Source organism: Dendrobates tinctorius, unplaced genomic scaffold (genome assembly GCF_039654945.1).
Source record: "Dendrobates tinctorius isolate UK_male_01 unplaced genomic scaffold, ASM3965494v1 ptg000022l, whole genome shotgun sequence".
Classification (NCBI taxonomy): Eukaryota; Metazoa; Chordata; class Amphibia; order Anura; family Dendrobatidae; genus Dendrobates; species Dendrobates tinctorius.
Window position 1 is genome coordinate 70422482 of NW_027361690.1, and position 72089 is coordinate 70494570.

General features: G+C 43.1%; 1 long non-coding RNA gene across 1 annotated transcript; it reads left to right on the forward strand.

Moving 5' to 3' along the window:
* The first annotated feature begins 11955 nt into the window (after positions 1-11955).
* Positions 11956-59375, forward strand: LOC141083974 (uncharacterized). The gene is made up of 3 exons (XR_012230879.1): positions 11956-12021; positions 34319-34423; positions 59128-59375. It is a non-coding gene; the product is annotated as an uncharacterized lncRNA (long non-coding RNA).
* The last annotated feature ends 12714 nt before the right edge of the window (positions 59376-72089 follow it).

Below are 72089 nucleotides of genomic sequence, written 5' to 3' on the forward strand. Positions count from 1 at the left end.
TGACCAAAGTGACAAGAGGATAAGGGAGATTTTGAATCTCTGTGCACACTTTTAGACACTGGACACTTGTGGATTGTGTGAGGCCCAATGAATATCTGAGCGCTATGTGACAGGCTCGATGGCACAGCTGTGACCAAAGTGACGAGAGGATAAGGGAGATTTTGAATCTCTGCACACACTTTTGGACACTGGACACTTGTGGATTGTGTGAGGCCCAATGAATATCTGAGCGCTATGTGACAGGCTCGATGGCACAGCTGTGACCAAAGTGACGAGAGGATAAGGGAGATTTTGAATCTCTGCACACACTTTTGGACACTGGACACTTGTGGATTGTGTGAGGCCCAATGAATATCTGAGCGCTATGTGACAGGCTCGATGGCACAGCTGTGACCAAAGTGACTACAGGATAAGGGAGATTGGATTGCTTTTAAAAAAGCAGTTTGCGGAGCACTGGGTAAACAGCAATGCCAGCCTGTCAGGAAGCCTTAAAAGGCAGCCCAACAACCAACACCACTGATACACCACTATATAGCCTCCCCTTGCACTGCACACACAGTGACTGGTGTGTTGTGCAGGCCAAATTGCTAGCAGCAGAAGCAGTTTTTTTTTCTTCTCAGCAGGACAAAAAAAAAAATTGGGATTGCTTTTAAAAAAGCAGTTTGCGGAGCAGTGGGTAAACAGCAATGCCAGCCTGTCAGGAAGACTTAAAAGGCAGCCCAACAACCAACACCACTGATACACCACAATATAGCCTCCCCTTGCACTGCACACTCAGTGACTTGTGTGTTGTGCAGGCCAAATCGCTAGCAGCAGAAGCAGTTTTTTTGTCTTCTTCCCTGCCTAACGCTCTCCCTACAGAATCAGCAGCAACCTCTCCCTATACTGAGATCGGCAGAAGTAAGATGGCGGTCGGCGTGCACGCTCTTTTATACCCCCTGTGACGCCCACCAAAGCAAGCCAATCACTTGCATGCCCTTCTGGAAGATGGTGGTGACCCCTGCCTATGTCATCACGTTGCCCACAGTGTCCGTGGATCCTGATTGGCTGTAAAAGAGCGCAAAACAAACTTTTGAAACGCGACTTTGGCGCGTAAGTCGCCGACCTCGTGGCCGACCTTATCCTAGGGTCGGGTTTCGTTTCATGAAACCCGACTTTGACAAAAGTCGGCGACTAGAGTTGAGCGACTTTTGGTTTTTTAGGGTCGCGTTTCGTTTCGTGAAACCCGACTTTTTCAAAAGTCTGGTCAAGCAAGATCGTCCGATTATAGGGAAAAGTCGGGGTCGTCCCGAAACACGAAACCCAATGTAAGTCAATGGGGAATGAAAGTCGGCAGTGAGAGGAGGACAGGAAACACACCTACAGTGCCCATTTGAATGCCAAAAGCATCAGTTCTTCTTACTTAAGCTTGTCAACCTTAATTAACTTCATAATACAAGTTACGCACTGAAGAATGGGGGTTATTTGGCTAAATTTGTGGGGGGGGAGGGCTGGCTGCAGGTTTTCATGTGCCCTGGGCAAAAGAGCGCCCCTTTAACACATACCACAACTCATCATGCTCCGATACGGCAGAGAAATAGCGGTATAGTACAATGAAAAATACCTCACTTTTTACATCTCATGACGAGGCCCATCTATTTCTCCATACAAAATCATTGGTCCCATATAATGTTTGAAACAGTATATGATGAGCTCCACATAATGCTACAGTATATGTTGGTCCCCATGGATGAAGCTCCACTGTCTTATGGGCCCAAATAATGCTCCAAACATAATGGGCCCCATTTCTAATGCTCTAGTGTATAATGGGCCCTGTAAATGCTGCTCCAGTGTCTGATGTCCACCTTTGGAATGTTCCAGTGTATGGTGGGCCCCATCTATCATTCTCCAGAGTATAGTGCTCCCCAAAAATTGCTGTCCCAACATTGAAAACAATCAAATAAGTCTCCTCGCTAGGGAATCCCTGTACTTGTCTGGACAGGTGCTGTAGCTTGCTTAAAAGCTCGCCAGCCGTTCTCACGCCCAGTATGGATTGCACGTGATTGCACAAAGGTTAGAAAGGGTACCGTATCCCTGGATAACATGTATGGATAGCGTACACATTCAAAATATATGTCTATACAGCATGAGGCAGGCTCAGACGGTGTTAGGCCCAATATGGATTGCACGTCATTGCACAAAGGTTAGAAAGGGTACCGTATCCCCGGATAACATGTATGGATAGCGTACACATTCAAAATATATGTCTATACAGCATGAGGCAGGCTCAGACGGTGTTAGGCCCAGTATGGATTGCACGTGATTGCACAAAAGTTAGAAAGGGTACCGTATCCCCGGATAACATGTATGGATAGCGTACACATTCAAAATATATGTCTATACAGCATGAGGCAGGCTCAGACGGTGTTAGGCCCAGTATGGATTGCACGTCATTGCACAAAGGTTAGAAGGGGTACCGTATCCCCGGATAACATGTATGGATAGCGTACACATTCAAAATATATGTCTATACAGCATGAGGCAGGCTCAGACGGTGTTAGGCCCAGTATGGATTGCACGTCATTGCACAAAGGTTAGAAGGGGTACCGTATCCCCGGATAACATGTATGGATAGCGTACACATTCAAAATATATGTCTACACAGCATGAGGCAGGCTCAGACGGTGTTAGGCCCAGTATGGATTGCACGTCATTGCACAAAGGTTAGAAAGGGTACCGTATCCCCGGATAACATGTATGGATAGTGTACACATTCAAAATATATGTCTATACAGCATGAGGCAGGCTCAGACGGTGTTAGGCCCAGTATGGATTGCACGTGATTGCACAAAGGTTAGAAAGGGTACCGTATCCCCGGATAACATGTATGGATAGCGTACACATTCAAAATATATGTCTATACAGCATGAGGCAGGCTCAGACGGTGTTAGGCCCAGTATGGATTGCACGTCATTGCACAAAGGTTAGAAGGGGTACCGTATCCCCGGATAACATGTATGGATAGCGTACACATTCAAAATATATGTCTATACAGCATGAGGCAGGCTCAGACGGTGTTAGGCCCAGTATGGATTGCACATCATTGCACAAAGGTTAGAAGGGGTACCGTATCCCCGGATAACATGTATGGATAGCGTACACATTCAAAATATATGTCTACACAGCATGAGGCAGGCTCAGACGGTGTTAGGCCCAGTATGGATTGCACGTCATTGCACAAAGGTTAGAAAGGGTACCGTATCCCCGGATAACATGTATGGATAGCGTACACATTCAAAATATATGTCTATACAGCATGAGGCAGGCTCAGACGGTGTTAGGCCCAGTATGGATTGCACGTCATTGCACAAAGGTTAGAAAGGGTACTGTATCCCTGGATTACATGTATGGATAGCGTACACATTCAAAATATATGTCTATACAGCATGAGGCAGGCTCAGACGGTGTTAGGCCCAGTATGGATTGCACGTCATTGCACAAAGGTTAGAAAGGGTACTGTATCCCTGGATTACATGTATGGATAGCGTACACATTCAAAATATATGTCTCAGGAGGCAGGCTCAGACGGTGTCAGGCACAGTATGGATTTGACGGCCCAGATTACACAGCGGAGGAGCAGGGAGAGGTAAAGATTGCAAATGCTGGGGCCCTGGCCAAGCAAGGGGGGCCCACTCGTGGGCGTCGGTACTGGCACTGGGCCCCTCATAGTACAGCGGTGTGTCTGACGGCGGGTGTGCACCACCACCATCAGAGACACTTGGTTGCACTATGAGGGACCCTGTGCCAGTGCCCGCGCCCAAGAGTCGGCCTACCCACCTGTCCAGGGCAACGGCACTCGCACGTTGTCGTGCGGTAGGTGTTGACCCCGGCCATGGGGGGGAGGCAGCACAGTTAGGGAGTTTTAGAAAGTGGCATATGTTGATGTTGGACATTCAGCTGATGCAAAAGGCGAAATAGGTGAAGTACCAGGAAGAGGTGGACCAAAGCAAGCCATTTTTCTGTCACCCTATGTGTCATCAGGGGAAGGTGGGACAAAATCCTTGGAAACCCATGCGTGGTTCATTTTAATGAAGGTTAGATCATCCACATTTTGGGTTGACAGACGGGTCCTTTTTTCTGTCAGGATTGATCCAGCTGCACTGAACACTCTTTCCGATAGCACACTTGCAGCTGGGCAAGCGAGCTCCTGTAAGGCATATTGGGCCAATTCAGGCCAGGTGTCCAGTTTAGCGGCCCAATAGTCAAAGGGGAATGACCTGTGTGGGAGAACATCGATATGGGAGGAAAAGTAGGTTGTAACCATAGTTGACAACTGCTGTCTCCTGTCACTTTCCATCGATGCAGTATTACCAGTTGTGTGAGCGGTATTTGAAAAATCAGTCCACAACATTGTCATGAAACCCCTGTCTCCAACGCCACTTCTGCTGTGTGCACCACGAACACCTCTGCCAAGCTGCCCCCGGCCCGTACGGCTCGTGTGAGAACCATCACCGCTGCTGTGTGCTGGGAATGCCTCAAGCAACCGATTTACCAGAGTTGCTTGTTTATTAGCCAATATTAGGTCAAGGTTCTCCTGTGGCATGATGTTTTGTAATTTGCCTTTATAGCGTGGATCCAGGATGCTGGCCAACCAGTAGTCATCGTCGTTCATCATTTTGGCAATGCGGGGGTCCCTTTTTAGGATCCGCAAGGCATAATCTGACATGTGGGCCAATGTTCCCGGTGTCAATGATGCACTGCGAGTGCTGGGTGGAGGAGCACTTTCTGGCAAATCCACATCCCTCCAGTCACGCACAAACCCTGTACCAGACCATGCCACTCCAACATTTTCACTTGCCCCACGAGATGCATCCTCCTCCCCTAAGTAATCATCCCCATCATCCTCCTCCTCCTCCTCCTCTTCTTCCTCCACCTCGTCCAGGAGAGGTCCCTGAGCAGACAAGGGCTGAATGTCATCAAGGATTCCCTCCTCCTCTTCCTCCTCATCAACATTGGCTGCAGACGCCTGCTCCTTAAGGTGCGTCAAAGTTTGCATGAGCAGACGCATAAGTGGGATGCTCATGCTTAGGATGGCATCGTCTGCGCTTACCAGCCGTGTGCATTCCTCAAAACACTGAAGGACTTTACAAAGGTCTTTCAGCTTCGACCACTGCACGCCTGTCAACTCCATGTCTGCTCTCAAAGTGCCTGGCCGTGTATCCTCCCACAAATGCATTATGGCCTGCCTCTGCTCGCACAGCCGCTCCACCATGTGCAGGGTGGAGTTCCACCTTGTTGCAATGTCGATAATGAGGCGGTGGTTGGGAAGGTGGAGCAATCGCTGCAGCTTCTGCATACGAACGGAGTGTACAGGCGACCGGCGGATGTGCGCGCACAGTCTTCGCACCTTCTGGAGCAGGGCTGTTAACTCCGGATAATTTTTGAGGAAGCACTGCACCACCAGGTTCAAGGTGTGAGCCAAGCAAGGTATGTGGCTGAGTTTTGAAAGGGCTATGGCTGCCACAAAATTACGGCCGTTATCACTAACTACCTTGCCTGCCTCAAGATATACACTGCCCAGCCATGACTCAGTTTGTCGCTTCAAGTACTCGGCCAGCACCTCGGCGGTGTGTCTGTCGCCCAAACACATCATCTGCAACACAGCCTGCTGACGCTTTCCACTAGCTGCTCGATAGGGGGACACATCGTGTGCAACAGTGGCAGCTGCAGATGGAGTGCTCGTACGACTGCGCTCTGTGGACGAGCTTTCGCTTCTGGAGGAGGAGGAGGAGGAGGAGGGTCGAACGCCTACAGCCAACTGTTTCCTATACCGTGGGCTAGGCAGCACTGTCCCACCACCGATGTCCCCTGTGGACCCTGCATCCACCACATTAACCCAGTGCGCAGTGATGGACACGTAACGACCCTGGCCATGCCGACTGGACCATGCATCAGTTGTGAGGTGCACCTTTCCGCTCACTGACTGCTTGAGTGCATGGACAATGCGGTCTTTCACATGATGGTGGAGGGCTGGGATGGCTTTGCGAGAGAAGAAGTGGCGACTGGGTAGGTCATAGCGTGGTACTGCATAGGCCATGAGTTCACGGAAAGCTGTGCTTTCCACCAACCGAAAGGGCATCATCTCAAACGAGATTAGTTTGGCAATGTGGGCGTTCAAACCCAGTGTACGCGGATGAGAGACTGAGTACTTTCTTGACCTACTCATAGTGTCTGGGAGGGTGAGCTGGACTTGAGAGCTGCAAATGGTGGAAGTAGCGGTGGACAGGGCGGACTGAGAGAGGGTTGATGATGGTGATGGAGTTGGTGTTCTTTCTGATGGCCTAGAATCAGTCTTTCGTTGATATAACAGTGGGATTCCCTGACTGCTGTGGCCTTGCAACGACACCTCAACATTTGCTGCTGTGCTAACCGGTGGGCTTACAGTGGGGGAAACAATGTAGCGTTGCTGACTACCTTCGTTGTGATCAGTTGCACATGTGGCACTTGAGGTTTGGTGTTGTGTCCACGCTTGCAAGTGCATGCTGGTTAAATGTCTAAGCATGCAACTGGTATTCAAATTTTTCAGATTTTTCCCTCGGCTAAAGGTCTTTGCGCACTTCTTACAGATAACCTTGGCCTGATCATGAGGATTTTGTTCAAAAAACTGCAACACTGCACTCTTCCTACTTTGGTAGACATTTTGCGGCCTAGCACGCTGTGATCTTTTGACCCTCTGGACAAGCTGTCCAGCAACTCTTTTGATGTTTGGAACCTGTCTTTGGAGTGCTCCGGGCCTGCCAGATAACAGCTGTTGCGATGTCGATGTCTGCTGTGGATGCTCCTCATCTGAGCTATTGGAAGCAGCACCCTCTTCCCCCAATGGATGCCAATCTGGGTCAAAAACTGGGTCATCCATCACCTCCTCTTCTATGTCATGTGCACCTTTCTCTGTGTCACCGTGTATGGTGGTATAGTGTGCGGGAAGGGGCACCTGAGTCTCATCAGGGTCAAAATCTGGCTCTGTACACTGCGAGGACAATGTAGTGCTCTGAGTGAATGTACCAGCAGAATCATCCATCAGCGGCTGTGCATCAGTGCACTCCATGTCAGATTCATCTTGGCCTGGGTAATTCACCATTTCACTTGATAATCCAGGCATGGTATGTGAAAACAGCTCCATGGAGTAATCAGTAGTATGGCCTGCATCATCCTTCAATCTTGGTTGGGGTGAAGGACACAAGGAAAGGTGTGGTTCATGAACATGAGCCTCCAATGACGACTCAGTGCTTTTACTTTTTACAACTGAAGAAGAGGAGGCGATAGAGCTGGAGGCTGAGTCAGCAATGTAAGACAAAACTTTTTCCTGATGCTCTGCCTTTAAAAGCGGTTTGCCAACTCCTAGAAAACTAAGCGTTCGAGGCCTTATGTAGCCAGACGATGACGCAGGGTCAGCACCTCCTGCATTCGGTCCTATTTTGCTCTTGCCACTACCATCAGATCCACCACCAACACCATCATTACCAGCTGCCAACCCCCGCCCAATTCCACAGCCTCTTCCACCAGCCTTCCTCATTTTTGGTAGAAATGTAGACAAAATCCAACAAACTATATAGTAATGTAAAACAAGGTACAAGGTGTCTATAGGACAGGGGAGTTTTAGAATTTCTGCACACACTTGTGGACAGTGGACACTTGTGGATTGTGTGAGGCCCACTGATATCTGAGCGCTATGTGACACGCTCGATGGCACAGCTGCCTGTGACCAAAGTGACGAGAGGATAATGGAGATTTTGAATCTCTGCGTACACTTTTGGACACTGGACACTTGTGGATTGTGTGCGGCCCACTGATATCTGAGCGCTATGTGACACGCTCGATGGCACAGCTGCCTGTGACCAAAGTGACGAGAGGATAATGGAGATTTTGAATCTCTGCGTACACTTTTGGACACTGGACACTTGTGGATTGTGTGCGGCCCACTGATATCTGAGCGCTATGTGACACGCTCGATGGCACAGCTGCCTGTGACCAAAGTGACGAGAGGATAATGGAGATTTTGAATCTCTGCGTACACTTTTGGACACTGGACACTTGTGGATTATGTGCGGCCCACTGATATCTGAGCACTATGTGACACGCTCGATGGCACAGCTGCCTGTGACCAAAGTGACGAGAGGATAATGGAGATTTTGAATCTCTGCGTACACTTTTTGACACTGGACACTTGTGGATTGTGTGCTGCCCACTGATATCTGAGCGCTATGTGACAAGCTCGATGGCACAGCTGCCTGTGACCAAAGTGACGAGAGGATAATGGAGATTTTGAATCTCTGCGTACACTTTTGGACACTGGACACTTGTGGATTGTGTGAGGCCCACTGATATCTGAGCGCTATGTGACACGCTCGATGGCACAGCTGCCTGTGACCAAAGTGACGAGAGGATAATGGAGATTTTGAATCTCTGCGTACACTTTTGGACACTGGACACTTGTGGATTGTGTGCGGCCCACTGATATCTGAGCGCTATGTGACACGCTCGATGGCACAGCTGCCTGTGACCAAAGTGACGAGAGGATAATGGAGATTTTGAATCTCTGCGTACACTTTTGGACACTGGACACTTGTGGATTGTGTGCGGCCCACTGATATCTGAGCGCTATGTGACACGCTCGATGGCACAGCTGCCTGTGACCAAAGTGACGAGAGGATAATGGAGATTTTGAATCTCTGCGTACACTTTTGGACACTGGACACTTGTGGATTGTGTGCAGCCCACTGATATCTGAGCGCTATGTGACACGCTCGATGGCACAGCTGCCTGTGACCAAAGTGACGAGAGGATAATGGAGATTTTGAATCTCTGCGTACACTTTTGGACACTGGACACTTGTGGATTGTGTGCGGCCCACTGATATCTGAGCGCTATGTGACACGCTCGATGGCACAGCTGCCTGTGACCAAAGTGACGAGAGGATAATGGAGATTTTGAATCTCTGCGTACACTTTTGGACACTGGACACTTGTGGATTGTGTGCGGCCCACTGATATCTGAGCGCTATGTGACACGCTCGATGGCACAGCTGCCTGTGACCAAAGTGACGAGAGGATAATGGAGATTTTGAATCTCTGCGTACACTTTTGGACACTGGACACTTGTGGATTGTGTGCGGCCCACTGATATCTGAGCGCTATGTGACACGCTCGATGGCACAGCTGCCTGTGACCAAAGTTACGAGAGGATAAAGGAGATTGGATTGCTTTTAAAAAAGCAGTTTGCGGAGCAGTGGGTAAACAGCAATGCCAGCGTGTCAGGAAGCCTTAAAAGGCAGCCCAACAACCAACACCACTGATACACCACAATATAGCCTCCCCTTGCACTGCACACACAGTGACTTGTGTGTTGTGCAGGCCAAATCGCTAGCAGCAGAAGCAGTTTTTTTGTCTTCTTCCCTGCCTAACGGTCTCCCTACAGAATCAGCAGCAACCTCTCCCTATACTAAGATCGGCAAAAGTAAGATGGCGGTCGGCATGCACGCCCTTTTATACCCCCTGTGACGCCCACCAAAGCAAGCCAATCACTTGCATGCCCTTCTGAAAGATGGTGGTGACCCGTGCCTATGTCATCACGTTGCCCACAGTGTCCGTGGATCCTGATTGGCTGAAAAAGAGCGCAAAACAAACTTTTGAAACGCGACTTTGGCGCGTAAGTTCGCCGACCTCGTGGCCGACCTCATCCTAGGGTCGGGTTTCGTTTCATGAAACCAGACTTTGCCAAAAGTCGGCGACTTTTGAATTTTTTCGACCCGTTTCGCTCAACTCTATCGGCGACTTTTGAAATTTTTCGACCTGTTTCGCTCAACTCTAGTTATCACTCATGTTCTCTTAAAAAAGGCCAAGAAAGCAAAAATTCTGCCTTGGTATGTAAACTTTTGAGCCCAACTGTAGCTCTCAGATTGAGAAGCAAGAAAAAGATGACAGATTTACTTTAATTGTGATCTTATCCAATTTCTTCAGAAACATAAAGTCCAGTTTGAATGTTCTGCGTCTTCTCAATATTTTTTTGAGGTCCACTGTTCCAGCAATGAATTTAGCTACACATCAAGCAAAGCATTTTAATACTTCATGGATGGCAGCGTAGATAGCAGGAATCATTTGTCAGCTTCTAGATTCATTCATCAGTTATTTGCATTTTGAGAATTAGTAAAGAATGTAGTTATTTTGGAACAAGAGTCATAGAAAGAGTGTGAAGAAAGGAAAACATTGTGTCCTGCCTGGCAAAGCCTTGTATTAGGGAGCCTGTTTTGACCTTTCCATCTGTGTACAGCACTGCCGGGAACTGAATTTACATATCACAAAGCAACACTAATACTGCATTTAGCATTTCCCTGTTGACTTACAGCCATGAATCAGCTACAAGTTTTTTTTGGCTTTTTTGCCAGTCAAATGCAAAAAAACACAAAAAAGTAGTATTTTTTTCTAAAATTAGTGTATATTTGAGCAATATATTTGGTCTGTATACAGTACAGTATATTTCATTTATCCAAATTAAAGTATCATTACAGTAAGTGACGAAATCAAATTAGTCTTAAGTTGACCAAATGGATGATTTCCACCAAAACTTTAGTTTGTATGGTGAAATGAAACAAAAATAGGAATTTAAATAACCAATATCAGACACCGGTAATCTGAAATTTTTAATATGATAACGCTCACTCTTTACATGAAAGAATGATCCCAAAACATTCCCAGAAAGATTGATCACCTTTCACCTGGCGTCACTGAACGAAGGCCAGTCTGAATCTCTGTTATATGGACTATGGTTGTGCAAGTATCGATCTACATTTTTTCGAAACAGCTTGGCCACATTAACTCTGTACATCCAGTGAAGAATACAACAGGTAGTTTCAGTTTATATATGTAGCAAATTGGTATAGATATATGAAATTAAAACCTAACTTTTATTCACAATTTAAAAAGCTGTAAAGTGCCAAAATAGTGCCAGAAAAAGTGCCCGTGCAATCGTGCCAATAAAAACAGCAACCGCCTTCTATTGTCAAAATATCATGGACAAAATAATTTTTCTTTTCTGTCTAATTACAGCTGAGTATTAATGTTTCCTGATATATTACAGGTACACTATCCAATACATTCTCCCAGCATATGTAGTGACACTTATTGAAATTATTACACTGTCCTCTTTGGAAACTCAAACATACTTATTCAGGTTTCCACTTCAAATATTATCATTACTCTTCAAGACAAGGTGAATCAAAACGGAGTATCCATTATTCCATATCAAAATATTCATGCTATATTAGCGTTTTTTAACAGGTCAAAATGAACCATACCTAGCACCCATGGAGTCCAGTAATTTAGGATACATTCTACTCCACAATATTACATCAGGGGAGTTTATGGAGTTAAGTTAAGTTTTAATTTCATATATCTATACCAATTTGCTACATATATATTTGATTGTTATTGGTAGAATAGACCACTGCTTTTCTCTAGTTCCAGTTTATCACTTTTTTTAATTTAATTTTAGTTATAATGTTGCTTATGATACACTAAAATTGCAATGCAACATAATAGACATAAAAGGTAGTGCCTGAAAGTTTGAGAACCCATCAGAATTTTCAATATACACAAGTAGTCAAAATTGTTGGTACCCCTCTTTTAATGACAGAAAAACCCACAATGGTGATAGAAATAACTTAAATCTGACAAAAGAAATAGTACACCAAAAATCTATGAAAATGAACAAATGAAAGTCAGACATGCTTTTCAACCATGCTTCCACAGAATTAAAAAAACAGAACCTATGGGAACCTATGAAAAATCCTCTGTTAGGACTGAAGTCTATATCTCTGTGGAGGGGAAATGGCCCTGGTTTGATTAAAAACGCCTGCAGCTAACAGGTGGAGTGCTCAGTCAGAAGGTTTTTTCATAGGTTCCCATTCAGATGGAGACTACAGTCTTAGTGAGGATTGGCATAGAATAGGGACCTGGAAAACAAGAAATGCCTTAACGTGGCTTCCAGGTACACATAACTTGGCCATTTTATACGCTAAACTTTCTCAATTTTTCATAATTCTAATGTAGTAATGCAATTCATTATTCATTTTTCATGTCTGCAGGGTTTGGCGCTACAGTGTGCTTCCTTTTTTGCTTGAATGTATATGAGTTGGTGACTCTAGGTTAAGCACCTGTTCGCACTATGCTTATGCTTGGATGTGACGGTCAGTTTTTGAAATTTGTATTCATTTACCTTCTGACTGAGCACTGCACCTGTTAGCTGCAGGCGTTTTTAATGAAACCAGGGCCATTTCCCCTCCACAGAGATTTAGACTTCAGTCCTAACAGAGGTTTATTTATAGGTTCCCATTCAGATGGAGACTACAGTCTTAGTGAGGATTGGCATAGAATAGGGACCTGGAAAACAAGAAATGCCTTAACGTGGCCTCCAGGTACACATAACTTGGCCATTTTATGTGCTAAACTTTCTCAATTTTTCATGCTTCTAATGCAGTAATGCAATTCATTATTCATTTTTCATGTTTGCATGGTTTGACGCTACAGTGTGCTTCCTTTTTTGCTTGAATGTATATGAGTTGGTGACTCTAGGTTAAGCACCTGTTCACACTATGCTTATGCTTGGATGTGACGGTCAGTTTTTGAAATTTGTATTCATTTACCTTCTGACTGAGCACTCCACCTGTTAGCTGCAGGCGTTTTTAATCAAACCAGGGCCATTTCCCCTCCACAGAGATATAGACTTCAGTCCTAACAGAGGATTTTTCATAGGTTCCCATTCAGATGGAGACTACAGTCTTAGTGAGGATTGGCATATAATAGGGACCTGGAAAACGAGAAATGCCTTAACGTGGCTTCCAGGTACACATAACTTGGCCATTTTATGCGCTAAACTTTCTCAATTTTTCATACTTCTAATGCAGTAATGCAATTCATTATTCATTTATCATGTTTGCATGGTTTGGCGCTATAGTGTGCTTCCTTTTTTGCTTGTATGCCCTGTTGGACGTTACAGGAGTATAGTGGTAATGATGCTAGGTGGGGTCCCTATAGCAACCTCCCAGGGAATACTAGGATGGTGGTTGTACTCGCTCTGACACATGGCTGTGCAACTGCACGTGTGACTTAGGAAGCCTGGAGTCAGATGCTGAGTTAAGCAGGAGTTCCCACCCTACACTGCCTGGCTAAACACACAATCGCCATGCTAGCAGCAGCACATGTTCACATGGGGTGGTAGAGTATCCACCAACACACCAAACACATATGATCTTAGCACATCAATGTGCGCTCCAGGGAACCTTTATTACACTCCTGTTCAAGTCCAGTCAGACAGGAACCTGCTCGTGGACCAATCCGGACCTGCCACATCACCCGAGCAACTGACAACTGACCACTAATGAGACGTCGCCACCTCACGAGCATGCTCAGTAGGGTGATTTCTGGACTTAGCCTCTGGAACATCTGTCTGCCACTGCCTATTGCTAGTTACTATAGCTTTGGGTGGAGAGCCAGCAGTAACCAAGCAAACAGCACGAGTCTGAGCAAGACACTAAGACTGACGTCTTAGCTGGGCAGCTCCCACTGTGGCCGAAGCAGAATGGGAGACCACAGAGGCAGACAAGGCTTGGAATCTACTCTGTGCAGAGACAGAATCCTGGCACCTAACATTTTATCAATTGAAATAAACTTTTTCACTTGATACATATGCCGGTATGGTGTTGAAATGCATTGTGAATAAAAAAACCTTAGGCCTCTTTCACACTTCCGTTTTTTACAATCAGTCACAATCCGCCAGGTTTTGAAAAAAAACGGATCCTCAAATTTTTTTTGAGGATCCGTTTTTTTCCCATTGACTTGCATTAATGGCGGATTGTGACGGATTGCTGTCCGTTGCATCCGTTTTTTGTGAGGATCCGCCAAAAGTTGCTGTCCGTCACCATCCTCAAAAATTTCAAAACGGAGCTTGTAACGTTTTTTCCTCTGGCGGATCCTGCAAACACTGATTTAACCCGAATTTCTTTCTGGGTGCCGGACAAAAAAAAAATTCTCTCTCTCTCTCTCTCTCTCTCTCTCTCTCTCTCTCTCTCTCTCTCTCTCAGCGATTCCTTTAAATTTCTTCATTTTCAGGATCCGTCTGAAAACGGATCCTGTGCCATCCGTTCACATCAGTTGAGAACGGATCCGCTTGTCCGCCTTTTTGGCGGATTATAACTGATGCAAAAAACTGAAGTGTGAAAGAGGCCTTATTCTTATCATTACTTCTGAAGCATTGATTTACTCCAGCAGCGCAGCCAACCTAGATCCATCAAGCTACAAAGGAATACAAAACCATCTCTAAGTGGTTTGGTCTCCTCTAATCCACAGTCAGTCTGATTGTTTACAAATGGAGGAAATTCAAGACCATTAATACCCTCCCCAGGAGTGTTTGACCAACAAAGATCACTCAACTAGCAAGGCTTATAATAGTCTGTGAGGTCACAAAATAACCCAAGGTAACCTCTAAGCAACTAAAGGTCTCTCTCACATTAGTTAATGTTTATGAGTATACCATCAGGAAGACACTGAACAACAATGGTGTGTATGGCAGGATTTTAAGAATAAAGGTACTTCTTTCCAAAATGAGCAGTGTTGCCCATCTGCTGTTTGCTAATGATCACTTGAAAAAGCCAGAAGGCTGTTGGAACATTGAATGTAGGATGGAAATGGCTAAAATAAAGCTTCTGGGTTTAAATGTGTAGCGGTATGTTTGAACAAAGGATAACACGGCATTACAGCATAAAAAACACTTTACTGTATGTGAACCTTGTGGTGGTGGTAGTATCATGGTTTGAGACTCTTTTGCTGCATCTGGACAAGGATAGCTTACCATCATTGATGGAACAATGAATGTATGAATTTTGTCAGCAAATTGTAAAGGAAAATTTCAGGCATCAAGACAAAGCACACAAGTCATTCTACGAAAGGATAGTTAACGAAGAGTAAAGTTAAAGTTTTGGAATAGCAAAGTCAAAGTGCCCACCTTAATCCTAGAGAAATATAGTTGAAGGACCTACAGAGAGCCGTTCATGGGTGGAAAAACGTACCAGTATAATAGATTTGAACTGATTTGTAAGGAGGAATGGGCTAAAAATTTTCAATATCTAGGACTAATCAATGATTACTAGAAACGTTTCAATGCTGCATAAGGGGGTTTTACCAGATACGGAAAGCAAAGGTTTACATACTTTTACCACTCACAGACATGTGATATTGTATCTTTTTCCTCAACAAAAAATTATAAAGTCTAATATTTTTGACTCATTTGATTGATTTTTAAAATGCTGATGTAGCTTTAGATCAAGTTTTTGTGGAATTATAGAAATTTATAAAGAGTTTACAAACAATAACAAAACCGCTGCTGGCCACACCTTCTGTCCAGTAAGATAAAATGAATCAGAGATCAACAAATATGTCTCAGTCCTCCTGTTGGGATATAGTATTGTGCAAAGAAAGCCATAAATCCTACTTTTTTATTACATTTTGCCGGACATCCTCTGTGTGTTGATAGCTTGCTTTCTAATGTGATGGCAATGTAATACTACGTTTTTTCTGAAAGATTAGTAACAGAGATTTGTCAGCCATCCATTCCATTGCTATAGTTTGGCGAGCTAAGAAAAAAGTTTCTCTGAAAAAATATCCGCATGTGGCTTTTTCATAGTTGAATAAAAATCCATATTAAAGTGATCTTAGCAACTCAGATAATTGGGGAAGGTAACAAACTACTAATGAATGGACAGTCCCTAGTCATAGCCCATTAAGCGGATTTTAATAGATGACAGGCCAAAGTAAAGATTTTAAATATTTTGTGTAGACATATCGAGGTCAAATAAGACGGATGCACAATTTATTATTTTATCAATTTATTGTCTGCAGCAGGGAAGATGGATAGATGACATTGTAGCACATCAGAAAAATGGTCCTTTGGTAAATCTGAAATTAAAAAAACTACATACCGTAAACCAGTAAACAAGTAGAATAGAGTTCAGTCTACAGTAAATGGGTGTATAGTGCCAATATCAAGGCAGGAACTGTGTGTTAAGCTCATGTCTCGGTTGAAAAAATATATCTAAATCCAGAGTACCTGCTGAATAGGAAAGGATATGAGCGTCCTTTCTCTACCGACATCTCTTAATTTAATATTTCCTATAGCAAAGCAAAAGTGAAAATCTGGTATGGACATTAATTAAGACAGATATGGATTTGATATAATCTAGTTATATAATTGCCTTGTAATGTTTTCATTTCCTGTTCTGTCCAGATGTCACCGTATCCCATAATTCCAAGTGGAGGAAGTTCACCGACCGCCATATTGGGACACCCAAGTGATGGGTGTCTCAATATGGAAACTGCTGCTGGTACCAACCAAATGCGCGGTACCACCAGTGGAACGCCGTCGCACCACACACACTATACGCCTTACTCACCACACACACATTCACACACTCACACTTACACACACACTCACATTCACATTCTCACACTCACAATGACACGCACTAACACTCACACACTTTCACACACTCACACTCATACAATCACACTCTCACACTTACACTCACACACTCACATTCACACTCTCACACTCACAGTCACACTCACACACTCACACTCACACTATCACACACACTCACATTCACACTCACACTCACACACTCAGACTCACACACTCATACACTACAAACTCACACACACAAATTCACATTCTCACACACACACTCATACACTCACACACTCACACTCTCACACTCACACACTCAGACTCACACTCTCACTCACACTCTCACACTCACTCTATCTCACACTCACACATTCACACTCACTCACACACTCACGCAGCCTCTTGCGTGGTACCAACAGTGGAACACTGTCGCACTGCGCCTGCACGAAATCCACACAGGCACAGTGAATAATTTGTCTGATCCCGCTGGCTTATTCTTGACATGTCTACAGACAGAGGAAGCAGTTCACATTAACCCCTTCATGACCAGTGACACAGCGGATGAATCATGAAAGTCAGTGTCATTCTGACCAATGACGCATATGCTGTGTCATGACTTCAAAGCCCCCTTGCGGGTTGGGTGACCGGGGTCAATGAAAGGTCACCTGACCCGTAGGTACAGGGGGCTTTGTACTTCACCCCAGGGGGTGACATCGCCCCCCCCGTGGCTACGATCGCTCTGATGGGTTGTTAAAAGTGAAACAGCCCATCAGAGCGATAGTTATATTTCATAATTGAAAATTGATGAAATATTACAATCCAGCCATGGCCGATGCTGCATTAGCATCGGACATGGCAGGAGACCCAGATCCGCCCCCCCCACGACTCACGGGGCCGATCAGCCCCCCGATACCGACTGACGGTGGCAATGTGCTGCCGCCGTCATCATCAGCCCCCCTCCCCCTTCTCTCCATTCCCCCCACCTTCCGACCCCCCCTCACCCCTCAGTACCTCCGATGTCCCGCTCTGGCTCCCGGTGTCCCGCCGTCCTGCTTCATGGGCGCCGCCATCTTGGAAAATGAGACCAGTAGAAGCGCTACTGCAGTGCGAAACGGCTGTCGTATTTCCACTCTTGCTCCCATCCTCCCTATGCCAATGTTTTAAAGTATTGGAATAAAGAAGATTTTAATCAGTGAGTGCCATCCGTTTTCTTTTTTGGTGTAGCCGCTGTGATTAATTACTTTGGAGTGGCACCCCGGTTTATGGAGCACTTCTCATAGTACGCATATTTGCAGTACCAGCTTACACAGCTATTTGTGCAATGAAAGAGCTTCCCAGCTGTGCGGATTAACACTTTGTTGGAGATACTCCAAACAGTTGTTTACCCCCACATATGGGGTATCAGCGTACTCAGTAAAAATTGCACAAGTTTGGGGGTCTAATTTCTCCTGTTATCCTTGGGAAAATAAAAAATTGGGGGCTAAAATATTATTTTTGTGGAAAAAAATTATTTTTAATTTTCACGGCTCTGCGTTATAAACTTCTGTGAAGCACTTGGGGGTTCAAAGTGCTCACCACACATCTGCATAAGTTCCTTGGGGGGTCTAGTTTCCAAAATGGGGTCATTTGTGGGGGGTTTCCACTGTTTAGAAATATCAGGGGCTGTGCAAACATAACATGACACCCGCAGACCATTCCATCAAGTTGGCATTTCAAAACGTCACTACTTCCCTTCTGAGCCCCGACGTGTGCCCAAACAGTGGTCCCCCCCACATATGGGGTACCAGCATACTCAGGACAAACTGGTCAACAACTTTTGGGGTCGAATTTCTCCTGTTACTGTGGTGCCCCTGAGGCTCAGTCACCACAGACATACTGCACCTTCTCCTAAGGTGTAGTGCCCCACCACCTAGGTAAGTTGGGAACTCCTTTCCACACTCCAACACTCGCACCCCACACACAGGATAGTTCAGCAGGACCACATTGCGGCTCCATGCTTAGAGGGTAGCAGAGCACCTTTCGTGGTTCCTGGATTCGTAACACGAGATGTGCTGGGAGGTGGGTGGAGTTGAGATACCTAAAAGAGTGGGAAAGTGTAGGATGAGAGATCAGATCATTTCAGTCTGACAGAAGGTCAGTGAGGAAGGAAGCCACTCAGGAGGAGTAGGGATCTCTGGAAGAAGGGATGGAGGAAGGAGTGCTGCAGCTGTCTCAGTGACCTGAGCCAGCTGGCACGGGAAAGGAACAGAAGGAGAAAGACGTAGAACTGCAACCTAAGCTTCCATAAGAGAGAGGGATCAGTACGGAACGAAGGAGTAGGAGAACAGAGAGGAGACGTGGGTTGGAAGAGGAACCCTGCCTATAGGTTCTCAGCGCAAGGCCGGGGCCCGGTCCCCGAGGTTGTATGGACACTTATGGTTCTGCAGCAGACACCGGTGGAGTAGTTGGCTGTAAATGCACTACTCCCATCTAAGACTTGGGGCACAACAGCAACTGAATAGAGAGCCAGGACTTCGGAGAAGGGAGTCCCCGATAGAGGCTACAGCTGTCTGCCATACGAGTAGAGTTGTTAGGAACATCTGACAGGAGGAACTTCAGAGTACCACGGTACTGGAGCTCTTCACACCTTAAGATGCAATAGAGGAGTCGGTCAGGAAAGGTACATGTTGGCGGGGTGTTGGAGAGGAGAAGGCTGACTTGCCCGGAAGGTTGATTGAGTCTCTGCCCCGGAGGACACGGCACGGAGGCAGGCACCAGTGTGTACCACGAACTGTGAGTAAAGCTTTGGAACTACAAGCCCTGGTGTCTTCCATTCAATTGTGCGCCAACCCCGCCAGCACTGCTACATCTGGGTACCAACATTCCTTACACCGCCTGTGCCTATTCTCATCTATTGCAACTACACTGCCCTGGGGTTACAGCTTCACTTGTGGGGAGCTACACCTTCTATGCTGCAACACACCATCAGCCCCAGAGGATCTGCACGCAGCGCTGGCTTAACATCTTGCTTGCCAAACACCACAGGCGTCACGAACTATTCCATTCCATTAACTAAACTGCAATCCACCATTGATATTGGGCACCCAGGGCCACGGAGCGGGTCACCGCTGCTGTGACACATCCCCCTGACACCGGCCCGGTACCGAGTACCCCACAGCCCTGGGAGGGCGACCCATTACCCTTGTGAAAATAAAAAATTGCTAGCTAAAAAATAATTTTTTGAGGAAAAGAAATGATTTTTAATTTTCACGGCTCTGCGTTATAAACTGTGAAGCACTTGGGGGTTCAAAGTGCTCACCACACATCTAGATAAGTTCCTTGGGGGGGTCTAGTTTCCAAAACGGGGTCACTTGTGGGGGGATGTCCACTGTTTAGGAACATCAGGGGCTCTGCAAATGTAACATGACGCTCGCAGACCATTCCATCAAGTCGGCATTTCAAAACGTCACTACTTCCCTTCCGAGCCCCGACATGTGCCCGAACAGTTGTCCCCCCCATATATGGGGGTACCAGCATACTCAGGACAAACTGGACAACAACTTTTGAGGTCGAATTTCTCCTGTTACCCTTGTGAAAAAAAAAAATTGCTAGCTAAAAAATAATTTTTTGAGGAAAAAAATGATTTTTAATTTTCACGGCTCTGCGTTATAAACTTCTGTGAAGCACTTGGGGGTTCAAAGTGCTCACCTCACAACTAGATAAGTTCCTTAGGTGGTCTAGTTTCCAAAACGGGTCACTTGTGGGGGGTTTCCACTGTTTAGAAACATTAGGGGCTCTGCAAACGTAACATGATGCCCGCAGACCATTCCATCAAGTCGACATTTCAAAACGTCACTACTTCCCTTCCGAGCCCCGACATGTGCCCAAACAGTGGTCCCCCCCACATATGAGGTACCAGCGTACTCAGGACAAACTGGAAAACAACTTTTGGTGTCCAATTTCTCCTGTTACCATTGTGAAAATATAAAAAAGAGGGCTAAAAAATCATTTTTTGAGGAAAAAAAAATATTTTTATTGTCACGGCTCTGCGTTATAAACTTCTGTGAAGTACCTGGGGGTTCAAAGTGCTCACTATGCATCTAGATAAGTTCCTTAGGGGGTCTAGTTTCCCAAATGGGGACATTTATGGGGGGGCTCCAAAGTTTAGGCACACAGGGGCTCTCCAAACACAACATGGTGTCCGCTAACGATTGGAGCTAATTTTCCATTCAAAAAGTCAAATGGCGCTCCTTCCCTTATGAGCCCTGCCGTGCACCCAAGCAGTGATTTATGACCACATATGGGGTACCAGCGTACTCAGGAAAAACTGGACAACAACTTTTGGGGTCCAATTTATCCTGTTACCCTTGTGAAAATAAAAAATTGCTAGCTAAAAAATAATTTTTTGAGGAAAAAAATGATTTTTAATTTTCACGGCTCTGCGTTATAAACTTCTGTGAAGCACTTGGGGGTTCAAAGTGCTCAACTCACAACTAGATAAGTTCCTTAGGTGGTCTGGTTTCCAAAACGGGGTCACGTGTGGGGGTTTCCACTGTTTAGAAACATCAGGGCTCTGCAAACGTAACATGACGTCCGCAGACCATTCCATCAAGTCGGCATTTCAAAACGTCACTACTAGAGTTGAGCGAAACGGGTCGAAAAATTTCAAAAGTCGCCGACTTTTGGCAAAGTTGGGTTTCATGAAACGAAACCCGACCCTAGGATGAGGTCGGCCACGAGGTCGGCGACTTACGCGCCAAAGTCGCGTTTCAAAAGTTTGTTTTGCGCTCTTTTTCAGCCAATCAGGATCCACGGACACTGTGGGCAACGTGATGACATAGGCATGGGTCACCACCATCTTTCATAAGGGCATGCAAGTGATTGGCTTGCTTTGGTGGGCGTCACAGGGGGTATAAAAGGGCGTGCACGCCGACCGCCATCTTACTTCTGCCGAACTTAGCAAAGGGAGAGGTTGCTGCTGATTCTGTAGGGAGAGCGTTAGGCAGGGAAGAAGAAAAAAAAACTGCTTCTGCTGCTAGCGATTGTGCCTGTACAACACACCAGTCACTGTGTGTGCAGTGCAAGGGGAGGCTATATTGTGGTGTATCAGTGGTGTTGTTTGTTGGGCTGCCTTCTAAGGCTTCCTGACCGCTGCATTGCTGTTTACCCACTGCTCTGCAAACTGCTTTTTTAAAAGCAATCCAATCTCCCTTATCTTCTCGTCACTTTTGTCACAGCTGTGCCATCGAGCCTGTGACATAGCGCTCAGATATCAGTGGGCCTCACACAATCCAAAAGTGTCCAGTGCCACAAGTGTCTGCAGAAATTCAAAATCTCCCTTATCCTCTAGTCACTTTTGTCACAGCTGTGCCATCGAGCCTGTGACATAGCGCTCAGATATCAGTGGGCCTCACACAATCCAAAAGTGTCCAGTGTCCACAAGTGTCTGCAGAAATTCAAAATCTCCCTTATCCTCTAGTCACTTTTGTCACAGCTGTGCCATTGAGCCTGTGACATAGCGCTCAGATATCAGTGGGCCTCACACAATCCAAAAATGTCCAGTGTCCACAAGTGTCTGCAGAAATTCAAAATCTCCCTTATCCTCTAGTCACTTTTGTCACAGCTGTGCCATCGAGCCTGTGACATAGTGCTCAGATATCAGTGGGCCTCACACAATCCAAAAGTGTCCAGTGTCCACAAGTGTCTGCAGAAATTCAAAATCTCACTTATCCTCTAGTCACTTTTGTCACAGCTGTGCCATCGAGCCTGTGACATCGTGCTCAGATATCAGTGGGCCTCACACAATCCAAAAGTGTCCAGTGTCCACTAGTGTGTGCAGAAATTCAAAATCTCCCCTGTCCTATAGACACCTTGTACCTTGTTTTACATTACTATATAGTTTGTTGGATTTTGTCTACATTTCTACAAAAAATGAGGAAGTCTGGTGGAAGAGGCCGTGGAATTGGGCGGGGGTTGGCAGCTGGTAATGATGGTGTTGGTGGTGGATCTGATGGTAGTGGCAAGAGCAAAATAGGACCGAATGCAGGAGGTGTTGAGCCTGCGTCATCGTCTGGCTCCATAAGGCTTCGAAGGCTTAGTTTTCTAGGAGTTGGCAAACCGCTTTTAAAGCCAGAGCATCAGGAAAAAGTTTTGTCTTACATTGCTGACTCAGCCTCCAGCTCTATCGCCTCCTCTTCTTCAGTTGTAAAAAGTAAAAGCACTGAGTCGTCATTGGAGGCTCATGTTCATGAACCACACCTTTCCTTGTGTCCTTCACCCCAACCAAGATTGAAGGATGACGCAGGCCATACTACTGATTACTCCATGGAGCTGTTTTCACATACCATGCCTGGATTATCAAGTGAAATGGTGAATTACCCAGGTCAAGATGAATCTGACATGGAGTGCACTGATGCACATCTGCTGATGGATGATTCTGCTGGTACATTCACTCAGAGCACTACATTGTCCTCGCAGTGTACAGAGCCAGATTCTGACCCTGATGAGACTCAGGTGCCCCTTCCCGCACACTATACCACCATACACGGTGACACAGAGGAAGGTGCACATGACATTGAAGAGGAGGTGATGGATGACCCAGTTGTTGACCCAGATTGGCATCCATTGGGGGAAGAGGGTGCTGCTTCCAATAGCTCAGATGAGGAGCATCCACAGCAGACATCGACATCGCATCAGCTGTTATCTGGCAGGCCTGGAGCACTCCAAAGACAGGTTCCAAAAATCAAAAGAGTTGCTGGACAGCTTGTCCAGAGTGTCAAAAGATCACAGCGTGCTAGGCCGCAAAATGTCTGCCAAAGTAGGAAGAGTGCAGTGTGGCACTTTCTTGAACAAAATCCTCATGATCAGGCCAAGGTTATCTGTAAGAAGTGCGCAAAGACCTTTAGCCGAGGGAAAATTCTGAAAAATTTGAATACCAGTTGCATGCTTAGACATTTAACCACCATGCACTTGCAAGCGTGGACACAACACCAAAGCTCATGTGCAACTGATCACAACGAAGGTAGTCAGCAACGCTACATTGTTTCCCCCACTGTAAGCCCACCGGTTAGCACAGCAGCAAATGTTGAGGTGTCGTTGCAAGGCCACAGCAGTCAGGGAATCCCACTGTTATATCAATGAAAGACTGATTCTAGGCCATCAGAAAGAACACCAACTCCATCACCATCATCAACCCTCTCTCAGTCCGCCCTGTCCACCGCTACTTCCACCATATGCAGCTCTCAAGTCCAGCTCACCCTCCCAGACACTATGAGTAGGTCAAGAAAGTACTCAGTCTCTCATCCGCGTACACTGGGTTTGAACACCCACATTGCCAAACTAATCTCGTTTGAGATGATGCCCTTTCCGTTGGTGGAAAGCGCAGCTTTCCGCGAACTCATGGCCTATGCAGTACCACGCTATGACCTACCCAGTCGCCACTTCTTCTCTCGCAAAGCCATCCCAGCCCTCCACCATCATGTGAAAGACCGCATTGTCCATGCACTCAAGCAGTCAGTGAGCGGAAAGGTGCACCTCACAACTGATGCATGGTCCAGTCGGCATGGCCAGGGCCGTTACGTGTCCCTCACTGCGCACTGGGTTAATGTGGTGGATGCAGATTCCACAGGGGACAGCGGTGGTGGGACAGTGCTGCCTAGCCCACGGTATAGGAAACAGTTGGCTGTAGGCGTTCGACCCTCTTCCTCCTCCTCCTCCAGAAGCGAAAGCTCGTCCACAGAGCGCAGTTGTACGAGCACTCCTTCTGCAGCTGCCACTGTTGCACACGAGGTGTCCCCCTATCGAGCAGCTAGTGGAAAGCATCAGCAGGCTGTGTTGCAGATGATGTGTTTGGGCGACAGACACACCGCCGAGGTGCTGGCCGAGTACTTGAAGCGACAACCTGAGTCATGGCTGGGCAGTGTACATCTTGAGGCAGGCAAGGTAGTTAGTGATAACGGCCGTAATTTTGTGGCAGCCATAGCCCTTTCAAAACTCAGCCACATACCTTGCTTGGCTCACACCTTGAACCTGGTGGTGCAGTGCTTCCTCAAAAATTATCCGGAGTTAACAGCCCTGCTCCAGAAAGTGCGAAGACTGTGCGCGCACATCCGCCGGTCGCCTTTACACTCCGTTCGTATGCAGAAGCTGCAGCGATTGCTCCACCTTCCCAACCACCGCCTCATTATCGACATTGCAACAAGGTGGAACTCCACCCTGCACATGGTGGAGCGGCTGTGCGAGCAGAGGCAGGCCATAATGCATTTGTGGGAGGATTCACGGCCAGGCACTTTGAGAGCAGACATGGAGTTGACAGGTGTGCAGTGGTCGAAGCTGAAAGACCTCTGTAAAGTCCTTCAGTGTTTTGAGGAATGCACACGGCTGGTAAGCGCAGACGACGCCATCCTAAGCATGAGCATCCCACTTATGCGTCTGCTCATGCAAACTTTGACGCACCTTAAGGAGCAGGCTTCTGCAGCCAATGTTGATGAGGAGGAAGAGGAGGAGGGAATCCTTGATGACATTCAGCCATTGTCTGCTCAGGGACCTCTCCTGGACGAGGTGGAGGAAGAAGAGGAGGAGGAGGATGATGGGGATGATTACTTAGGGGAGGAGGATGCATCTCGTGGGGCAAGTGAAAATGTTGGCGTGCCAAGGTCTGGTACAGGGTTTGTGCGTGACTGGAGGGATGTGGATTTTCCAGAAAGTGCTCCTCCACCCAGCACTCGCAGTGCATCATTGACACCGGGAACATTGGCCCACATGTCAGATTATGCCTTGCAGATCCTAAAAAGGGACCCCCGCATTGCCAAAATGATGAACGATGACGACTACTGGTTGGCCAGCACCCTGGATCCACGCTATAAAGGCAAATTACAAAACATCATGCCACAGGACAACCTTGACCTAATATTGGCTAATAAACAAGCAACTCTGGTAAATCGGTTGCTTGAGGCATTCCCAGCACACAGCAGCGGTGATGGTTCTCACACGAGCCGTATGGGCCGGGGGCAGCTTGGCAGAGGTGTTCGTGGTGCACAGAGCAGAAGTGGCGTTGGAGACAGGGGTTTCATGACAATGTTGTGGACTGATTTTTCAAGTACCGCTCACACAACTGGTAATACTGCATCGATGGAAAGTGACAGGAGACAGCAGTTGTAAACTATGGTTACAAACTACTTTTCCTCCCATATCGATGTTCTACCACACAGGTCATTCCCCTTTGACTATTGGGCCGCTAAACTGGACACCTGGCCTGAATTGGCACAATATGCCTTACAGGAGCTCGCTTGCCCAGCTGCAAGTGTGCTATCGGAAAGAGTCTTCAGTGCAGCTTGATCAATCCTGACAGAAAAAAGGACCCGTCTGTCAACCCAAAATGTGGATGATCTAACCTTCATTAAAATGAACCACGCATGGGTTTCCAAGGATTTTGTCCCACCTTCCCCTGATGACACATAGGGTGACAGAAAAATGGCTTGCTTTGGTCCACCTCTTCCTGGGACTTGACCTATTTCACCTTTTGCATCAGCTGAATGTCCAACATCAACATATGCCACTTTTTAAAACTCCCTAACTGTGCTGCCTCCCCCCCATGGCCGGGGTCACCACCTAGCGCACGACACCGTGCGAGTGCCGTTGCCCTGGACAGGTGGGTAGGCCGACTCTTGGGCGCGGGCACTGGCACAGGGTCCCTCATAGTGCAATCAAGTGTCTCTGACGGTGGTGGTGCACACCCGCTGTCAGACACACCGCCGTACTATGAGGGGCCCAGTGCCAGTACCGACGCCCACAAGTGGGCCCCCCCTTGCTTGGGCAGGGCCCCAGCATTTGCAATCTTTACCTCTCCCTGCTCCTCCGCTGTGTAGTCTGGGCCGTCAAATCCATACTGTGCCTGACACCGTCTGAGCCTGCCTCCTGATGTATAGACATATATTTTGAATGTGTACGCTATCCATACATGTTATCCGGGGATACGGTACCCTTTCTAACCTTTGTGCAATCACGTGCAATCCATACTGGGCCTAACACCGTCTGAGCCTGCCTCCTGATGTATAGACATATATTTTGAATGTGTACGCTATCCATACATGTTATCCGGGGATACGATACCCTTTCTAACCTTTGTGCAATCACGTGCAATCCATACTGGGCCTAGCACCATCTGTGCCTGCCTCCTGATGTATAGACATATATTTTGAATGTGTACGCTATCCATACATGTTATCCGGGGATACGGTACCCTTTCTAACCTTTGTGCAATCACGTGCAATCCATACTGGGCCTAGCACCGTCTGTGCCTGCCTCCTGATGTATAGACATATATTTTGAATGTGTACGATATCCATACATGTTATCCGGGGATACGTTACCCTTTCTAACCTTTGTGCAATCACGTGCAATCCATACTGGGCCTAGCACCGTCTGTGCCTGCCTCCTGATGTATAGACATATATTTTGAATGTGTACGCTATCCATACATGTTATCCGGGGATACGGTACCCTTTCTAACCTTTGTGCAATCACGTGCAATCCATACTGGGCCTAGCACCGTCTGTGCCTGCCTCCTGATGTATAGACATATATTTTGAATGTGTATGATATCCATACATGTTATCCGGGGATACGGTACCCTTTCTAACCTTTGTGCAATCACGTGCAATCCATACTGGGCCTAGCACCGTCTGTGCCTGCCTCCTGATGTATAGACATATATTTTGAATGTGTACGCTATCCATACATGTTATCCGGGGATACGGTACCCTTTCTCACCTTTGTGCAATCACGTGTAATCCATACTGGGCGTGAGAACGGCTGGCGAGCTGTTAAGCAAGCTACAGCACCTGTGGTTTGCACACGTAAGTTTTTCATTTTTTCAGGAATGACGGTTAGGCCTAATTCCGGAACTGCGGTTGACCTGCACTTACTGGGAAATCATCGTTCGCGGGTAATAATTGTAATCACAGATCCCCATCACTACCGTTGTTCAGCGGGTTATCTGCACCTATAAGCGACAAACGCTGGCCTTTTCAGTGTAGCGCACATGCAGCCACGGACATGTAAGGGCATGACACACCAGTTATTGGCCAATCTCATGTGCCAGAGCCTCACGTGTCCCTCTAGTAAGCCGGACTCGGACCGCGGGGCATGACGGAGTCTCGTTCATTAACGGAATTAAGCTTGCAATGTGTGCATCTTTTCTGTAGCTGGCATGGTTGAGGTTTCCCAGGTGGAGTCGAATTTAACCGTAGGCTCCACTCCTGGTGGTGCCCTTCTGGACATTCCTTTAAGGTTCAGCTTTGCAACCATACTGCCCACGTAAAACAAACACTTTGCCTTCATGAACGCTGTTTGGAGGGTCATGACTCGTGGGAATAACGCCGCCCAATCAGTTAACCTGCTAGAGAGATCCTTCGTTGCTCCCAAGCATGACATCACACTCCCTAGGAGGAAGGTAATGCCACTGTGGCGACCGTACTCCTGGGGGCGACACAAGTGCACTGATGCCCAGCCACTGCTCGATGAATCTGCTGGTACATTGACCCAGACCACTACATTCCCCTCGCACGCTACCCGGCCTGAATCTGACCCTGATGAAACTCAGGTTACTCTTCCCATATACAGTTCCATCTTACACGTTGACAAAGAGGAAGCAACAGATGAAAGTGCAGGTTCGGCCCACCCGCCATCAGACACACCACCGTACTATCAGGGGCCCTGTGCCAGTGCCGTCACCAACAAGTGGCCCCCCCCTGCTTGCTCAGGATCACAGCACTTGCAAGGTTGAAATACTGTGCAGTGAGATGGAAGATGGGGACGACGAGGAGTCCAGACTAGTACAGGGATTCCCTAGCGAGGAGACTTATTTGATTGTTTTCAATGTTGGGACAGCAATTTTTGGGGAGCACTATACTCTGGAGAATGATAGATGGGGCCCACCATACACTGGAACATTCCAAAGGTGGACATCAGACACTGGAGCAGCATTTACAGGGCCCATTATACACTAGAGCATTAGAAATGGGGCCCATTATGTTTGGAGCATTATTTGGGCCCATAAGACAGTGGAGCTTCATCCATGGGGACCAACATATACTGTAGCATTATGTGGAGCTCATCATATACTGTTTCAAACATTATATGGGACCAATGATTCTGTATGGAGAAATAGATGGGCCTCGTCATGAGATGTAAAAAGTGAAGTATTTTTCATTGTACTATACCGCTATTTCTCTGCCGTATCGGAGCATCATGAGTTGTGGTATGTGTTAAAGGGGCGCTCTTTCACCCAGGGCACATGAAAATCTGGAGCCAGCCCTACCCCCCCACAACTTTAGCCAAATAACCCCCATTTTTCAGTGAGTAACTAGTATTATGAAGTAAATTAAGGTTGACAAGCTTAAGTAATAAGAATTGATGCTTTTGGCATTCAAATGGGCACTGTAGGTGTGTTTCCTGTCCTCCTCTCACTGCCGACTTTTATTCCCCATTGACTTACATTGGGTTTCGTGTTTCGGGACGACCCCGACTTTTCCCTATAATCGGCCGATCTTGCTCGACCCAAATTTTGGAAAAGTCGGGTTTCACGAAACGAAACTCGACCCTAAAAAACCAAAAGTCGCTCAACTCTAGTCACTACTTCCCTTCCGAGCCACGACGTGTGCCCAAACAGTGATCCCCCCACATATGAGGTACCAGCGTACTCAGGACAAACTGGAAAACAACTTTTGGTGTCCAATTTCTCCTGTTACCATTGTGACATTGTGAAAATATAAAATAGAGGGCTAAAAAATCATTTTTTGAGGAAAATATTTTTATTGTCACGGCTCTGCGTTATAAACTTCTGTGAAGTACCTGGGGGTTCAAAGTGCTCACTATGCATCTAGATAAGTTCCTTAGGGGGTCTAGTTTCCAAAATGGGGACATTTGTGGGGGGGCTCCAAAGTTTAGGCACACAGGGGCTCTCCAAACACAACATGGTGTCCGCTAACGATTGGAGCTAATTTTCCATTCAAAAAGTCAAATGGCGCTCCTTCCCTTATGAGCCCTGCCGTGCACCCAAGCAGTGATTTATGACCACATATGGGGTACCAGCGTAATCAGGAAAAACTGGACAACAACTTTTGGGGTCCAATTTATCCTGTTATCCTTGGAAAAATAGCGGGCTAAAAAATGATTTTTGAGGAAAAAAAATGATTTTTTATTTTCATGACTGCGTTTATAAACTTCTGTGAACCACGTGGGGGTTCAGAGTGCTCACTACACATCTAGATAAGCTCCTTGAGGGGTCAAGTTTCCAAAACGGGGTCACTTCTGGGGTGTTTCCAGTGTTTAGGAACATCAGGGCTCTGCAAGCAGAACATGACGCCCACAGACCATTCCATCAAGTCGGCATTCCAAAATGGCGCTCCTTCCCTTCTGAGCTCTCCCATGCACCCAAACAGTGGTTCCCCCCCACATGTGGGGTATTGGTGTACTCAGGACAAATTGCACAACAACTTTTGTGGTCCAATTTCTTCTGTTAGCCTTGTGAAAATAAAAAATAGCGGGCTAAAAAATCATTTTTGAGGAAAAAAAAATATTTTTTATTTTCACTGCTCTGTGTTATAAATTTATGTGAAGCACTTGGGGGTTCAAAGTGCTCACTACACATCTAGTTAAGTTCTTTGGAGGGTCTAGTTTCCAAAATGGGGTCACTTGTGGGGGAGCTCCAATGTTTAGGCACACAGGGGCTCTCCAAACACGACATGGTGTCCGCTAACAATTGGAGCTAATTTTCCATTCAAAAAGTCAAATGGCGCGCCTTCCCTTCCGAACCCTGCCGTGTGCCCAAACAGTGGTTTATGACCACATATGAGGTATCGGTGTACTCAGGAGAAATTGCCCAACAAATTTTAGGATCCATTTTATCCTGTTGCCCATGTGAAAATGAAAAAACTGAGGCTTAGGCTGTGTGCCAACGATGCATTTTGTTAAGCGTTTCCGCAGCGTTTGTGCTGGATCAGACGCTGCAGAAATGCTTAAAAGATGCATCAAATTAATTAGCATGCGTTTTTGGCTTTTTGTGCCAATGCATGCGTTTTTAACCGCTCAGGAATCGCTTAGCGGCTAAAAACGCAGCATGCTCATTAATTTCCGCATTGCTTAGCGTTTTTAGCCATCCCCAATGTTCCCAGAAATCGCGTGTCAAAAAACGCATCAAAAACACGTCAAAAACGCGCAAGAAACGCGCGGAAAAAGATGCGCGTTTTCTGGGAAAGGGTATCCTTTTCCTGAGCGTTTAAAAACGCTAGCGTGGGCACATAAAAGAAATTTTTTGTGAAAACAAAAGTAATTTTTTTTTACGGATCAATTTGTGAAGCACCTGGGGGTTCAAAGTGCTCACTATGCACCTACATAAGTTCCTTGGAGGGTCTACTTTCCAAAATGGGGTCACTTGTGGGGGAGCTCCAATGTTTAAGCACACAGGGACTCTCCAAACGCGACATGGCAACCGCTAAATATTCCAGCATATTTTCCATTCAAAAAGTCAAATGGCGCTAATTCTCTTCTGAGCCCTGCCATGCACCCAAACAGTGGTTTATGACCACATATGAGGTATCAGTGTACTCAGGAGAAATTGCCCAACAAATTTTAGGATCTATTTTGACCTGTTACCCATGTGAAAATGAAAAAATTGGTGCTAAAAGAACATTTTTGTTGGGAAAATTAAAATGTCCATTTTTTCCTTCCACGTTGCTTTAGTTCCTGTGAAGCACCTGAAGGGTTAATAAACTTCTTGAATGTGGTTTTGACTACCTTGAGGGGTGCAGTTTTTAGAATTGTTTCACTTTTGGGTATTTTCTACCATATAGACCCCTCAAAATAACTTCAAATGTGAGGTGGTCACTAAAAAAAATGGTTTTGTAAATTTTGTTGTAAAAGTGAGAAATCGCTGGTCAACTTTTAACCCTTATAACTTCCTAACAAAAAAAATTGTTTCCAAAATTGTGCTGATGTAAATTTTCGCCAAATTTCTGATTTTTTCACAAATAAACGCAAAAATTATCGACCTAAATTTACCACTAACATGAAGCCCAATATGTCAATAAAAAACATTCTCAGAATTGCTAGGATGCGTTGAAGCGTTCCAGAGTTATTACCTCATAAAAGGACACTGGTCAGAATTGCAAAAAATGGCCTTGTCATTAAGGTCAAAATAGGCTTGGTCATGAAGGGGCTAAAGGGGTTTTCCCACGAACGAAAGTTAATTTTAAAAATTGTTTGTGTTTGACCCTGTTTGGAGAATACCACATCTCCTGGGCAGGGGAGGAAGCAAAAGACAATACTGACATTACAGCAAGGGATCACAGAGGATTGATTTTGTGAGGTAAAATATTTCACTGACTGTTTTTAAACAATATTTTACCACACAAAATGTATCCTCTGTGATCCCCTGCTGTAATGTCAGTATTGTATTTTGCTTCCTCCCCTGCCCAGGAGCTGTGGTATGTTCTGTACATGGTCAGACACAGGGGTGAGAAAGACAGAGCACAGGGGGAGACAGCTCAAACGGGTAGCACATGAGGGGAGAACACAGCACAGGAAGGAGAGAGACAGCAGACAAGGGGGATAGCACATCGGGTAGACAGGTCAATGAAGAGAGCACAGACGGGAAAAGTCAGCACATGGGGAAATAGATAGTGGATAGGTGGGTGAGCACATGGGGGACAGATTCTCAACGCTGCAAAGCCTGTGCTCATTGTGACATTACCACCCTCCCGATACGATAGTATCGGGCCTCCATCTAGTAGTAAATCATAATAGTTATTCTAATAAATGGTATTATGGTATTGAAGGATACGTTTTGCTGTACGTCATACTGAGAATGCAAAATATGCAATGGCAACAAGGTCGATTGTTTTGTCTATTCAGGACGTTCCAAGAAAACATATGGCCAACAATATCTAAAGCCAGATAATGGTATGAAACTGGCAATGGAACCTTCCGGAACCAGCTGTAAAGACCATGACCACAATTCATCAAGACCATTAGTTCTCACGCAAATGTTGATAAGAGGGTGCATTGGAGAAAGAAGCTCCTGATTCATTAAGAGTTGCACACCTCTTAATGGATCAGGAGTCTCTGAAAAATGACTTGCGCCTCCACATTTAGTGACTGGATTAAGATTTGTGGCGTAATAAACATCGGTGCTTGTCATTAAATTTATGAGCCACACCTCTCTCCCACCCCAAAATGGCGTGAGAATGCCAAAAGTCATTGCGCCAAAAATGTGCAATTTACATAGCTTTTTATGCCATCATTGTGGTGTAAAAGTGTTGATGAATCAGACCCTTTGTAATATAAATGAAATTTAGATAAGGCCTTTCCTGCATCTATACTCTTTGTGAGAGTGAGTCACAAACAAATGTAGTAAGTGGGTAAATGAAGAAAAAAAAGTTGTAGGCCCTTTGGCATTTCCTTTAGTAAAAGGAAGCGTTGAGGATTTTCCACCATTTTTATGTTTAGTCACCCTGTTACCAATAATGGTAATTAAGGCAATAATTTGAGCTTGTTTTTGATCAGTAGAAGCCATGGAGTCACAGCATGGTAGAGTGATCCCCAATTCTGAAAATATCCAGATATCTGAATATCGAAATATCATAGAGAAGGAACCTCAGCACCAAAAAGAAGGAAAACTCTGTAGTCTTTGGTACAGAGGTTACTTTTCTACAGTACAATAGAATTTTTGTCCTTTCCTATAAGTTATGGACTTACAAAAGCAGTATTGCTGACCACTGCAAACCTTTTGATCATCATGATGGCCATGAGTTTATAATGGGAGCTGGCAGGGGCTGGATAATCTCATCTGCAGGTTACATAATGGCTGACTTTTGACAATTAATGCAAAAGTTCAGATTTATTCTATTTTTCGCTATACTGTATGTACAGGACACCTTTAAAAGAGTTTTCCAAGCAGAAGATGTTTCAGAAAACTCTTGTTTTACTGTTTTCAGGTTGTTGTTTTCATCCTATTGAATAATGAAGAAACCACAAGCATACTTTAAAGCAAAAATTATGGCAAAACCCTCCAAGAAGCATCCAGGCATTTTTTGAGCATTCTTATTGACATGCCAGAAGAATGGACATTTAACCCCTTTCCATTTTTAGAAACCTCGAGGTTAAACATAAATACATCAAATGGTTTTTACACTAAAATCTATTTCTCTCTTTTGAATATTTTTACAGCTTTTTCAGTCAGTTTCTGTGGTGGAATCTGCCTGAAAAAGACGTCTTGTTTACAAAGTCCCTCATATTATAGTATTCTACAAATGTAATGTCTGGAAAATCTCAGGTTTTGATCTGTATTTAAAGAAGATTGTGAAATAACGAGACACTTTGTTGAATTAACCTGAACAGGATTAATCTGCCTTCTATCACTTAGTACTTGGGTTGTCTTGTCGGTGTGAATGGATGGCAGTGGGTGGAACGGTCTGTTGGTATAGACATGTGATTCAATGAGGAAGCAATGTATGCTGTTTAGGTACTTGGCTTAGAGTTCGGGAGATGCAGGTGGAATTTTGCCACTATAATATACAGTGCTTGAATTTGATGTGGAGCGTGTAATTAGCATGAAGGAATCTTTATGGCACTAACCTCAGACTGTTCTCACTTTGAGCAAAGTTCTACAGCTCCCAGGTTTGGCTGAGTACAAATGAACTATATAAAACTCATATTTGTTGGCCGGAAACTGATTAAATTGTAATATTTCTGAGTAGTCTTGTGGCATACTGCCAGATTTACAAGTGGTCAAACTCATATGTGGGTCTGGGTGACTTAGCTGGTTAACAATTTTCATTACTCATTCCAGCACTGCAGCTGTACCTAGATATGCTTCAATACATTGCTGGCCGCGATGAAGAAAAAGGCGATGTTCTTATTTCCTGTGGGTGAGGTGCACTGGTGATTAAGAACGGTGAGTTGTCGATGACTGATGTAAAATAATTCATAACAGTAGGAAGCTAAGTATGTGCCCAATGCAACCACACCAAAAAAATCACACATGGCTAACAGCTATGTATTGAGGGAATGTTTAAAAAAAATGGAAATTAAACGGATCATTTGCCAAAAGTCAATATTAGGAAAGGTTGAGACGGAAGAGATAATTACAACCTGTTCTCAGCAGTTGCAGTTATGTCCCTTCTGTCTTCCTGAGAAGGAAAAAATGTGAGTAACTTTTATATCCAGGTAAATATTGGTAATAGTTTAAGGTATTAATGTTTAATTAACACCTCCTTTAAGCAGGATTCTCTTCCCAAAATCAGCATGAATATCGGTCTTTTTATACTCTTGTATGGCAGGGTCAAAATTCACCCCAAAAAAGAATATGCAGAGTTATTTTGCTTGGAGAGAAACTCTAAGGTTACTTTCTTTATATATTTTTTTACATTCTTAATCTTTTTTCTTAAAATTAATCGAAGTTAAAGTGCAAAACATGACATCTAAACAAGTAAAATGTAGAAACCATCAAAAATGCAAATATCATTGCTATTAAAATATCGATATGATCTATAAGGTACAAGAGCCTATACATATAGGCATCACTGGACATTCTGCGTGGGGTATGTGATGTTAATGTCCTCAACAGATTTCTGTAGAATAACCTGTATTAACCCCTTAAGAATGCAGCCAGTTTCTTTTTTTTAAGTTTTGTTTTTTCCTACCCATCTTCCAAGAGCCATAACTTTTTATTTTTCCATCAACATAGACATATGAAGGCTTGTTTTTTTGAAGAACGTGTTTTAGTCCTCTGAATGAAAGCATAGAATGCACTGAAAAATGGGAATACATGCCAATTTAGTTGAAATGGTGAAAAATATGCAATTCCGCCAATGATCTTTTTGAATTTCTCTTTTACAGGGTTAAGTCAGTACAATTACGTCAGTACCAAGCTTAACTTATATAGATATTTTTATTATGTTAGTGTTAAACAAAATTCTAACATTTAATTTTCCAAGACCCATATCTTTGTATTTTTCTGTCTCTGCATCTGAGGACATATTTTATTATGAGTGTGGGCTGCAGTTGTAGATCAGTATCATTATGGGGCACAAATAATAATTTGATCACTTTTATTGCAAATTTGGCGTTCAAATTTGTTTTATATCTTGATTAGACATAATCGAATTTGTTCGGATTTGGTTCTGAATACGATCGGAATCGAATATTGTTTTTGCAATATTCATTGAAGACAGCCAAACGTCATTAGAGTCAATGGGAGCAGAAATTTCCAAATATGTTCAGAACCAATCGTAAGACATACATTCGGCATGAAAATTGCTCGACTATGTCAAAATCAGATTCGGGGACAAAAGCCGAACAAATTCGCTCATCTCTAATCTTGATAGATTGGACATTTATTAATGTCGCAGTATTGAATATGCTTTTTATTTTTCTTGATTTTATATAGGAAAAATTGGGATGGTTGAATTTTTATGAATATTTTTTACATTTTTATTATTTTATTGGGCCCCGGGAAGACACGGCAAAAAATCAGCAGCCAACAACCAGATCATGGGGAAAAAGATGATGGGCACCCAAATGGAAGCCCCACCCACGATTGCACAAATTGAGTTATAGTGTCATTTAAGTAGTTAAACAGCAGCAATCGGATTAACTCCAATTGCGGCTGGTATACAAAGAATCAGCTGCCCTAAGTGGAGCATTAACAGCTCCTTATCCTGTTCCACAGGTCTGCATCCTCCACTTGATGTAATACTACGTCATTGAATAGGAAGAGACTAATAATAATAAAAGAGAAGATAATAATAGTAAAAATAATAAAATATTTATTGATACATCACCAACATACTGTGCATAATTTTAATTTTACAATTCAGGTCCGCAGCACAAAAAATAATGAAAATTTCCTTCAATCCCTGAACAGTTCCACTTTTGACAATTTTCCCTTGCCAAGCTTTCAAGCTACCACTCCACTTTTCCTCTATAATCATACCTTGCATGGCCTGTTGAAACATTGACCATTTCTACCTTATGGAATATGCTGCCATAAATGACTTACATGAATAATCGGCTGCCATTCCCACATTTTACAGACATGAAGTCTGATGATTTTGTTTACTGTATGAATCATGTTCCAAGTACACTATGAAAGTATTAAATGACTCTGTGTGGTTCAGTGCACTGCAGGGTATGTTCCTCTTCTAAAGTAAACTGCATACAGTCACAGCATACTATCATTCATTTTATGTGATTTGTGACGGCTCACGTTTTGATTGCTGTGATATAGTATTTTATATTCTGGACTACTGTTTCTATAAAAACTCTGGGGCATCCTGGCTGATTGCTAATTAGCAATGTGCACAATCATGAAATTTCAACAGATGTTCCCAATATTGCTTTGTAGACACATATTAAATGCCCATTGCTCTCAGAGGTAATTTCAATCAAATAAGATGGTTGAGCAAATGACAGTTGCCAAGAGTAAAATTTGCACTGAGAGTGAAGCCATTTTAAGCAAACCGTGAAATGTATGGAAATATGCATAACCTCAATTCTAAAATAAATACTGTATATACATCATCAAGAAAGCCCTAGTTTAAAGGTTAATTCCAAGCTAAACTAAACAATTTGGGTTAAAACTTACATTGATCGCTCAGATCTCAAAGTTTTATTTAGATTATTGGGGGCCCAATCTCTACATGGGTTACCCCTTATCTGACCCTGCAAGACTCATGAGAGTCCTTCAGTCATTGCTGGACCATGCAGAGACTTGACATTACTGAACAGCAATTAACTAGAAATGGCTTTACATGCACAATCTGTATTTTATTTTGCTGCTCAGACTTGATCAAAGCTTTTCCATGAAAGAATAGATTCCATTAAAAAAAAAAAGAGAACCATATAGTTTCTAAATATCTAACGGGGTTCAGGGAGGTAGCTGCGGGCAAGGAACTAATTTTCTACGCCTCGGCCCAGTACAGAAAAAAGGAGGTCCAGTTTCAGTGTGTGTTGTTGTTACTGTGGAAACTTCCCATAAATCCAAATCCTTGGACAATGTCAAAGTTTAAAACAGTGCCAGCAGAGCACTGCTCTTCAAATTCTACCACATGTGGCCCTCGCACCGCTCTTGTGACAACTGTTCTCTTGTGTTCCTTGATGGCCTTGTTGTGGCCTAAGCAGAATTTCAGTATCTTGCACTGCTTCCCTCTGCCTTCTCCCTGTGTAGGTAAGGGTTCAAGCCGGGCCCACCGTGGCACAACCCCAGTAAAGAGCAACTTGGGACTGGGGGACCAGGTTTTCTGGGATGGAGGCGGTTCCAGGTACAGATGGGCTAGCAGAGCCGGTTTTTCAAACCATCACCATTGGGATTAAAGGAAATGGGGGTCCTCCTCCTAGAACTTGACTGCCTTCAACCACCTAGGATCTCCCAGGTCTCTGTTATCTTTCCAAACATGTGGGCTTCTTGGACTTCAGCTTACCCCTCATGGACCTTGGAAACCTCAACTTCCTTCTTCCCCTCACAGACCGCATCTTTCCTCCGCGTCCTTGTCCCACCGCCTTCTGAGCCTTCGACACCACCACGACACTGAAGGTCTCAATCTGGATCACATCTTCCAGTACAGCGCTTGCCTCCACTCGTTCACAGCAGAATGGCTCTGGTTTAGACTTACACAACATATTTTTTCTTTCACCTCTCCCTTCCAGAGGCTATCTTTCTGAAGTGACCACTGCATCCCACACTAGCTCTGCTTTCAGTCACGTCACCTGCATTCACCATCTTCCACCTGATAGGCTGTGCCTCATGCTGCACTGTGCCCTGATCGTTTATGCACATCTCATTCCTGGCTGGATCCTGGCTGCAAGGCACATCTTTCATCGTGCCAACACCCATGTGGGCTGGACACCTTTTTGTGCTCTCGGGCATCATCTATGCCCATGACAATTGGTCCTTCTATTCACCACCACTGTGGCCATCTTGGAGTCCATCCTTCTGGCCAACATCGTGGGCCACATGTAGTCCAGAGCTCCCCTATCCGCTTCACGGGTTTTCCTCACTCCACTTTCTTCATGAACTCGCATTCTGCCGACTATGCCAAATGTAAGGAGGCTTGGGGCGGTAGCCTCAGGGGTGAGGTAGTCATTTTTCGCATCCCGACCTGCTACAGAAAATGGGGCTTCACAAATGGGAAACTACAATAGTTCAAGAGAATAAGTTTGTCTTTACTAACAATTGTAATAGCACAGAAGAACCAGCAGGGGATGCAAACAGCTTTCTTTAAGTTAAGCCCCTCTCACACATAACAATGTCTGTTGTGAGTTCATTCTCTGGTTCGGGAGGTGGTGCGGCTGGTTTGATCGGTGGAGATCTGCCACCTGAGAATGAGGATGACTATTGGATCTCAGGATTCTCAGATTGGATTTAAGACAGCCGACGCCCTATTCAGTTGCTGGTGATTCCTTCTGGCTTGTCAGCTCTTGGTTTTCAGCTCTGTTCCAGTCATCTAAAGCTAAGTTTTTCTGCTAATGTTCACACTTGATTTTGTTGGTCTATTCAGTTTTTTGTGAGGTCTGCCAGCCCCGGCTGGGGGCTGAGCTGAATTTCCACTCTTATTTATCAGTATTTTGCCAATTGGCTTTGTATCCCTTACTAGTTCGGTCTCTTTTTGCTCTGTCTCAGAATATTCCAGAGTGCTGATAAAGTGGGAGAAGTCTAGTGACTTCAAGGTTAATTTTGCTATCAGAAGTGTTGGACATTATTTTTGTAGGGTTTTTTGCAGGTTGCAGACAGTGACTTGCCTTTCCTTTCCTGTCTAGTTAGTTTGGGCCCCATCATTTGCTCAGCCTATTTCATTGCCTGTGTTTGTGCCTTCATCTTGTTTCACCGTCAATGCATGTGTGGGGGCTATCTATTCCTTTGGGGTCTGCTCTGGCGCACATAGTTTTCCCTTTTCTTGCTTTAGGCTTATGTAGTCCTCCGGCCGTGACGAGGCATCTAGGAACATCGTAGGCACGCTCCACGGCTACTGCTAGTTGTGTGGTAAGATCAGGGATCTGCAATCTGCATAGTTACCAACTTCTCTGGTTTTCTGTGGCTTAGCTTGTTTTGTCTTTTTTCTCCTCGGTGACCCATTCATAACAGAATCACCAGCCACACCGCAGATTCTAGGGTACTCAAAAGCAGGAAAGAATTGTAAGAAAAAAAAAAGCGTCAGAATTTTTTTTTTATATGTATATTTTTTCCTCTTTTTCTCTGGGGCCGTAGGAGGATTTTTTTTTCTTAATGGAGATTAAGCAATTGTCTGATCGTGTGGAGCAGCTCACTGCTGACGTGTGGGGAATTTCCATCTCTCTCGCTCACCAAAGATCCCTACTCCTGATGTGTTTTTTGGGGATCGGTCTAAATTTTTGAATTTTAATTTTAATTGTAAATTATTTCTTGCCTTGAAGCCTAATTCATCGGGGAGCTCTGCACAGCAGGTTAAAATTGTCATCTCTTTGCTGCGCGGCGATCCCCAGGATTGGGCGTTTTCTTTGACACCTGAAGATCCTATTCTGACTAATGTGGATGCATTTTTTCAAGCCTTGGGGTTGTTGTATGATGAACCTAATGCTATTGATCAAGCTGAGAAAGCCTTATTGGCATTGAACCATGGTCAGGATTTTGCAGAGTTATACTGTCAAAAATTCCAAAAGTGGGCGGTCCTTACTGCATGGAATGATAGTGCCTTGGCAGCTCTCTTTCAGAAGGGTTTGTCAAAAACCGTAAAAGATACTATGGTGGGATTTCCTGTTCCCTCTGGTCTTGACGATTCTATGTCATTAGCCATTCAAATTGATCGGCGTTTACGTGAACGCAAAACTACACGAGAGGCGCTGCCACCTTTTGGACAAATGTCTGAACCTATGCAATGTGATAGAGTTTTGTCTAGGGCGCAATGTCAGGAGTTTAGAAGGCGTAATAAGCTGTGTTTTTTCTGTGGCGACGTCTCTCATACTATTTCTGACTGTCCAAAACGAGAGAAACGTTTTGCACACACATTTGCTGTGGGCAGTATACAACCTAAGTTTCTTTTGGCAATTACTCTGATCTGCTCCTTATCCACGTTTTCCACGAAGGCTTTTGTGGATTCAGGAGCAGCATTGAATCTGATGGATTTGGACTTTGCTAAACATTGTGGTTTTTCCATGACGTCTCTGCGGACGCCTATTCCTTTGAGGGGTATTGATGCTACTCCTTTGGCGGAGAATAAACCTCAGTTTTGGACCCAGGTGACGATGCGGGTTGCCCCAGACCACCAAGAAAATTGTAAATTTTTGGTGCTGCATAATTTGCATGATACTATTGTTCTGGGTTTTCCTTGGTTGCAAACTCATAATCCGGTTTTGGATTGGAAATCTGGGTCTGTGGTGAGTTGGGGTTGTCAGTGTGTTCTTAGGGACGCTCCTGTTTTCTCCACCTCTCCTCAGTCTCATGATATTCCTGATTATCTAGCCGATTTTTCTGATGTATTTAGTTAGAGCAAGTCTGCGTCTTTGCCTCCTCATAGGAGTTATGAATGTGCAATTGAGTTGATGCCTGGGTGTAAATTTCCCAAGGGTCGGCTTTTCAACTTATCAGTACCCGAACATGATGCTATGCGATCCTATATTAAGGAGTCATTGAAGAAGGGTCATATTAGACCATCCTCGTCACCTTTAGGTGCTGGGGGTTTTTTTGTGGCCAAGAATGATGGTTCATTAAGACCGTGTATTGATTATCGTTCCCTTAACAAGATGACGGTTAAATATCAGTACCCGTTACCTCTGATGTCTGATTTATTCTCCAGAGTTAAGAATGCCTGCTAGTTTACTATGCTTGACCTCAGGGGGGCATATAATCTTATTCGCATCAAGCATGGGGATGAATGGAAGACGGCGTTTAATACTCCGGAGGGACATTTTGAGTACCTGGTGATGCCTTTTGGGCTCACTAATGCCCCTTCTACCTTCCAGTCCTTTATGAAAGATATTTTCCGTGACTTCGTGGATAAGTTTTTGATCATCTATCTGGATGATATTTTGATCTTTTCTAGTAATTGGGATTCTCATGTGGAACACATCCGGACTGTGTTCCGGATTTTGAGGGAGAATTCCCTGTTTGTTAAGGGATTGAAATGCCTCTTTGGTGTACAGAGGATTTCATTTTTGGGATTTATCTTATCTCCATCGACTATTGAAATGGACCCGGCCAAGGTACAGGCCATTTATGATTGGGTTCAGCCTACTTCTTTGAAGGCCCTCCAGAAGTTTTGGGTTTTGCTAATTTCTATCGTAAATTTATAGGTAATTTTTCTGGTATTGTCAAACCACTGACTAATCTGACCAAAAAGGGCGCTGATGTGCTGAATTGGTCTCCTGAGGCTATCTCAGCATTTCAGGAGCTTAAGCAGAGATTTACTTCAGCTCCAGTTTTACAGCAACCTGATGTCTCACTTCCATTTCAGGTGGAGGTAGATGCTTCTGAGATTGGTGCAGGAGCTGTTTTGTCCCAAAAAGACCCTGTGACTTCTAAGATGAATCCCTGTGCCTTCTTTTCTCGAAAGTTCTCCCCATCTAAACGTGGGGAATTGAGATTTGTTGGCCATGAAGTGGGCATTTGAGGAGTGGAGACATTGGTTGGAGGGAGCTAGACATCAAGTTGTGGTCCTCACCGATCACAAGAATTTGATTTATCTGGAGTCGGCCAAACGCTTGAATCCTAGACAGACTAGATGGGCCTTGTTTTTCACGCGTTTTCATTTTGTGGTCTCTTTTCTTCCGAGCACTAAGAATGTTAAGGCAGACGCCCTTTCTAGGAGTTTCTTTGCCGATTCTCTTAATGTGACTGAGCCTACTACTATCCTAGGTGAGGGGGTAGTTCTTTATGCCATTTCGCCCGATTTGAGACGCGCCTTGGAGGAATTTCCGGAGGATAAACCTGAGCGTTGCCCTATGGGAAAATTGTATGTTCCTGACCAATGGAGAAAGAGAGTGATGTCTGAAATTCATTGCTCCGCATTGGCTGGTCATCCAGGTATTTTTGGTACCAGAGATTTGGTGAGTCAGTCCTTTTGGTGGCCTGCCTTATCTCGTGACTTCAGGAATTTTGTGCAATCCTGTGGGACTTGTTCTCGGTCTAAACCCTGTTCTCGTTCTAGTGGGTTGCTGATGCCCTTGCCGGTGCCCAAGAGGCCATGGACCCATATCTCAATGGATTTTACTTCTGATCTTCCTGTCTCTCAGAGAATGACTGTTATCTGGGTGATTTGTGATAGACTTTCGAAGATGGTCCATTTTGTACCACTCCCAAAGTTGCCATCTTCCTCAGAGTTGGTGCCCTTGTTTTTGCAACAGGTGGTTCGCTTGCATGGGATTCCTGAGAACATTGTGTCTGACAGATGAGTTCAGTTTGTTTCTAGATTTTGGAGGACTTTTTGTTCCAAGCTGGGAATTCAGTTGTCCTTCTCCTCTGCGTTTCACCCTCAGACCAATGGGCAGACGGAGAGAACAAACCAGACTTTGGAGTCGTATTTGAGATGTTTTATTTCTGCCGATCAGGATGATTGGGTTTCATTTTTGCCCTTGGCCGAATTTGCTTTAAATAATAGAGCTAGTTATGCCACTTTGCTGTCACCCTTTTTCTATAATTTTGAGTTTCATCCTCGATTCTCTTCAGGGCAAGTGGAATCTTCGTCCTGCCCAGGTGTGGAGACTGTGGTTAAGAGAATGCAGCAGATATGGGACCAAGTGGTGGATAAGTTGTCACTCTCTCAGGAAAAGGCCCAGCGATTTTCCAAACGGCATAGGACAATTGGTCCCCGGTTTAAAGTGGGTGATATGGTTTGGTTGTCATCTAAGAATATTCCTATGAAGGTTGCGTCTCCTAAATTTAAGCCAAAATGTATTGGTCCTTATAAGATTTTGGAAATTCTTAATCCTGTTTCGTTTCGATTGGCTCTTCCAGTTACGTTCAAGATCCATAACGCATTTCACAAATCTCTGTTGAAGAGGTTTGTTGAGCCAGTGGTTCCAATGGCAGCATCTCCTGACCCTGTGTTAGTCAAAGGCAATGTGGAATATGAGGTAGAGAAAATATTGGATTCTCATTTGGTTAGACGGAGACTCCAGTATTTGGTCAAATGGAAGGGTTATGGTCAGGAGGATAATTCTTGGGTCTCTGTTGTGAGTTCATTTTCCCCTTCGTCACTGAGGTCTGGTGAACTCCCTATTCTGGTAAAGGAAGGTAATGAGCCTGATTATCAGGCACCTGAGCCTAATGAGGATGACTGGCTGAGTGGAGTCACGGACTGGATATAAGGCTGCCGACGCCCTTCTGCTCTGCGGGTGATTTCTCTGTGGACCTCTAGGACACCAGTCTGATTCCTGCTCCTCTAAAGCTAAGTTCTCTGCTTTGCCTGTTAGCTTTTGTGTTTGATTGTTGTTTTCCTTGCTTTTCTGTATTCTGCCATTCCCTGCTGGGGTGAGCTGAATCTCCTTTTGCCTGTAGCTCTGTCTTCAGAATATTCCTGAGTACTAACATAGCTTTTTTGAAGCCTAGCGTCTTCAGGGCCTTTTTCACTGTCAGTTTGTTGGCTCTTATTTTCATAGGGTTTTTCACGGATTGCAGACAGCAGCCTTCCTGTCCTTTTCTATCTAGTTAGTTTGGGCCCCGTCTTTGCTCAGTCTATTTTTCTGTCTGTGTTAGTGTTTTCATCTTGCTTCACCGTCATTATATGTTGGGGGCTGCCTATTGCTTTGGGGTCTGCTCTGGGGCAGTTTAAATTTCCCCTTTCTTTCTTTAGGCCTATTTAATTCTCCGGCTGTGATCGAGGGGTCTAGGGCATCGTAGGAACCCCCCACGGCTACTGCTAGTTGTGTTGATAGGTTCAGGGGTCTGCAATCCGATAGCTGCCAACTTCTCTGGTTTTCTGGACTTAGCTAGCATTTCTGTTTTTGCCTCCTACGGTGACTCAATCATAACAGAATCACCCGCCATACCGCAGATCCCAGGGTACTCAATAGCAGGAAAGAATTGTGTTTAAAAAAAACAAAAAAAACAAAAAGGTGTGTGTATATTCTTTCCTCTATATCTCTAAAGCCGTAGGGGGAATTTTTTTTTTCTCTCTCAATGGAGATAAAGCAATTGTCTGATCATGTGGAGCAGCTCACTGCGGAAGTGCGGGGAATTTACGCCTACCTTGCTCGTTCGCATGCTGTTGAACCAAAGATCCCTACAACTGATGTATTTTTTGGGGATCGATCTAAATTTTTGAGTTTCAAAAATTATTGTAAATTATTTTTTGTCTTGAAGCCTAACTCGTCAGGGAGCTCCGCGCAGCAGGTTAAAATTGTCATCTCTTTGCTGCGTGGCGATCCCCAGGATTGGGCGTTTTCTTTGAAACCAGATGATCCTATTCTGACTAATGTGAACGCATTTTTTCAAGCTTTGGGGTTGTTGTATGACGAACCTAATGCTATTGATCAGGCTGAAAAGACCCTGTTGGCATTGAACCAGGGTCGAGATTCTGCAGAGTTGTACTGTCAAAAGTTCCGAAAGTGGGCGGTGCTTACTACCTGGAATGATAATGCCTTGGCTGCTCTCTTTCGGAAGGGTTTGTCAGAAGCCTTAAAAGATACTATGGTGGGATTTCCTGTTCCCTCTGGTCTGGACGATTCTATGTCATTAGCCATTCAGGTTAATCGGCGTTTACGTGAACGCAGGATTGCACGAGAGGTGTTGCCACCGGTTGAACAGACGTCTGAACCTATGCAATGTGATAGAGTTTTGTCTAAGGCGCAGCATCAGGAGTTCAGAAGGCGTAATAAGCTGTGTTTTTTCTGTGGAGATGCCTCGCATATTATTTCTGTTTGTCCTAAATGAGAGAAACGCTTTGCACACACGTTTTCTGTTGGTGGTGTTCAACCTAAGTTTCTTCTGGCAATTACTCTGATCTGCTCCCTGTCCACATTTTCCGCCAAGGGTTTTGTGGATTCGGGAGCAGCGCTAGACCTAATGGACTTGGATTTTGCTAAACGTTGTGGATTTCCGATGACATCTCTGCAGACGCCTATCCCTTTGAGGGGGATTGATGCTACTCCTTTGGCTAAAAATAAATCTAAAATAAATAATCTTATCCGCATTGAGCAGGGGGATGAATGGAAGACGGCGTTTAATACTCCGGAGGGACATTTTGAGTACCTGGTGATGCCTTTTGGGCTCACTAATGCCCCTTCTGTCTTCCAGTGCTTCATGAACGATATTTTCCGAGCCTTTGTCGATAAATTTTTGATGATCTATCTGGATGATATTTTGATCTTCTCCAAGGATTGGGATTCTCATGTGGAACATATTCGGACTGTGTTCTGGATCTTGAGGGAGAATTCCCTGTAGGTCAAATGATTGAAATGCCTTTTTGGAGTACAGAGGATTTCATTTTTGGGATTTATTTTGTCTCCGTCAACTATTGAAATGGACCCGGCCAAGGTACAGGCCATTTATGATTGGGTTCAGCCCATTTCTTTGAAGGCCCTCCAGAAGTTTTTGGGTTTTGCTAATTTTTATCGGAAATTTAAAGCAAAATTTTCTAGTATTGCCAAGCTATTGACTGATCTGACTAAGAAGGGTGCTGATGTGTTGAATTGGTCTCCGGAGGCTGTTGCTTCCTTTCAGGAGCTGAAGCGAAGATTTACCTCCGCCCCGGTTTTGCGGCAACCTGATGTCTCATTCCCGTTACAGGTGGATGCTTCTGAGATTGGTGCAGGAGCTGTTTTGTCCCAAAAGGATCCTGTAACATCTAAAATGAATCCCTGTGCTTTCTTTTCCCGAAAGTTCTCTCTATCTGAACGTAACTATGATGTGGGGAATCGGGAACTGTTGGCCATGAAATGGGCATTTGAGAAGTGGAGACATTGGTTGGAGGGAGCTAAACATCAAGTTGTGGTCCTCACTGACCACAAGAATTTGATTTACCTAGCGTCGGCTAAACGCTTGAACCCTAGACAGGCTAGGTGGGCCTTGTTTTTTACACGTTTTGATTCTGGGGTCTCTTTTCTTCCTGGAACTAAGAATGTCAAGGCAGACGCCCTCTCTAGGAGTTTCTTTGCTGATTCTCCTGTGGTGACCAAGCCTGCTACCATCTTAGGCGAAGGGGTAGTTCTTTCTGCCATTTCACCCGATTTGAGACTTGCTCTGCAAGAGTTCCAGGAGGACAAACCTGAGCGTTGTCCCAGTGGAAAGTTGTATGTTCCTGACCAGTGGAAGAAGAGAGTGATGTCTGAAGTTCATTGCTCTGCATTGGCTGGTCATCCAGGTATTTTTGGTACTAGAGATCTGGTGAGTCGCTCTTTTTGGTGGCCCACCTTGTCTCATGATGTCAGGAATTATGTGCAGTTCTGTGGGACTTGCTCCCAGTCTAAATCTTGTTCTCGCTCTAGTGGGTTGTTGATGCCTTTGCCGGTCCCCAGGAGGCCATGGACCCATATATCAATGGCTTTCATCTCTAATATGCCGGTCTCTCAAAGAATGACTGTTATTTGGGTGATTTGTGATATGTTCTCTAAGATGGTTCATCTTGTACCACTCCCTAAGTTGCCATCTTCCTCTGAGTTGGTGCCCCTGTTTTTGCAACAGGTGGTTCGCTTACACGGGATTCCTGAGAACATTGTATCTGACAGAGGAGTTCAGTTTGTGTCTAGATTTTGGAGGACTTTCTGTTCCAAGCTGGGAATTCAGTTGTCCTTCTCCTCTGCTTTTCACCCTCAGACCAATGGGCAGACAGAGAGAACAAACCAGACCTTGGAGTCGTATTTGAGATGTTTTATTTCCGCTGATCAGGATGATTGGGTTTCATTTTTGCCCTTGGCCGAATTTGCTTTAAATAACAGAGCTAGTTCTGCCACTTTGATGTCACCTTTTTTTTGTAACTTTGGGTTTCATCCTCGATTTTCTTCAGGGCAGGTGGAGCCTTCTGCCTGCCCAGGTGTTGACACTGTGGTGGAGAGAATGCACCAGATCTGGAACCAAGTGGTGGATAAGTTATCTCTCTCCCTGGAAAAGGCCCAGCGGTTTTCCAATCGACATAGGACCATTGGTCCCCAGTTTAAGATTGGTGATATGGTGTGGTTATCATCAAAAAATATTGCTATGAAGGTGGCTTCTCCTAAGTTTAAGCCTAGATTTATTGGACCTTACAAGATTTTGGAGATTATTAATCCGGTCTCTTTTCGTTTGGCTCTTCCTGTCACATTTAAAATCCATAATGTGTTCCATAAGTCCTTGTTGAAGAGGTTTGTTGAACCAGTTGTTCCTGGGGTGGCACCTCCAGACCCTGTATTGGTTGAAGGTAACATGGAATATGAGGAAGAGAAAATACTGGATTCCTGTCTGGCTAGACGGAGACTCCAGTATTTGGTTAAGTGGAAGGGTTATGGTCAGGAGGATGATTCCTGCGTCTCTACCTCCGATATTCATGCCAAAAGATTGGTGCGTGCCTTTCATCGGGCTCACCCTGATCGCCCTGGTGGCGTGGTTGAGGGTTCGGTGACCCCTCCTCAAGAGGGAGGTACTGTTGTGAGTTCATTTTCCCCTTCGTCACTGAGGTCTGGTGAACTCCCTATTCTGGTAAAGGAAGGTAAAGAGCCTGATTATCAGGCACCTGAGCCTAATGAGGATGACTGGCTGAGTGGAGTCACGGACTGGATATAAGGCTGCCGACGCCCTTCTGCCCTGCGGGTGATTTCTCTGTGGACCTCTAGGAAACCAGTCTGATTCCTGCTCCTCTAAAGCTAAGTTCTCTGCTTTGCCTGTTAGCTTTTGTGTTTGATTGTTGTTTTCCTTGCTTTTCTGTATTCTGCCATTCCCTGCTGGGGTGAGCTGAATCTCCTTTTGCCTGTAGCTCTGTCTTCAGAATATTCCTGAGTACTGACATAGCTTTTTTGAAGCCTAGCGTCTTCAGGGCCTTTTTCACTGTCAGTTTGTTGGCTCTTATTTTCATAGGGTTTTTCACGGATTGCAGACAGCAGCCTTCCTGTCCTTTTCTATCTAGTTAGTTTGGGCCCCGTCTTTGCTCAGTCTATTTTTCTGTCTGTGTTAGTGTTTTCATCTTGCTTCACCATCATTATATGTTGGGGGCTGCCTATTGCTTTGGGGTCTGCTCTGGGGCAGTTTAGATTTCCCCTTTCTTACTTTAGGCCTATTTAATTCTCCGGCTGTGATCGAGGGGTCTAGGGCATCGTAGGAACCCCCCATGGCTACTGCTAGTTGTGTTGATAGGTTCAGGGGTCTGCAATCCAATAGCTGCCAACTTCTCTGGTTTTCTGGACTTAGCTAGCATTTCTGTTTTTGCCTCCTACGGTGACTCAATCATAACAGAATCACCCGCCATACCCCAGATCCTAGGGTACTCAATAGCAGGAAAGAATTGTGTTTAAAAAAAACAAAAAAAACAAAAAGGTGTGTGTATATTCTTTCCTCTATATCTCTGAGGCCGTAGGGGGAATTTTTTTTTTTTCTCTCTCAATGGAGATAAAGCAATTGTCTGATCATGTGGAGCAGCTCACTGCGGAAGTGCGGGGAATTTCCGCCTACCTTGCTCGTTCGCATGCTGTTGAACCAAAGATCCCTACACCTGATGTATTTTTTGGGGATCGATCTAAATTTTTGAGTTTCAAAAATTATTGTAAATTATTTTTTGCCTTGAAGCCTAACTCGTCAGGGAGCTCCGCGCAGCAGGTTAAAATTGTCATCTCTTTGCTGCGTGGCGATCCCCAGGATTGGGCGTTTTCTTTGAAACCAGATGATCCTATTCTGACTAATGTGAACGCATTTTTTCAAGCTTTGGGGTTGTTGTATGACGAACCTAATGCTATTGATCAGGCTGAAAAGACCCTGTTGGCATTGAACCAGGGTCGAGATTCTGCAGAGTTGTACTGTCAAAAGTTCCGAAAGTGGGCGGTGCTTACTACCTGGAATGATAATGCCTTGGCTGCTCTCTTTCGGAAGGGTTTGTCAGAAGCCTTAAAAGATACTATGGTGGGATTTCCTGTTCCCTCTGGTCTGGACGATTCTATGTCATTAGCCATTCAGGTTGATCGGCGTTTACGTGAACGCAGGATTGCACGAGAGGTGTTGCCACCGGTTGAACAGACGTCTGAACCTATGCAATGTGATAGAGTTTTGTCTAAGGCGCAACATCAGGAGTTCAGAAGGCGTAATAAGCTGTGTTTTTTCTGTGGAGATGCCTCGCATATTATTTCTGTTTGTCCTAAACGAGAGAAACGCTTTGCACACACGTTTTCTGTTGGTGGTGTTCAACCTAAGTTTCTTCTGGCAATTACTCTGATCTGCTCCCTGTCCACATTTTCCGCCAAGGGTTTTGTGGATTCGGGAACAGCGCTAAACCTAATGGACTTGGATTTTGCTAAACGTTGTGGATTTCCGATGACATCTCTGCAGACGCCTATCCCTTTGAGGGGGATTGATGCTACTCCTTTGGCTAAAAATAAACCTCAGTTTTGGACCCAGGTGGTCATGCGGGTCGCCCCAGGCCATCAAGAAAATTGCAGATTTTTGGTGTTGCATGGTCTGCATGATGCCGTTGTTCTGGGGTTTCCCTGGTTGCAAATTCATAATCCAGTTTTGGATTGGAAATCTGTGTCTGTGGTGAGTTGGGGTTGTCGGTGTGCCTTTAGTGAGGCTCCGGTTTTTTCCACCTCTCCTCAGTCGCATGATGTTCCTGACTATTTGGCGGACTTTTATGATGTATTTAGTAAGAATGAGTCTGCGTCCTTGCCTCCTCATAGGAGTTATGACTGTGCAATTGAACTAAGCCCGGGGTGTAAATTTCCCAAGGGTCGGCTCTTCAATTTATCTGTACCCGAGCACGAGGCTATGCGGTCCTATATTAAGGAGACGTTGGAGAAGGGTCATATTAGACCATCCTCTTCACCCTTAGGTGCCGTTTTTTTTTTGTGGCCAAAAAGGATGGTTCTTTAAGGCCTTGTATTGATTATCGTGCCCTCAATAAAATTACTATTAAATATCAGTATCCGTTACCCCTGATTTCGGATCTATTCTCTAGAGTTAGAGGTGCTTGCTGGTTTACCAAGCTTGACCTCAGGGGGGCGTATAATCTTATCCGCATTGAGCAGGGGGATGAATGGAAGATGGCGTTTAATACTCCGGAGGGACATTTTGAGTACCTGGTGATGCCTTTTGGGCTCACTAATGCCCCTTCTGTCTTCCAGTGCTTCATGAACGATATTTTCCGAGCCTTTGTCGATAAATTTTTGATGATCTATCTGGATGATATTTTGATCTTCTCCAAGGATTGGGATTCTTATGTGGAACATATTCGGACTGTGTTCCGGATCTTGAGGGAGAATTCCCTGTATGTCAAAGGATCGAAATGCCTTTTTGGAGTACAGAGGATTTCATTTTTGGGATTTATTTTGTCTCCGTCAACTATTGAAATGGACCCGGCCAAGGTACAGGCCATTTATGATTGGGTTCAGCCCACTTCTTTGAAGGCCCTCCAGAAGTTTTTGGATTTTGCTAATTTTTATCGGAAATTTATAGCAAAATTTTCTAGTATTGCCAAGCTATTGACTGATCTGACTAAGAAGGGTGCTGATGTGTTGAATTGGTCTCCGGAGGCTGTTGCTTCCTTTCAGGAGCTGAAGCGAAGATTTACCTCCGCCCCGGTTTTGCGGCAACCTGATGTCTCACTCCCGTTACAGGTAGAGGTGGATGCTTCGGAGATTGGTGCAGGAGCTGTTTTGTCCCAAAAGGATCCTGTAACATCTAAAATGAATCCCTGTGCTTTCTTTTCCCGAAAGTTCTCTCCATCTGAACGTAACTATGATGTGGGGAATCGGGAACTGTTGGCCATGAAATGGGCATTTGAGGAGTGGAGACATTGGTTGGAGGGAGCTAAACATCAAGTTGTGGTCCTCACTGACCACAAGAATTTGATTTACCTAGCGTCGGCTAAACGCTTGAACCCTAGACAGGCTAGGTGGGCCTTGTTTTTTACACGTTTTGATTCTGGGGTTTCTTTTCTTCCTGGAACTAAGAATGTCAAGGCAGACGCCCTCTCTAGGAGTTTCTTTGCTGATTCTCCTGTGGTGACCAAGCCTGCTACCATCTTAGGCGAAGGGGTAGTTCTTTCTGCCATTTCGCCCGATTTGAGACTTGTTCTGCAAGAGTTCCAGGAGGACAAACCTGAGCGTTGTCCCAGTGGAAAGTTGTATGTTCCTGACCAGTGGAAGAAGAGAGTGATGTCTGAAGTTCATTGCTCTGCATTGGCTGGTCATCCAGGTATTTTTGGTACTAGAGATCTGGTGAGTCGCTCTTTTTGGTGGCCCACCTTGTCTCATGATGTCAGGAATTTTGTGCAGTTCTGTGGGACTTGCTCCCAGTCTAAATCTTGTTCTCGCTCTAGTGGGTTGTTGATGCCTTAGCCAGTCCCCAGGAGGCCATGGACCCATATTTCAATGGATTTCATCTCTGATATGCCGGTCTCTCAAAGAATGACTGTTATTTGGGTGATTTGTGATAGGTTCTCTAAGATGGTTCATCTTCCTCTGAGTTGGTGCCCCTGTTTTTGCAACAGGTGGTTCGCTTACACGGGATTCCTGAAAACATTGTATCTGACAGAGGAGTTCAGTTTGTGTCTAGATTTTGGAGGACTTTCTGTTCCAAGCTGGGAATTCAGTTGTCCTTCTCCTCTGCTTTTCACCCTCAGACCAATGGGCAGACAGAGAGAACAAACCAGACCTTGGAGTCGTATTTGAGATGTTTTATTTCCGCTGATCAGGATGATTGGGTTTCATTTTTGCCCTTGGCCGAATTTGCTTTAAATAATAGAGCTAGTTCTGCCACTTTGATGTCACCTTTTTTTGTAACTTTGAGTTTCATCCTCGATTTTCTTCAGGGCAGGTGGAGCCTTCTGCCTGCCCAGGTGTTGACACTGTGGTGGAGAGAATGCACCAGATCTGGAACCAAGTGGTGGATAAGTTATCTCTCTCCCTGGAAAAGGCCCAGCGGTTTTCCAATCGACATAGGACCATTGGTCCCCAGTTTAAGATTGGTGATATGGTGTGGTTATCATCAAAAAATATTGCTATGAAGGTGGCTTCTCCTAAGTTTAAGCCTAGATTTATTGGACCTTACAAGATTTTGGAGATTATTAATCCGGTCTCTTTTCGTTTGGCTCTTCCTGTCACATTTAAAATCCATAATGTGTTCCATAAGTCCTTGTTGAAGAGGTTTGTTGAACCAGTTGTTCCTGGGGTGGCACCTCCAGACCCTGTATTGGTTGAAGGTAACATGGAATATGAGGAAGAGAAAATACTGGATTCCTGTCTGGCTAGACGGAGACTCCAGTATTTGGTTAAGTGGAAGGGTTATGGTCAGGAGGATGATTCCTGGGTCTCTGCCTCCGATATTCATGCCAAAAGATTGGTGCGTGCCTTTCATCGGGCTCACCCTGATCGCCCTGGTGGCGTGGTTGAGGGTTCGGTGACCCCTCCTCAAGAGGGAGGTACTGTTGTGAGTTCATTTTCCCCTTCGTCACTGAGGTCTGGTGAACTCCCTATTCTGGTAAAGGAAGGTAATGAGCCTGATTATCAGGCACCTGAGCCTAATGAGGATGACTGGCTGAGTGGAGTCACGGACTGGATATAAGGCTGCCGATGCCCTTCTGCCCTGCGGGTGATTTCTCTGTGGACATCTAGGACACCAGTCTGATTCCTGCTCCTCTAAAGCTAAGTTCTCTGCTTTGCCTGTTAGCTTTTGTGTTTGATTGTTGTTTTCCTTGCTTTTCTGTATTCTGCCATTCCCTGCTGGGGTGAGCTGAATCTCCTTTTGCCTGTAGCTCTGTCTTCAGAATATTCCTGAGTACTGACATAGCTTTTTTGAAGCCTAGCGTCTTCAGGGCCTTTTTCACTGTCAGTTTGTTGGCTCTTATTTTCATAGGGTTTTTCACGGATTGCAGACAGCAGCCTTCCTGTCCTTTTCTATCTAGTTAGTTTGGGCCCCGTCTTTGCTCAGTCTATTTTTCTGTCTGTGTTAGTGTTTTCATCTTGCTTCACCGTCATTATATGTTGGGGGCTGCCTATTGCTTTGGGGTCTGCTCTGGGGCAGTTTAGATTTCCCCTTTCTTTCTTTAGGCCTATTTAATTCTCCGGCTGTGATCGAGGGGTCTAGGGCATCGTAGGAAACCCCACGGCTACTGCTAGTTGTGTTGATAGGTTCAGGGGTCTGCAATCCGATAGCTGCCAACTTCTCTGGTTTTCTGGACTTAGCTAGCATTTCTGTTTTTGCCTCCTACGGTGACTCAATCATAACAGGTCTCTGCCTCTGATATTCATGCCAGTAGATTGGTTCGTGCTTTTCACCGGGCCCATGCAGATCGGCCTGGTGGTGTGGATGAGGGTTCGTTGACCCCTCCTCAAGGGGGGGTACTGTTGTGAGTTCACTCTCTGGTTCGAGAGGTGGTGCGGCTGGTTTGATCGGTGGAGATCAGCCACCTGAGAATGAGGATGACGATTGGATCTCAGGATTCTCAGATTGGATTTAAGACAGCCGACACCCTATTCAGTTGCTGGTGATTCCGTCTGGCTTGTCAGCTCTTGGTTTTCAGCTCCCGGTTCCAGTCATCTAAAGCTAAGTTTTTCTGCTAATGTTCACACTTGATTTTGTTGGTCTATTCAGTTTTTTGTGTGGTCTGCCAGCCACAGCTGGGGGCTGAGCTGAATTTCCACTCTTATTTATCAGTATTTTTCCAATTGGCTTTTTGTCCCTTACTAGTTCGGTCTCTTTTTGCTCTGTCTCAGAATATTCCAGAGTGCTGATAAAGTGGGAGAAGTCTAGTTACTTCAGGGTTAATTTTGCTATCAGAAGTGTTGGACATTATTTTTGTAGGGTTTTTTGCAGGTTGCAGACAGTGACTTGCCTTTCCTTTCCTGTCTAGTTAGTTTGGGCCCCATCATTTGCTCAGCCTATTTTCCTGCCTGTGTTTGTGCCTTCATCTTGTTTCAACGTCAATGCATGTATGGGGGCTATCTATTCCTTTGGGGTCTGCTCTGGGGCAGATAGTTTTCCCTTTTCTTGCTTTAGACTTATGTAGTCCTCTGGCCTTGACGAGGCGTTTAGGAACATCGTAGGCACGTTCCATGGCTACTGCTAGTTGTGTGGTAAGAGCAGGGATCTGCAATCTGCATAGTTACCAACTTCTCTGGTTTTCTGTGGCTTAGCTTGTTTTGTTTTTTTTCTCCTCAGTGACCCATTCATAACAGATGTCCCAGCGATCCCACCAATGATCAGACATGGATGGGATCGCTGGGACATCATTAGGCTGATCGCTGGTGAGCTGTCTGGGCAGCGGGGAGACCAGCAATCAAAAACCGGCCCAGGCCGCTCGAGCATGATCAGTGATAACCGGCAGGGGGGCCGGTTGCTGATCCCCGTCACACACAGCGATCTCGCTGGCAAAATCGCTGATGTGTCACAAAATCAGCAATCTCACTAGCGAGATCGCTGTGTGTGACGGGACCCTTACAGTACAGGGACATGTCCTCAGCACACATCTTCAGTGGCACAGTTACTGAAATTAGCAGAACACAGTTAGGAACTTTCAACCTTCCTAGATTGACACTTTAGCTGAACATTTCAATGACCACCACTTTTTTGAGAACCACATAAACAAAATGCCTATCGCTGCCACCTTACTGACTGTATCCCCAGGCTTGCTGTCTTGTCTCTTCTCGGAAACACAAAATGCTGTTTTTTAAATGAAGGTCTTTATTATTAGAAGAAAAAGAAATCCAAACCTACAGGGTTCTGTGTTAAAAAGTGATTGCCCCCTAAACTTAATAACTGGTTGTGCCACCCTTAGCAGCAACAACTGCAATCAAGCATTTGCAATAACTGGCAATGAGTCTTTTACAACATTCTGATGGAATTTTGGCCCACTTTATCTTTGCAGAATTGTTGTGATTCAGCCACATTGGAGTGATTCCGAGCATGAAGCACCTTTTTAAGATAATGCCACAGCATCTCAATCGAAATAAAGTCAGGACTTGGACTAGGCCACTCCAAAGTATTCATTTTGCATATCTTAAACATTTCAGAGGTGGATTTGCTGGTGATTTTGGATTATTGTCCTGCTGCATAACTCAAGTGTGCTTCAGCTTGAGGTCACAAACAGATGGTTGGATAGTTTCCTTCAGGATTTTTTGGTAGGGAGCAGAATTCATTATTCCATTTATCACAACAAGGCTTCCAGGTTCTGAAGCAGCAAAACAGCCCCAAACCATCACACTACCGCCACCATATTTTACTATTGGTATGATGTTCCTTTTTCTGAAATGCTGTATTACTTGTACACCAGATGTCATGCACCTTCTAAAAAGTTCAGATTTTGCCTCGCCAGTCCAAAGAGTATTCTCCTAAAAGTCTTCGGAAACATCAAGTTGTTTCCATGCAAAACTGAGACAAGCCTTTATGTTCTTATTGCTCAGCAGTGGTTTTCATATTGAAACTATGCCATGTAGGCCATTTTTGCTCAGTGTCTTTTTTATGGTGGAGTCGTGAACATTAACCTTAACTGAGGCAAGTGAGGTCTGCAGTTCTTTGGATGTTGTTGTGAAGTGTTTTGTGATCTCTTGAATGAGTCGCTGCTGCACTCTTGGGGTAATTTTGGCTGGCCGGCCATGCCTGGGAAGGTTCATCACTGTTCCATGTTTTCACCAATTTGTAGATAATGGCTCCCACTGTGGTTCCTAGAGTCCAAAAGCTTTAGAAATGACTATATAACCTTTTCCAGACTGATAGATCTCAATTACTTTGTTTCTCATGTGTTCCAGTATTTATTTGGAGCTTGGCATAATGTCTTGAGAATCTTTTGGTCAACTTGACTTTGTCAGGCAGGTCCTATTTAGATGAATTCTTGATTGAGAACAGGTGTGGCAGTAATCAGGACTGGGTGTGGCTAGGGAATTATAACTCAGTTTCCCAAAGATGTGATAAACCACAGTTAATTTATGTATTAAGGGGGGGTCACATTTTCACACAGGACCCTGTAGGTTTGGATTTTTTCCCTTAATCCCTTCCTGACATCTGATGTACTATCCCGTCCATGGGACCCGGGCACCTATGCCCATGGACGGGATAGTACGTCATAGTGATCAGCCGGGCTCACGGGGGGAGCGCCCCTGATTTCGGCTGGGTGTCAGCTGATTATCACAGCTGACACCCGGCACACTAACCCCTGGCACACTGCGATCAAACGCGATCGCAGTGTACCGGGGGTTTAGGGAAGCATCGGCAGGGAGAGGGCTCCCTCTGTGCTTCCCTGAGACCCCCGCAGCAGCGCAATGTGCAATGCTGCTGCAGGGGCCTCCTTCCCTGCAGTTCCCCAGATCCAATATGGTGGCGGTGACCTGCAGGGAGCTGGCTTCCTCAGTGCCTGCAAAGCGCAGGCATGAGGAAGGCTGTGCAGCGCCTGTGTCAGATCGCCGATCTGTCACAGTGATCTGTGATGTGTCAGATCAGCGATCTCACACATGACAGTGATGTCCCCCCTGGGACAGTATAATAAAGTAAAAAAAAAGTGTAAAAATTATTTATCAAAAATCGCTAAATAATTAAAAAAAAATATACCCTAATAAATTCATTTTTTGGAAATAAAAAAAAAACAATAAAAGTACACATATTTAGTATCGCCGCATCCATAACGTCCCGCCCAATAAAACTGTAGAATTAGTTAACCCCTTTAGCTAACCCCTTAAAAAATAAAAATAAAAAACAAAGCAAAAAATAATGCTTTATTATCATACTGCCGAACAAAAAGTGCAATAATGCGCGATCAAAAAGACGGATATAAATATCCATGGTACCGCTAAAAAAATCATCTTGTCCCGCAAAAAACAAGCTGCAACACAGTGTCATCAGCGAAAAAATAAAAAAGTTATAGCTCACAGATTAAAGTGATGCAAAAATAATTATTTTTTATATAAAATTGTTTTCATTGCATAAAAGCGCCAAAACATAAAAAAACAAAAATGAGGTATCGCTGTAATCATACTGACCCAAAGAATAAAACCGCCTTATCAATTTTACCGCACACAGAACGGTGTAAATGCACCCCCCCAAAAGAAATTCTTGAAATGCTGGTTTTTATTTATTCTGCATCCAAAAAATCGGAATAAAAAGCGATCAAAAAATGTCACGTGCCCGAAAATGGAAGCGATAAAAACATCAACTCGTCCCACAAAAAATAAGACCTCACATGACCCGGTGGGTCAAAATATGGAAAAATTATAGCTCTCAAATTGTGGTGATGCAAAAACTATGTTTACATTAAAAAGCGTCTTTTAGCGTATGAAAGCTGCCAAACATAAAAACCCGCTATAAATAGTAAATCAAACCCCCCTTTATCACCCCCTTAGTTAGGGAAAAAATAAAATTAAAAAAATGTATTTATTTCCATTTTCCCATTAGGGTTAGGATTAGGGCTAGGGCTAGGTCTAGGGTTGGGGCTGAGATTAGGGTTAGGAGTGTGTTGGGGTTAGGGTTGGAGTTAGAATTGGGGGGTTTCCACTGTTTAGGCACATCAGGGGCTCTCTAAACGTGACATGGCGTCCGATCTGAATTCCAGCCAATTTTGCATTGAAAAAGTCAAACGGCGCTCCTTCCCTTCTGAGCTCTGCCATGCATCGGAACAGTGGTTCCCCCCAGATAAGAGGTATCAGCGTACTCAGGACAAATTGCACAATAACTTTTGCTGTCCAATTTCTCCTGTTACCCTTGGTAAAATAAAAAAATTGGACCTGAAGTAATTTTTTTATGAAAGAGAGTTAAATGTTTATTTTTTTAAACATTCAAAAAATTCCTGCGAAGCACCTGAAGGGTTAATAAGCTTCTCGAATGTGGTTTTGAGCACTTTGAGGGGTGCATTTTTTAGATTGGTGTCACTTTTGGGTATTTTCTATCATATAGACCCCTCAAAGTGACTTCAAATGTGATGTGGTCCGTAAAAATAAAATGGTGTTGCAAAAATGAGAAATTGCTCGTCAACTTTTAACCCTTATAACTTCCTAACAAAAAAAAAATTTGGTACCAAAATTGTGCTGATGTAAATTAAACATATGTGAAATGTTACTTATTAAGTTTTTGTGTGCCATATCTCTGTGATTTAAGGGCATAAATTGTCAAAGTTGGAAAATTGCAAAATTTTCAAAATTTTTGCCAAATTTCCATTTTTTTCACAAATAAACGCAAGTTATTTGAATGAAATTTTACCACTTACATGAAGTACAATATTTCATTGATTCTTAGGAATAAATTCTTGGACTTTTAGGTGCGCTGCCAGACAGATTTCATATCCAAACAAGGTTAATGAATTAACCCTTTATTCCCTACACGTTTCGAAGTATAACACTTCTTCTTCAGGGGATGACAAATGACTACAGAGAGCTGTCTCCAGATTTATACAGTCACGATTCAAACTTGGCACCATAAAAGACATGTGATGCGCCACAGGGGTCAAAGATCAAAACAATTCAAATGTCATAAAAAGTCAAAATCATTTCATTTATGGTTGATAAAATCAATTATACATTTATTTTATTTTGCAGATAAAAATTGGAATTAAAAACGAAAAAAAGAGAAAAAGAAAAAAAGGGGAAAGGGGAATTAAAAAGTGAACCTGCGCCGTGAGGAAAACGAAAGGACCGCAGTCCAACACTCACACCATCATGCCAGGAAGTATGTCGGAATCGAGGAAGAAAAAAATCTATATATAACTCCGAGAGTTTATTAAAATAACTAAATAAAGAAATGTCTGTAATCTTAAATTATATTATTAAAATATATATAAAATTGTGTGAAATCATTAAATAAAGAGACAATGAATAATAAAATGAGTGTGGTGTCATAGTCTTTCAGTTACCTTCAATTCTAAAAGGGATCAGTGGCAAACATGGATGGGAAGTAAATGCAGAAAAAACAGCCACCAGAAGAAATCGGATTGCCCACCACTCTGGGCAGAAAAAATTGGGGCCAAAAAAAAGAAAAAAAAAACAAAGTTCACAAGAAATCCATAATATAAGATTATTATTATTATAAAAGCGATGTAAAAGAACGCATCTATTATTTGATTCAAAGAAATTTGTGCACATCAAAAAACATAGGGACATAATTTATCGTTTTCAATAAATAAATTATTGAAAACGAAAAAACATCGTACTGAAAATCAAATTAACCCATTATGTTTCATATCAAAGGAAAGACAACCGCAAAAGAATTTAATTAAGGAGCCCCGATGTTATAGGAGGAAGAATGAAAGGAGAAAAAAATAGAAAAAATGTGTATATATATATATATATATATAAAAGAAAAAATGCACATATAATTATAAGATTGATATTAAAAAAGGTTCTGTAATTATTATTATAAAAATGATGTAAAAAAACGCATCTATTATTTGATCCCGAGAATTTTATGCATGTCAAAAAACATAGGAACATGAGGCAGGGTGGTAAAAATAAATTATTAAAAAAGAAAAATCATTGTACCAAAAATCAAATTAACCCGTTGTGTTTCATATCAAAAGGAAAAAACAACCGCAAGAGGAATTATTAAGGAAACCCATGTTATAGGAAGTGGAGTAGAAGGGAAAAAATATATATATCTATATATAAAAGAAAAAATGCACATATAATTATAATGGAGAAGAAATTGTATATAAACATATGATTGATGTCAGCAACCATATTGATTACAGGGATTAAACCACAAGATGATCACATTTAATAGATTAACATATTAATGTGGGTTGAATATAACAGAAATGACATCAATTAAAATATTATAAACGAGGACATTAGAGGAAAACTTCAGAAATTTCATTTAACCCATTGGGTTTCAGGGTATTCAGTCTATAAATCCAGAATATTTATTTTCTATTTAATTGCCCCATCCTATCCGGATGGTTAATAGGGATTTGTTCAATGGGGCTTATCCTCAATCCTTGAGGACTTTTATCATGTTTCAAGGAAAAATGTCTGGAGAGTCCATGTTGTAAAAAGCCCCTTTTTATATTATATCTGTGGTAATTAATTCTGAGATGTAACGGCTGTGTGGTTCTACCAACGTATTGTTTCCCACAGCCGCACTCAATTAAATAGATCACAAATTCAGTAGTACAATTTAGATAGTCTCGGATAGGAAAAGATTCATTGGTGGTGGTTGATCTAAAACATTTCTCTCTATGTGTTATAATGCTACAGCAAGAACAGTTTTTCTTCCCACATCGGAAAATCCCTCTTAGAGGACTACTGGTCGTTAAAATAGTTTTCTTCTCATTTCTTAAGCGGCTAGGGGCTACAAGATTTTTGATATTGGGAGCCCTCCTAAAGGTGACCCTCGGATTGTTGGGGAGAATTTTTTGTAGGATTGGGTCATTCAGTAGGATGTGCCAATTATTACACAAAATTTTCCTGATTTCTTTGTTCTCTACACAGAATTGTGTTATAAAATTGGTGGTGAATTTCCTATTATCAGCTTTAGCCTTTTTTATTCCATTAACGAGAGAATTTTGTGACATATTTAAACATTTGTTATAAGCATTTTTTATTAGTTTTTCAGTATAATTCTTATTATTAAATCTATTCATCAAAATTTTCGCTTGGTTTTTGTAGTCCTCTACATCAGAACAATTTTTCCTGATTCTTCTATATTGGTTATCAGGGATATTTCTAAGCCATTTTCCATAATGACCACTGTTAAAAGGAATATAGCTGTTAATATCAACATTCTTAAAAAAAAGTTTTTGTCACAATTCCATTGTCCTTAAAAAAAATTGTAAGATCTAAAAAGTTGATTTTATTTTTATCATATATTGAGGAAAATGACAGACCCCAATTATTCTTGTTTATGTCATGAATAAAATTGTCAATATCATTGTTAGAGTTATCCCATATGAAGAATAAGTCATCGATGAATCTCTTGTAGAGAACTATATTACTATACCATTTGGATTTAAAAATATAAAACTCTTCAAAAATACCCATAAAAATATTTGCATAGGTTGGTGCGACTTTAGAGCCCATCGCGGTCCCAAGGTGTTGATGATATAGACATCCTTCAAAAGTGAAATATTTATTTTTTTAAATGAATTCCATACCCTTTAAAATGAAGTTTTTTTGATCTTTCGTTAATCTCTTGTCCCCTATTAAAATTTTATTAAAACAAGCAAGACCCAAGGTATGAGATATATTGGAATACACTGATGATACATCCATACTTAAAAATATAAAATGTGATTTCCATTCGATGCCCTGAAGATACTGAATTAAATTGGTTGAGTGTCTAATGATACTCTTCAATGCTGGGACATGTATAACCATGATCCTATCAATGAAATGGGACAAATTACTAGTTACCGAATCAATGCCTGATATAATGGGCCTCCCAGGGGGATTTTCTAGATTCTTATGAATCTTGGGTAAATGATAGAAAAATTGTGTGCGTGAGTGAGCACCTTATAGAAATCTGTATTCATTTTTGTTGAAAATATTTTTCTCCTTTCCTTCTAGGATTAATTTGTCATAATTATTTTGATGTTGGGAATGACATCAAAGGTTGTTTTATTAGCCTCATTGCAATAGTCTATCCTATTCTGTATCACAGTTCCACCACCTTTATCCGCTGAGCAGATTACTATATCGGTATTAGACTTTAAGGACTTCAACGCTAATTTCTCACTTTTTGTTAAATTATGCTTGGATTTGATAGGGTTTAATTCCTTAAATTCCTTCTGTACTATATCATTGAATACATTGAGGTGATGACCTCTACTTTCAATCGGGTAAAAATTAGTTTTGATAGGTACATCTAAATGAAATTCATCCTGACACATATTTCCATCATTTGATGGATTAATATTAGAATTTTTTGGAACCAGATTCAATTCTTTCATTAAGAAATGTCTTTTCAGCGTCAGTTTCCTAATAAAAACTTGTAAATCAAGGAAAAGGTTAAAATCATTAGTTTTGTGCGTTGGACAGAAAGTTAGTCCTTTGGATAGGACATTAGTTTCATCTTTCGTTAGAACATGAGAGGATAAATTAAAAATATTACTGTTTCCGTCATCTGAAGTAAAACCACTTTTATCTATTCTTATACCTTTGTTTTCCCTTTCTTTTTTTCTCCCCCCTCTGGTTCCTCTATAGGATTTTTTCTTTTTCCGTTTTTTGGTGAGAAAAATTTTTTTATTTGTGTGTCTTTCAATACTCGCGGTAAAAAAGGAACCGTGGTGTTATTGTCTATATTGGTATTGTCAATGAGAATCGTTTCACTGGTTGGAGTACTGGAAATGTCATTATCATAGACAGAAAAATCAAAAAGAGATTTCTGTGTGCATTCCGGGAATTCAATTAGTGAAGGTGACGGGATAACCACAGGGATAGGCGTGATAATCTTACTAGTATCAGTAGTAGGATTTACAGTTTCAATGAGATTTTTATTCTCATTAAAGCCCTTCATTTGTTCCTTGATACTGTCTAATTGCTTCATAGCCTCAATCAGAGGTGCTGTCATCTTGGTAATTTTTAACAGAGGGGGTTTTGAAAAAATTTTTATTAATTCCTCCACTACCCTGCTCTTGTACCCGGGTTACTCCATTACTTTTCAAAACCGGTATTTTAATTCTCTGGTCTGAATCAGTATTAACATTTTTTCCAGAAGCATTTATTTCATTAATATTGCCAACGTTACTGTCAGTTGTTACAGTGTCAGTTTGATTTGTAATTCCTTTACCGATTTTGCTTTTATTTTTATTTTTATTATCATTAAAATTCCTGTAATCCTCCCTGTCTCTTTGTAATTTCTTGGATTTTTTCAGAATAGTCTCATGTTCAATTTGCATAACATGCGTTATGACATTAGAATTAATTTTCTTGTATTCGGGGTGTTTGAGAAATGGAACTAATTCTTTAGATAAATTCGTCACTTTAACTGCTGCTAGTTCAGCAAGTTTGGACCTTTTTTATATAATAACAATATCATGTTAAGCATACAATTGTCCAAATTCCTATCCCATTCTTGTGTAAAGTCTGAGTCCACGGGAAAGGGAGAATCGAAAACTAACCTTAGTCCACGAGGGCAGATATTCTCCTCCAAATAAATGGACACAAACCGGGCATTCAGGCTATAATGTAATTCTTCTTTCATAGCCTCTTTAAAGTTTGTGAAGATCTTCCGAAAAGTCTTAGTATCTTCTTCTTTGAAGAGATCCGAAGATTCATCATTATGAGCTGTATATCCAATGTTACCAATGGTCTGTAGGATTAACCGTTCCCTTGATGAAAGCCTGTTTTGGAAGTATTCCATCCTGATCCACTGAAACCAACCCTCTGCTGCTCGATCAACCAAGACACCGGCCGTACTTTCCAGGAACCGCCAGAGAAATTCAATTGTTGTACACACTAAAGGTTGAAACAAGAGCACAATAGGGTCTTATCTGGGTAAACCGTATATAAAAAAAGGATTTTTATACTCACCCTTTCCAAGAGTGAGTAAAGTCTGTATAGTCGGTATGTCAGCCTGCTGCACGTCCAACGGTCCACATCGGTGACCGCAACAAGGATTCTTAGGAATAAATTCTTGGACTTTTAGGTGCGCTGCCAGACAGATTTCATATCCAAACAAGGTTAATGAATTAACCCTTTATTCCCTACGCGTTTCGAAGTATAACACTTCTTCTTAAGGGGATGACAAATGACTACAGAGAGCTGTCTCCAGATTTATACAGTCACGATTCAAACTTGGCGCCATAAAAGACATGTGATGCGCCACAGGGGTCAAAGATCAAAACAATTCAAATGTCATAAAAAGTCAAAATCATTTCATTTATGGTTGATAAAATCAATTATACATTTATTTTATTTTGCAGATAAAAATTGGAATTAAAAAAGAAAAAAAGAGAAAAAGAAAAAAAGGGGAAAGGGGAATTAAAAAGTGAACCTGCGCTGTGAGGAAAACAAAAGGACCGCAGTCCAACACTCACACCAGCATGCCAGGAAGGATGTCAGAATTGAGGAAGAAAAAAATCTATATATAACTCCGAGAGTTTATTAAAATAACTAAATAAAGAAATGTCTGTAATCTTAAATTATATTATTAAAATATATATAAAATTGTGTGAAATCATTAAAGAGACAATGAATAATAAAATGAGTGTGGTGTCATAGTCTTTCAGTCAACTTAAATTCTAAAAGGGATCAGTGGCACACATGGATGGGAAGTAAATGCAGAAAAAACAGCCACCAGAAGAAATCTGATCACCCACCACTCTGGGCAGAAAAAATTGGAGCCAAAAAAAAGAAATGAAAAACAAATTTCACAAGAAATCCATAATATAAGATTATTATTATTATAAAAACGATGTAAAAAAACGCATCTATTCTTTGATTCAAAGAAATTTGTGCACATCAAAAAACATAGGGACATAACGCAGATTGGTAAAAATAAATTATTGAAAACGAAAAAACATCGTACCGAAAATCAAATTAACCCATTATGTTTCATATCAAAGGAAAGACAACCGCAAAAGAATTTAATTAAGGAGCCCCAATGTTATAGGAGGAAGAATGAAAGGAGAAAAAAATGGAAAAAATGTGTATATATATATATAAAAGAAAAAATGCACATATAATTATAAGATTGATATTAAAAAAGGTTCTGTAATTATTATTATAAAAATGATGTAAAAAAACGCATCTATTATTTGATCCTTGTTGCGGTCACCGATGTGGACCGTTGGACGTGCAGCAGGCTGACATACCGACTATACAGGCTTTACTCACTCTTGGAAAGGGTGAGTATAAAAATCCTTTTTTTATATACGGTTTACACAGATAAGACCCTATTGTGGTCTTGTTTCAACCTTTAGTGTGTACAACAAATGAAGTACAATATGTCACGAGAAAATAGTTTCAGAATCAGTGGGATCCTTGGAAACATTTCAGAGTTATTACCTCATAAAGGGACTGTGGTCAGAATTGTAACGTTATGAACGTGCAAACCACCCTTGGGGGTAAATGGGTTAATAATAAATATCTTAATTTAAAAAATGAATATTGTGTTTACTTGTGTTATCTTTGTCTAATATTTAAATTTGTCTTCTGATCTCAAACATTTAAATGTGACAAACATGCAAAAGAATAGGAAATCAGGAAGCGGGAAAATACTTTTTCACACCACTGCATATATATGTTCCACTGAAAACATGAATATATGAATGATAGTATAAAACAAAGGCAGCACTACAAAAAGTGGGTCATGAAGTTGCAAACATATGTATAAAGATCTGCAATGGTCGCTACTCTCTATTAATGTCTGCTTCACTCAGGGTCCTACTGCTTCTGTGGTGGTTCGTGGATCTGTGTACTGGTCTTGTTTAGCAGGTGAGGATAATCTACATAGGTTTCTGTCAAGTGATGCTAGGATGTCGACCTGATGTACTTGCTACTCTGATGGGTAGTTCTCACCACTGATTTCCACGAATTCTTTCCAATGTCATCTCTCATGCTAGTACAAATTCTAATACTGGCCAGAAGGCTTCTATCGCTTTCACAGAGCAATTAAAGTTATAGGGGAAAAAGGTAACAGAGTCATGCCCATTAAATTGTAGTATATTAGAAATGTCTAGAATAACAAATATAAATAACAAGTATAAAAGAACTTTGTTAGGCCGTGTAGACCATAAGTGGAAAAAAAACCTAGCCAAATTACACTAAGCAAGAATTTTTGTGAAGCGTGCACACAAAGAACAAGGAGAGATGAGAATGGAGGGCAACTCTCTAAAAAGAAAGTAATCAATTTTTATTATATTACTGATGATCAGAAATTATTCAATTTAAGTCTGTACATTTTAACACTGGCAGATGAACTCATAAGGATTTAAATTTGCTCCATCATCCGACATTAATGAATTTGGTGATTTTAATTGGTTTTAAAAAAAATCTTATTGCAGCTAGCATTAAAGAAATATTTTCTAAAAAGAAGATAAAGGTAACACTAATGATCTTAATGGAGATATAAATAACAAACACATTCAAACGAATGCAACCAATAAATATGAATTGAATTCTATGAATGGATATTATGAAGCTTTTAATACTTTTCAAAACAATACAACTGGATTGGATGCTTTAGAGGGAATAGATTAGCAGGATTTCACCCCCCAAACTATTTAAATTGCCATGTGGCTTTTCCAGATAAGTCCAGCAATACCTCCAATGGCTCCATTCCTTAGATATCAGCATGTGAATTCTTATGCAAATAATGCTGAAGAGCTATTTGTATTTCGAAAGCCAGTTAGGGTCCCGTTACATTTAGCGATGCACCAGCGATCCCGACAATGATACAACCTGGTCAGGATCGCTGGTGCATCGCTAAATGGTCGCTAGTGAGCTGCCATACAGGCAGATCTCACCAGCGACGCAGCAGCGATAAGCGATCCATCAGGGGTCGCTCTTATCTGTCACACCGCAGCAATGAGGACGACTTCCGCCTGCTTCCATGCATCGCTAGTCGACACCAGCGGGACGCCAACGAAGAAAAAATGGCCCAGGACATTCGAGCGCGATCAGTGATATCCAACTGGGGGGAACCTGTCGCAGGTACATGTCACACAAAGCGAGATCGCTAGCGATATCGCTGTTGCGTCACAAAATCGGTGACGCTTTAGCAATCTCGCTATGTGTAAAAGGCCCTTTACTCAAGCTCTTTTACCTCCCCGCGCTGTGCGAAGTCAGACTATGGAGTCGTCAATCAAGCAGGAGGATGTGGCACTTTGTGAGGAATAGAGCTGGAGTGACAGAGACTTCAGATCTACAGCCTCATATGCACATCAATTGAAAAGCAGATTTCACAGTTATGAAGGAATGAGATGTCTAGGTAAACTCTGAAAGAGTTGCAAGTGCATATAAATAGTTTGGGGTGTGAAATCTTGTTGACAGGTTCCTTTTAACAACTTCACAGGACAACAATTTTTATTTGACTGGCTGACGAAGGAGGGGACACTCATAGTTATTATTGACAAAAAAAGCTTACCATGAGGAATCTTTAAAGATTCTTAGTGACTCACGTACCTATCAGGTACTTGAATCAGATCTATATCTCTTATGTATGGTGTGTTAAAAGTAAAGGGAGTCTGTGAGCAGGTTTTTGCTATTTTATCTGAGAGTAGTATGATGTAGGACAAAGTTCTTGAATCTACGGTAGTGATGTGTCACTTACTAGGTTGCTTGTAGTTTCAGTAAAATCAATGTTTTATCAGCACGAGATTATCAATAGAGAACTAGTTGTCTATTTCCATGTAGTCCCCTTGCTCTGTGTAAGTGTGTAAAGTTTAAAAAAAAATACAATAAAATGTCAGTTTAATTTACTAAATAATTATACAGCTTGCAATATTATTGCTTTTACGTTGTCTGGAAACTTTTGTTTGTACATTTGGTAGAATTTACACATTCTTTATCATTACTATGCTTTGTGCTTTGTTTGCTCTGTATATAACGTATTTTAAGTGAACCATGCAGACACAGTGCAGTGGGACTAAACATGAAGGTCTCCCAGCGTCACCCAATCTTCACCTAATCTTTTGATTTCTATCTTCCAAATGATCAGCCAGTAGTATACAGGAAAAACTGCAACTAAAGCAGAAAGCATAAACTTTTACGTTTGCAGATTATTCCAAACAAAACAAATTCCCATTCTCCATAAATGTCACACTCAAAAATTTTACATGTTCTTCTAACACTAAACTAAGATAAATGGGAAAAAAAAAAAAATATATATATATATATATGTTGAATTTGTGTGCCATGTGCAAATGAGCCATGAATGGAAACCTTTTAGGGCAGAGGAAGATGACCAGTGAACGAGTAGTGGCATGTAAATGTATGGGCAGTCTTGGTCAAAATTACTGTTATTGTGAACAGTTAAGCAAGTTAACGATGAAAGTATCTCTAAAAGGGTTAGAGGTAAAGATACCACATTTCCTTTATATTTTAGGCAAAGAATATATATATATATATATATATATAGTCATTTTTTACATTTTAAAAATTCTGAAAAGGAAAATGGGCTAATGCAAAAGTTTGGCCACCCTTCATGGTTAGCACCTAGTAGCACCCCCTTTTGAAAGTATCACAGCTTGTAAACGCTTTTTGTCAAGAGTTTTTCATCTTTTGTTTGGGGGATTTTCATCTACTCTTTCTTGGAAAATTCTTTCAGTTCTGTGAGATTCCTGGGTCGTCTTGCATGCACGTCTATGTTGAGGTCTAGCTACAGATTTTCAATGATGTTCAGATCAGGGGACTGTGAGGGCCACTGCAAAAAGTTCAGTTTGCTCCTTTTGAGGTAGTCTATTGTCGATTTTGACGTATGTTTAGGCTCATTATCCATTTGTAGAAGCCATCCTCTTTTCAACTTCAGCTTTTTTACAGATGGTGTTATGCTTCCATCAAGAACCATCTGTAAAAAAATGTCCATCAATCATATTTCAGCCTTGCTGATGTGCCGAGTGGTTATTCCGCCGCCTTCTTTATGGACATCCATTGTTATGACGATATGGCAATTTTTTGTTTTGTATATTGATTCCATTTGCATGCTGTGCCGCATATGTATTTTTGAGTAAAATATATATACAATACATATTGGCCCCCCCTCCCTTTCCTCCGCCCCCTTTTTTGCTTTATATTTGGCAATTAGAACTTTGTGGAGTATCAAGCATAATACATGTTTGTATATGGATAATTTTATACCTATTGTTTTATCTCCAGATTATGACAAGACTATCTGTAGTGTATTGATTCTATGCTAATCTAGATGTTGTTACTGTGATAATCATTATATGTGGGGGTATGATCTCTTTATTTATATTATATTCAGTTACAGTATATATATGATGGCACTATATTTGCATTGTTTACTAATTTATGCATTTTTAAAAAATGATATAAAATATTTGGCATCCTTTATTGGTATGACTTACTAACGCTATTTATACATTTGACATGTCTGTTTCTTTTTTTGTGCTTCCAATTGCCCTTGTTCATCTGTGGCAATTTATGTGTAATTGCCCTTTTCCAACATGGTGGCACTGATCCTTTACTTTCCACTGCACCTGTGCGGCTCCCTCGCCACTTCCTGTGCTGACGCCGGGGGTTATGGACGCCCAGTCTCGTGGGGCCCCTCGAGATCTGGGCGTCACACCTCCCTGCTGTCATGCCTGGAGGGGGTGTGTTTCCCCCAGGTAATGGATTCTGCTGCCGCATATGTTAATTATTCATGCACGCAACAGCGTGCGTGTTGTCATGGTAACCAGTGACCACTTCTGGTTTCGTCGCTAGTCCCATTTCTGGATTAAGCCCGCTATATAATCAGCGTCTTTTACACTATTCCTTGCGCCCCCTGATGAAGGTGTTCCGAAATGTGCATTGGGGCGGACACAGGGACCCCGTGTCTGCTATCTGCATTTGTGTCTAGGTACTATACATTATTTATATGCACATATTTTTCTGATTTTTTACTTGGATTCAGTATTATTTAGCCTGGCTATCTATTAGTACATCATGGACACTATGATATGTAATACTACTTGTTGGGTATATACTATTATTATGTAATCGCTAATATACTTATGTGCAGTTTTGGCTACTAGGGCCTCTGTGTCCTCATTCGGTGATTTTATTATGTTTTATGGCTCTTTATCACGTTGTATTTGTGCCTTGCCTCACCATATGAAATAAAGCAATTTTACTATGACCATTAGTTGTATTTTGGATTTGTCCTCCCCCCGTGAGCTGCCAAACAGGTAGATCTCAGCAGCGATGCAGCGACGCAGCAGCGGTCGTTACTTACCTGTCAGACGCGGCGATGATGACGTCCTCTGCCCACGTCCACGCATCGCTCGTCGGCGCCAGCAGGAAGCCACCGATGAGAAACTGCCCAGGATGTTCTTGCGCGATCAGCGATAGCCAGCGGGGGAGCCAGTCGGAGGTAAGTGTCACATGTAGAAATATCGCTAGCAATATCGCTGCTGCATCACAAAATCGGTGATGCTTTAGCGATATTGCTAGCGATATCGCTATATGTAAAGCCTCCTTTAGTAACACACTATGCCGTCATGGATTAAAATCCTGTGGGGCACGCAAGGTCCCTCTGCTCAAGCCACTGGTCCTGGTAGCCCTGGTTGTGCCACTCCCTTGAGATAATTACACAGGTCTGTGACTAAAAAGCGGTTTGATTATTTTCATCTAATTTCCATGTATTTTGGTGTGCTAAAATCTAAAAAAAATATTGAAAAAAATCCTGGACGTCAGGATTTGCCACAAAATGCAAAATTCTCTTCAAATTTAGTAAATTTTTCTCAATTTTTTTTTTCATCTTAGGGTTTCGAAAGTCAAAATTACTATTAATTAATTCACATCAATGCATTGAAGATATACAATGCCAAAAAAATATAACTTTCAAAGAAAAGAATTTGCAGAGTGAGCTAATGAAACCAGCATCTACATGTTGCAAGCTGAACGAGCGGGCTCTGACATGCCCGGGCTTGTTTCAATCATTTTATCTTGGTTCTTGCCTGTTCACACTTTTTAATCTCAGTTCGTGTTAGCTCGTCATATTCAACCGTGTTTCCGAAAATTAGCATTATGGCTCAGCAGAAGTGTATTAATTTGCCTGACAGTTTCTGTTACATTTGTGGTGAATATACAGTGTTGAAGCAACAGCTGAATATTACAGAGTTTGTGAAAAAAGTATACTTCCCATATTTCGGACTAAAGCTTGGAGATCAAGATAAAGCTTAGGCGCCTCATAAAGTGTGCAAACGGTGTGTTGAGGACCTCCGAAATTGGTTCAAGGGTAAGAAAAAAGCTTTCCATTATGGGATTCCTATGGTATGGCGAGAGCAAAAGAACCATAGTGATGATTGTTACTTTTGTTCATGCGATGTGAAAGGGTATAATTCAAAATGGAAGCATTTTTATTTCATACCCCAATATTCACTAAGCAATTCATCCCATCCCTCATGGCACAGATATACCAGTACCCAAGTGTTAGGAACAGCGGAACACAATAAATAAAAATATAAATAAAGTGCGTTCGCCGCTCGGGGTCAATCGTGCAGTAGGTGAAATAACCGCTGCTAAGTGGTGGCAGGAGCAATATGGCGGAATTGCACACAGGGGTAAACTCCACCCAGGTGCGCAGAGCTATCTCAGTTAAACTCACGGAGATGTCAAAAGTACAAACACAAGTAACTGAGCCTGTTGTAGTCACAGCACTCAGTAAAAAACTCACACACGGTATATGGTCACAGTAGTAGCCCAAGACGGCGGCACTACGTCTGTCTAGACCTACTGTGTGCGCAGCGTTGCAACTGCAGCGCAGCGTGAATACTGCCACCAAACGACAAAGGCAAGGCGCAAGCGCAATGTCGGACGCTAGCAGCTGTGCAAGTTGAAGCAGAGGAGCGCTGGCACTGAAACTAACTTAGTCCCTATTCACATGCGTAATATCAGAGGGA